The sequence below is a fragment of the Camelus ferus genome, chromosome 13, assembly GCF_009834535.1.
Source record: "Camelus ferus isolate YT-003-E chromosome 13, BCGSAC_Cfer_1.0, whole genome shotgun sequence".
Classification (NCBI taxonomy): Eukaryota; Metazoa; Chordata; class Mammalia; order Artiodactyla; family Camelidae; genus Camelus; species Camelus ferus.
This window is the reverse complement of record NC_045708.1, coordinates 3,410,273-3,481,132: the sequence shown is the minus strand read 5'-3', so window position 1 is coordinate 3,481,132 and position 70,860 is coordinate 3,410,273.

The following is a 70,860-nucleotide window of genomic DNA, read 5'->3' as shown; positions in this document are numbered from 1 at the left end:
AGGTACTGCACGCCTGCCATCCTGACTCTCCAACAAGGCGGTGGGCTCCCGGTGGGCGCGGACCACCTCGGCAGCTGATGAAGTTTGGAACCAGCACAGCGGGCACTGCAGTGCCGGGCTCTCACGGGGTCTTGACTGACCGTATACACGTGTTGTGCACATGTGCATGCTCGCGTGTGCTTTCTGAACGTGTCTGAGTGTGCCTGCACGTGTGTGTCTGTGTGAGCATCTGTGCGCGCAGGCACGAGTGGTCTGCTCTCAAGCGGGGCCGGGGGCGGGGCGGGGGGGGGGGGACACGCGTGCGCCCCGTGCTGCTTCGGAGCCTGACCTGGGTCCTCGGGGCCGGGGGCGGCACTGGCCCTTGTCCTCGCCCTGCGTGCCGTCTGCGTGGCAGGGGGTCACCTCCTGTCCCCGGGGCCACTGCCTTGCTGGCTCTGCCTCTGCTCACTTGGCGCCCTGCGACGCGTTCTTTCCACAGATTGATGACTCGCTCCTCTGCTTACCTTTCATTAGGTTCCGTAAAACATTCCCTGCCGAGAGTTCTGGTTCAGTAATGACTGTGTCTTCCAGGTTCAAAGAGACCTGAGTCTTTCCTTTTAGTAATTTAACAGAATATTTCACAGTGTAAGGGCTAAATGCCCTCCCGATTCCTCGTCTTCTCCACCGTAACTCTGAGGCATTGCTTTTAGTGCACAGAAGCCCTGCGTTCCTCTCATTTCTCTCTCTGTCTTTTTGGATGCCGCGTGGGGCCCTGGCTTCTCGTGTGTGAGACAAGAATCTCAGTGGTCTGTTCCCAAAGCCAGTCGTGTAAACCCCAGTGAAAGCTGCTGGAAGCTTCTACCCTGTGCCTGCTCGACACACTTGCTCTGGGGGTGCTGACAGCAGGACTGAAGTCGGCAGCTGTGGCGGGTGGGACGCCTGGCTTGTTCCCAGACCCCTGCAGCTCTGGCCAGCACTGTGGCCATCAGCCTCCTCTCAGCTGCCACACCTCCACCTGGACCACGGAACAGCTTCCTACGGTCCCTCCGCTTCACCCCCCTTCCCACCCCATCAGTTCTCCACACGTCAGCGAGGTCCACCCTCCGAACATGCAAGTCGGAACAATTAAGACCTAGTCCCTTAGCAGGCTGAGGTTTACAACACGGCCGTGTTTGCTACGCCGTGCATCAGAACTCCAGAACTTATCCACTTGTTGCAAGTCTGCACCCTTAAGTAACAATGAACAGTTGTGTGATACATCCGAGGTGTCAGCCAGGCTCCGGGGGGGGGGGGGGTGATCTGCGGACTGCGGTGCAGAAACGCTTCAAAGCAACCGGTCTTACAGCTTACACTTACACGGTGTTATATGTCAGGGATGTGTCAATAGCAACTAATTAAAAAAAATAACAGTGTGAGTTGGAGTGTGACACTGCCCTGCTCTGAAGCTGGCCGATGGTTCCCTGTTGTCCCTGGGAGGAAAGTCCAGTGCTTTTTCTGCTCCTTCCTCACCCCTTTCCCATGTCACCTGCACACCTGGGGGGAGGGGCTCCTCCCTCTCCCCCTGGGCAACGGGGGCGGGGAACAGCCCTCTGCTCCTGGCTCTGCCTTTCCAGTGGGGGGCGCCCCGCTGGTGCGGCACCCCACCGCTCTGCTCCTCCTGCTGGGGATGACATCGCCCTTGGTGGGGAGCTGAGTCTGTCTGATTTGGAGCCCCCACCCCCACCCCAGGCCATTCCCTGCAGCTCTGCCTTTATGGTCATGACGGTGACAATTCTGTTCTCCCCTGCTGGCCACTTGCCTTGTTTTCGGTTGGTTCAGAACTCAGCCAGGGAGAGGGGGTGTGCTTTCTTGGCCCCTCTTGAGCCCTAACAGGTCCTGAGTGTGTTCTCTCTCCCTGCGCTGGTCCCTCCTGCTCTAACCACCACCCTCCCTGGCAACCATCTAAATCCTAGGTCCCTCTTGTTACTGTCCTCTTGTAACACTATGTTCCTTTCCTTCAGGGCAATCATCACCATTTGTAATGATAAACACATTTGGGTGTTTTGTTTGACAACCGTCTCCCCCCCAAGCTACCTGCTCCTGAGAACAAGGACAGCGTTCCTCTCACACCCTGCCTGCCTCGTGTGGCCACCAGGAAGCTCACAGTTGAGGAGGGGAGGGGAGGGGCTGGCAGGCAGGCATCTGATTAATGTCACTGCCCACCTGCTCCGAAGGGGCAGTAAGAGTGGCAGTGACCCGGAGGAGGGACACGAGTGGGAAACGCACGTGGGCCATCGTTTCTGGGCTCACTGCCTCATCTGGAAGACGGGATCCTAACCATAGAAACCGCGCACAGGGCTTTGCCCATCAGTGTAGCCAACATGCTTTGAGAACCTTTCCGTCATTTTCCTGTTAGCTGTTACCATCAACGTCTCGGCACCAAAGACTCACAGAACTCATCATTTCCAGAGAAGTGGTCACTGTCCCTGTGTCCCTGTGGGCGAGCCTGGTCCTTCTGCAGGTTTTAGTCTGTATCCCATCACTCTGACAAACCGTAACCCTGAGTGCTACGATTTTCCGAGTTCTGTGAGTCCTTCTGGCAAAGCATTGAAGCTGAAGGTGGGCTTGGGGACCCCCAAATGCACTGTGCTTCTGGAGGGTGGACAGAACCTAGTTAGATTTCCTGTAACTTTAAATTTTGATGCAATTCCAAATTTATACCAAAATTGCAAGAATAGTACAAGGAATTCTTATATTTTCTACCAGGTTCAACCACTGTTCCCATTTTACCCAATCTGCGCCATCAGTCTCTCTCCATGTATATACGTATTCGAAGGTCTTCAACTGCCAGCGTCGCCCTTACACCTGCTGTTTACACTGTCCAGGACCTCATCCTGGGTCACGTGGGTGTTTAGCTGTCCTCTCCCCTTGGTCTCCTTCAGTCTGGAACAGTTTCTCAGCCTTTCTCTGGGCACTTGGACCTTGGCATCAAGGAAGAGAACAGGCAGTTATGTTGCAATGTTATCTTAATTTGAGTTTTCTCTCATTTCCTCATGTTTAGACCCAGGTTATGCATTCAGCAGACAGACTCTGGGAGGGACAGCGTGTCCTCTCTGTCCATTGCTTCCGGGGCCCCAGGACATCTTGGTCCAGGGGCTGCTGATGGTGACCACCCGGCTCGGGTGACACCAACCTGCTGTAAGTTACTCGTTCCCTTTACGATCGCCAGGGGGTTCGTGGGGAGGTGCTTTGAGACGAGGTGAGTATTGTGCCCGTAGACAAATCCTTGTATCCACTAGTTTTAGCACAAGCTGAGGATTTCCTAATTTCTGCATTCCTTGTACATTCACGAGTGGGAACTTTCCCTCTCTCCCGTTAATGCATTTAACTTACGTCAGTGTTTGTTAAGTTTGTTTATTCTACCCATTGTGTTTTTGCTGATTAACCTTATTTGTTCTTGGATTTGTGTGTGTCTGGATTCACGGTGTCCTAGCTTTTCAAAGGGCTATCATCCATTGCCATTATTATTTACTTTTCTGCTCACGTGGCCCCAGATTGGGCTGTGGGCGCCCTTCGCCCACCTGCTGGGTCCTCTGACAGCTCAGCGTCCCTCTCTGACCTGCGTCCTCCCCCAGGCTCGCCTGTGTGCACTTTTTCTCCAGGAGTCCTGGCCAGACTTTCTCCTTTGGGTTCTCAGATGCTGATCACACCCTTCAGGGGTCCAGAGGCCCTCAGGGCAGGATCTTCGTGGGCTGCAGAGGACGCCTCCCCAGCGGTCCATGACTGTGGAACGGAGATTGCTGGCTTCACCTCTGGGAGACGTGTGTGTTTCCTGTTTGCAGGCGTGGAGCACGACTAGGTTAAACCCAGTTCCTCTCTGATGAAGATGCCAAGGGAAACGGGCAAGTTGCGGGGATGGCCTTGCTGGTCCCAGGACATCAATGCCTGATGTAACCCGCTCCCCAGGACGGGAAGCTGGGCTCGGCGGTGGCTTCCGGCTTCCTTGGATACACGCCTGCAGTGCATTTCCAGCATGGTGGCCGCTGGCCGAGGCTTCCTTCCTCGCCACCCCTTTGCCCCGAGGGCAGGGGCTCGCTATGCTCTTTGCAGCCTCTGGATGCCCCTGCAGCCTCCTGCCAAGCAGAAGCTCATCAAACCTTTGCTAATCCTTTTCGACCAGCATATTGTGTGTGTGTCGCGTGTGAGAATGAACATGTGAGCACCTGTGTTGTGATGTACACGCACACACACAAAAGTATGCATGCAGGCTCGATGCGCGTGTGTGAATGCAGGCGTGTGTATGCAGGCACATGAGAGCACATGAGCACATATGTCTGTGTGTGAGCGCAGGTGTGCCCGTGTGCGTGCGTGAGGGTAGGTGCGCGCTTATGTGAGGGTCTGGTGAGGAGGTTGCCTGAAGGAATCACAGTCAGTTGGCAAGAGGGATCGCTGCTCTGAAGAACTCTCTGCTGCTTCCCACCGACCCACCTGCAGGAAAAGTAATTTATTAGGCTTAGAAAGATGTGAATCCTTTCTGCTCAGAGAAGGGCCATGAGGAGGCACAGACATATTTAAGAGAATGATTCCGGGAGAAAAGAATGTTGTGAGAGATGTAAATTTTCACACCAGGCTCAGAGAAACTGCCACTGCCCACCTGCCTTTCCCTCCTTCTGAGACTGAGTCCCCCAACCCTGGGGCATCCACGCCCGGAGGAAGCCCCTCAGCTCCTCCTGGGCTGACCTCCAGGATTCCTTCCCACTCTCAGGGGGAGCGGCTCCCTCAGACTTGGGCGTGACCCTGGCCCGAGAGGGGCCTGGTCAAGTTTGCCTTGGTACTCCCGTCCCCCTTCTGCACACCCTCCCCTCCTGGAGGTCCTAAGGAATGACTCTGATGCTATTTCTCACTAAAGTGGAGATGACCAATTAGGCCTAAAGTATCTCCTTCCAAGGTGGCATTTTCTTTCTTTTTAGCACCTGCTGAGTCACGACTGACCGTGCCAGCCTCCACATCAGGTTTTGTGACCCCTCACTGAATTTTTACAACATCTTTGCGTGTGTATATCCTTTCCTTCTGCTAGAGGCAAGGCCGGCGAGGCTCAGAGAGGCAGTGATTTCTTCTGATCTTGCCACAGCAGAGAGTCTGCCAGCCTAATCCCACACCAGCCCCACCAGGGCGCGGCCGCTCCTCACCCTCAGTTTCTAGGCCAAAGACGTTCGGCCAGGTGAGCGGGCTGTGCTGGTCCTCCCGCTCGTCCTCTGTTCCTAGAACCTTCCTCTCACGCTCCCACCCCAGGGCCTTTGCATCTGCTCTTCCCACTGCCTGGGACACTCTGCCCGGTGTTGGCATGGCGCCCTCCTGCCCGCCTTCGGGTGTCTGTCGCCCCTCCATCAGGCCTTCCTGGCCCCCATATTTAAGACGACTTTCCTTTAGTCCCGTCCTGCTCGGGTACACCACCTGACAGCCCTGGATCGAATGATTAACTCTTTCCTGCCTCTCCCAGCCAGAACGCCAGCTTCCCGAAGGCAGCTGTTTCGCCTGGATTCTGACAAGCGGGCCGGTGCCAGGGGCAGGTGGGGCCTCTTAGACTTCGTTCCCTGGGCTCCGGGGAGCGCGGGGGTGGTGCCTGCAGACCTGCCTGCCACACGCTGGGGCACAGACAGCCCGCCCGGCACCTGCTCGTCTGTCCCAGAACCCACGGGCTGGGGGTGTGGCTTTGTGCAGCTGCTCAAAGCCGGTCCCCAGACTGCCACGGGTTTGGATAATACAAGGCCACAAATTGACAGTAAGTGTTAAGAAACTGTAGCAATTTTCAGGGTAATTTTATGTCTGTGGAATCTAATAAAAAATCTGGGACTTGAATTTGTGTCTTTCCTCATTACATTTTTCGAGTCATTCACTTTTACCATATTTTCCAAAAGTACTGATTTGTGACAAATTGGAAATAAAAAAAGGTGTCCTTCTCCACGGATAGTTGATCAGCCCGCTTTACAGGACAATCCTGTTTGCGTGGACAGCAGGCAGGGAACGTTGGTGGCCCTACACAGACAGTGGTCTGAATACAAGTCCAAGGGGCATAGGACAACAGGGGTGAATCAGGACGCCAAGGCCACCAGTGACCCTGTGGGATCCCGTCCCTCGGAGCCTGGGGCATGATTAAGGGAAGATGGGACTGGGAGTCTTCCAATGCCTGGAAGGCTGTCCTGGGTGGGGCCGACCACATGCACGCAGCTCCCCTGATAGGATTAGAATTTTGCCTCCAGTAGACACTTAGAAATACAGGCACATCTCGCGGATTCTGCGGGTTTGGTTCCAGACCACCACGATAGAGCAGACATCCCAGCACAGTGAGTCACGTGGCTTTTTTGGTTTCCGAGTGCATTTAAAAGTTACGTTTGCACGATCCTGTAGTCTAATCAGTGTGCAATGTCATGACGTCTAAAAAATGTATGTATCTGAATTAAAAAACTCTCTCTGAGCCTGCAGTGAGTCACAGCATAACATCGAAGATCGCTGACCACCGATCACCGGGCAAATAAAACAATAACGAAAAAATTTGAAATATAACTAGAGTCCCCTAAACGTGACACGGAGGCACGAAATGAGCGGGTGCAGTTAGAAAAACTGTGCTGACAGACTTGCTCCATGCAGGGTTGCCACCGACTAGGCAATCGTAAAAACTGCAGCGTCTTCTGAGTACAATAAAGCGAAGCCCAATGAAACGAGGTCTGCGTGTGTTCGCTGAGTAAGAGAGCGAATCAAAGCGCAGTGGTCCGACCGTCTTCCGTCCACCCGCCCATCACACATTTCCTAAGCGCCTGTCATGCTGATTATCAGAACAGGCACCCCAGGTCCAGGTGCCGAGGATACAACGGCGGACAAGGCAAACAGCCCTGCCCTCAAGAGCTGGCACCTTTGCAGGGGACGAAGATCGCCTAGAAGCTAGTGGAACACAGTGGTCCCCTTGCGCTGAGTGCCACGGAAGGGAGAGAGAATAAAGGGTGGGGAGGACTGACTTTGGGTTGAGAGGGGGCCACCTTCGGGGGTGTTGGTGGAGGAGGTGGAGGGGTGTGTCCTAGAAGTCGCGAGAAGGTGTCAGCACACCGAGGGGATGGAGTGAGGCCGGAGACGCAGGCAGGGCCTTCCATCACAGCGTGCGCCGCGGGCCGTGTTCTGGGCTTAAAGGGAGGCCCTGGGGGCTTCAAAGGAGTGGCTGCTCTGACGCACAGGGCAGTGCGTTTGTCTTTGGCTGGGAGAAGCGTTCCAACAATGGGGTGAGCGCGCCACTTCTGGAGGTTTTCAAGTGGGACTTGGAGAGCATCTGCCAGGCACCTTGCAATCCTGAAAAGAGTGGGGTCTCTCTGAGGACCCTCCCACTTCCGGGGACTCTGGCACTGCAAAGTCAGCGTTCCCAGGGGCTGTGCCCTGTCAAGCGGGGGAGGGACACCAGCCAGCTGTGAGCGCCCGTGTGGCAAGTTGGCAGGCGCCACCTGCTGGTGGTCGCAGGGGGGTGGGGCCTTGTCACCAAGTCTCCAGCTTCCTCAAGCGAACCCAGAGGCAGGGATTTGATACATGACCTCCTGATTTTTAGGTGGGGCCTCAAAGGAAAGTCACACAGACTGACCACCGGGTGGGCCAAACACCCTTTTCTCTGGGCTGGGTCCAGGCTGCAGGGGTCTGTTTGCAAGGACCCAGGCCTGCCTTGGGTCTGCTCTCCAGAAGCATGTCCCAGCCCTGCTGCTGTCCAGGAGCTGACCGTCTGGAGAGCACTGCCCCTCAAATTCTGGAAGGTTCTGGACAAGGAGGTTTGGCTGACACCCTGGAGGCTTCATAACACTTGCCCCGGGTGCCTCGGGCTCTGAGCCGAGCTCTGTCCTGGTGGGTGACTTCACGCAGGATCCTGAGGAGACACCAGGAGCTGTCCCTGGAACCGCCGCGGGGCGCAGAGCAGAGACTCTCCCTCCAGGCTGCCCCGCTCCCCACGCCCGCTCACAGACCCAAGGGAGGAGGGCGCTCGGGCAGCCGCTCAGGGGATGGAGGGTGGTGAGCAGCAAGAGGGAAGGGAAGCCCTCACTGTGAAATGGATGCCTTTTTCCTAGTCAATGGAGTAGTTCAGGATCATTGCAGGATACTTAGAAAACAGAGACGCAGAAGGAAGGGAAGCCCAGCGAGGGTCTCACCTCGTTTTGAACCTAGTGGCTGACACTCGGGCCGTCCTGCTCATTCCGGAGGGGAGGAATGGGGTGGTTCTCAACGGCAGCTGTAAGTGCTTTGCCCTTCCTTCCAGTGAGAGGTGGGGGCAGAGCCCAGGCCCCTTGTCTGGGAGGGTCTTTGTGACGCCTCTGCGGGTAGGGTCCGGTTCACGTGACCCTGTGACTCCCAGGGTTAGGTCATAAAGGGCCATGCGTGTGCCCCTGGGCCACCCGAACATGGCTCCTGGAGCCCCGAGCGCCACTCTGGGAAGTCCACTGCAGGTGCTCGGGGTGACGTCCCGCTGTCCTGTCCTTCGGTCCCTGCAGCCCAGGAACCCGGGCTGCGTCCAGACGCCGTCTTGGGTGGATGGATCCTCCAGCTCCAGTTCCACCGGAGCTGTGTGCTCTCCGAGCCGAGGTCCCAGTGTCCTGGAGCAGCGTGGAGCCAGCCCCTGCTGTGTCCCCTTGCCACGCTGGACCCACAGAATCCGGAGGCAGAACCAGAGGGCGCCGGGGTAGGGGCAGAACGTTACGCAGCAGCAGAGAGCAGGAACAGGCACCATTAGGAACATTATGGGCGGTGTTTCCGACTTGCTGTTTTCTCCTCAATATTTCATGAGCATCTTTTCATGTCATTAAATGTTTTTCTACAACATCGGCTTTAATGACTACATAATATCCTGGAGAATGGATGTACTATAATTTATCTGGCCACTCCTGCAGGCTAGAACCGTGTGTAATCAATCTCCCGTCCCCGCTCTCTCTCTCCCACCCCCTGTGCCGACCCCCATCCCACTTTGCCTGGGGTCCAGCACCCACATTGGCTGCTCCCAACCCCCCTGTTCTGTCCTCACCCTGCTGGGCTCCAACATCCCACACTGGGTTGTTGCCAGGGCAACTCCCGCCCACGGACCACCCATCCTCCTCCTGCTTCTCGTGGTGGCTGGCATCCCGCGCCAGGTGGCCACGGACCCTCCCCCGCCAGCCTGACTAACGGCTTTTGGGATGAGGAAGAGGAAAATGAGAGGACTCCTTGAACCTGTGTACGGTGCTGGAAGTTTTATTCTGGGCCACGTGCACCTATTTGCCCAGCACTAGAAGAACCATCTCTTTTTCCTTGGTCCTGTGAGTGCAGCTGTGTGCGCTCTGGTCGGTAACCACCAACTCTTCTTCCCTAAGGAGATGGTTGAAAGAACATCCAGCGCCTCTCAGTATTTGAGAGTTTTTGTAAAGACCAGAACTTAAGGTGATCTCTTGTTTGTTTTTCTTTCTTTTTCAAAAACATTTAATTAATTTTTTTCAGTAGGAGGAGGTAATTAGTTTTTTTATTTGTTTATTTATTTTTAATGGAGGTACTGGGGATTGAACCCGGGACCACATGCGCACTAGGAATGCACGCTACCACCGAGCTATACCCTCCCCTTCTTGTTGTTCTTTTTTAACACTTTACTGAGGAATAATGGCCAACAGCTGGGGTGGGGGTTGGCCCTCCAGCTTTGTTCTTCGCAGACATCTTTTGCATTTCCAGATGAGTTATGGACCCAGCCTGTCAGTTTCTGCAGAACGCCCGCGGGGGCTTTGACTGGGGCTGTGTTGACTCTATGGATCAGCTGTGGCTTCCTCTTTTCTGAGATGCCTTTTGGGAAACAAACACGCAAACTTGTCTGACAGACGGGCCTGTCTGGGATGTGAGATCTCAGGGTCCCATGACTCAGTTTACCTGCCTGGCTTCCCAGGGGGCTTCTGGGGATCTCTCAAAGAAAAGTCAGAATGAACATAGAAACCACTCATGTGGCGGGGTCTGCCCTAAGCACTCCAGTTCCTTGTAGTCCCTGAGACCCTCAGCAGCTCTCCCTAACCCACTTTATAGACGAAGGGACAGAGGCACAAAACTGTGTAAGCTGCCTGTGCCCAGAGCTGCCAGGTGGAAAATCAGCGCCTGAACCCTGCGCTCCGTGCCTGCAGGAGGCTCACAGCCCATGTTTCAGGTTCCACGGTGACAAGCAAACTCTCCGTCTTACGCAGTCCAGCTTCCAGTTTGAGAATAAAAAGGTAACCGAGAGACAAACAGGAACAACTGCATTTACATCGATTCCAAGGCAAGAGCACAAAGAGCAGGTCTTCAGACAGGAAACAAGAGAAATTAAGCAGCGGAGCCAAAGGCCCAGAGGCTCCACTCCCTGGGGCGCACCCAGGAGACAGGAGAACGTGTCCAGCCCAAACATGCACACAGTGCTCACGGCAGCGCTGCCACAACCGCCAGGAGGTGCAAACCGCTCAAATGTCCGCTGACAGATGAAGGGGTGGACAAAATGCGGCGTCTTCATGCCACAGAATCCTGCTCATCCGTAAAAAGGGATGAAATCCTGACGCAGGCGACAACGCGGACAAACCTTGAGACCGCTGCGCAGAGGGGAGGAGCCTGACACAAAGGTCGCAGAGCGGGCGACTCCGTCTCCATGAAACGTCCAGAACAGGCCAATCCACGGTCAGAGGCAGACTCGTGGTTGCCGGGACCGGCGGGAGGGAGGGATGGACGGTGACGGCTGAGGGTGCAGGGTTTCTGTTTGGACTGCTGGCTCTGTTCCAAGATGGACTGCGATGATGGTTGCCTGTGTCTGTGAATATACTAGAAAAACCCCGTAGAACTGTGCACTTGGAACGAGTTAGCTCTGTGGTGCCGTGAACTACATCTCAATGAAACTGTTAAACAAAACAAAACAAAACACAATTTCAAAGACCCTCTGTGGTGAAGTAAGGTTTGTCCTAGGGGTTTTCTGAGGGCTCCCCTACCTCTCCCTCCACCTCCACTTTTGTGAAGTGACTTTGCAGCGTCCTGGCTGCCTGGTCCCCCCACCCCCCATGGTGCTGTCACTGCCCCTTCCTGTCCCCAGACACTGGCTTCAGGCTGCATCTTTCCAGCCTGTGCCCGGACACGCTGACCCAGCCTCTGCCCCGCTCCCGCGGGGCCCCTAGCTCTGCTCCTCGGATGCTGCTCGGCCCGTGATGCCTCCTCACGTCCACAGATACGATCCCCCTGGGCTGCGACCGTGTCTCCCTCTCTTCTGCCTCGTTCGGCGTCTAGAGGAGCGCCCGGCACACAGTAGGTGCTCAATAAATGCTTTTAAATGAATGAACACAGTGTTACTCTTTAAATAGGAGACTTCTGGAAACCCATTGCCTTAATGCAAAAACACAGATTTAAAAGATGGAGGTGAAATTCACGTAGCACAAAACAAACCCTTTTGAAGTTCATGTAATTCGGTGGCCTTTAGTGCCTTCACTGTGCTGAGTGACCATCACCACTGTCTTGTTCCAGAACATGTTCATCACCCCAGGGGAGGCCCAGGACCCAGTACCAGTCACTCCCCGTCCCTCCTGTCCCCCGGCCCCTGGCAGCCACTAATCTGCCTCCGTCTCTGTGGGTTTGTGTATTCCGGGCACTTCATACAGGTGGAATCAGACCGTATGTGCCCCGTTTGTGCTGGCTCACTGAGCGTCATGTTTCAAGGCTCGGCCGAGTTGCGGTGTATATCTGCATCTCATTCCTTGCCACGGTTGAGTAAAACTCCACGGCAGGGATGCGGTACGCTTTGTTCATGCAGTCGTAAGTCTGCAGACACCTGGGTTGCTTCGAGGAGTGAATTTTGGATGCGCGGATGTCTAGCCCTGGGGTGGGGAGCTTTTGAAATGCCTCTTCCCTGTGACTTCCCCTCCTTCTGGGGCGCACCTGAGTCCTCGCGGCCGGTCCCGCGCTGGTGGAGGTTAGATGCGGGCGCGGGAGTTTCTTCCGCCTCCTCGGCCTCTGCGTGAAAGCGGGATGGGAGGCGCTGGTGGCCTGGAGGTAGCAAGCGAGAGGCGTTGATTAGCATTTGGAACTTTGTTACCTTGGTCTCAACCTCATCTTCATTAAATCAGAAAATGTATTAGAAAACAGAGAGGCGTCTGGAGGGGTGGGCGGGGCTCTCAGGAGGCGGCTGTCCTGCAGTGAGCGGTCGCTCTGCCATCATGTCCTCGCTGGAGGCCAAGCTCCCCAGGCCGCAGCTGTCGGGGCCCCAGCCCTCCGAAAGGCGCGGGTGTAAGAGGAAGAGTCATTCCATGTGGCCTGGTTCCTTCCTGCTGATGTTGGGAGCTGTGGCTGATGAGAAATCTCTGCCGAGGTCGCCAGATCTGCACCCAGATCTGCTGTTCAGATCCAAAGGCGGGAGGTGGGAGGAGTGTGGTGGACACAGGAATGGGAAACCTGGCTGCTCCCGGACTCCACTCTTGGGTCTTCCAGGAGCCCAGACAGCACAGACATGTGGTCCAAACTACCCAGGAGTCATGCCCGGCCCCTCCCAGCCTGGACCCCACTCTCAGCCTCCTCCTCCAGGAAGCCAGCCTCAATCCCTACCTTCACAGAAAAGATGGAATCCAGGCTGAACGGAGACCTGCAGGCAGGGAAGTGAGCAAAATCATATTTGAGCACATTGCAAACCACGCTTCACCACGGTGTCCCTGTTCCCATGTTTGGTGTCTGCAGAGCCTGGGTGGCAGGTGCAAGCTGTCACACATGGAGGTCTGGACTGGTGACTGGCAGGACCCTGTGTCTAGAGGATGAAGTGGGAAACCCTGCCTGGACCCTGTCCCTCACTGTGCCACCCCCCACCTCCGTCCTCATCCAGAGCAACTCTCCTCTGCAAGGCTGCTGTGAGGGTCATATGTAGGGAGCTGTGGCTGTGATTTACCAAGAGAAGGGTCTGTACCTCTCACCTGAGTCCCATACGATCTGTGGGTGGTGGCCACAAGCAGGAATTTCTACTTGTATTTTCCTTGGGAGGAGCAGGGCGAAGAGAAGGGTCTTCCTTACCTGAGGTTACAAAGCCCTATGGGTCACCTGGAGTCTCGATGATTAAGTCAATCATGGGACAAAACTGAAGATGCAATTAAGGTCCCAAATCAATTGACTTTGAGTTGACCAGGGGTGCGCCTGACCTAATCAGATGAGTCCCTGACCAGGACTAGACTTTCTAGAAGTCAGTCATTCTCCTTCTGGCCTTGAAGCAGCATGCTGCCGCCACATGTGAGCAGGCCAGGAGGCTAGGACCTGAGCGTAGCCTGTAGGAGCTAAGAGTGATGGGAACCTCAGTCCTACCAGTGCTGGAAACAGATTCTACCAACACCCTGAGTGTGGTCGGCAGAGGATCTGGGGTTCCAGAGGACAACACAGCCTGCTGATACATTTATTTCAGCCTCTGAAGCCCCGAGCGGAGGATCCAGCTTGCCTGTGCCCACGCTCCTTACCCACGGATGCCGTGAGATAAGAAATGTCCATTGTTGTCAGCCAGTAAATCTGTATGAACCAGCTCTGCAGCCACAGAGATGAATAACAGAAAGTAGAGGTGGTTATAGCCAGTTTAGGGTTTATCTGTCTGTCCATCCACCTGTTTGTGTTATGAATCTGTTTAGATTTTAAATAATTTCTTCTCTCTCCTTTTTTTGGGCTATGTTTTATTCTTAAAGGATGAAACCACGTCCTGAGTCCTGGCTCTGGGCCCCTCTGGGCTGCCCAGTCCCTCTTCCTCTTCCATATGGACATTTTTTTTTCAAACTGAAGTAGAGTTGATTCACAATGTTGTGTTGGTTTCAGGTGTGCAGCAAAGTGATTCACTTACACATGTACGTATGTGTATTCTCTTTCAGATTCTTTTCCATTACTGGTTATTACAAGCTATTGACTATAGTTCCCTGTGCTCTACAGCAGGTCCTTGCTGTTTATCTATTTTATACACAGTTGTGTGTGTCTGCAAACCTCAAACTCCTAATTGATCCTCCTCCCCGTTTCCCCCCGGTAACCATACATATGTGTTCTGTGCCTGTGAATCGGTTTCTGTCTTGTAAATAAGTTCATTTGTGCCATTTGGACCTGATATTGCCAAAGACTTCGGACACGTTTGGAGGAACCCAAAGATCAAATACTTGCAAATGTCACCCTGGGAGACTTACTAGCAAATTCATGAAATCCGGTTCTGTTTGACTCTGGCTGGGCTGGCAAAGCCGGCCACTTAACTTGTTTCAAATAAGATGTTCTTCCATTAATGTTGTTAACATTCACGATTAAGTGAAAATTTGTTTGATTTTGCACAAAGCATGTTTGGAATTCACATGCCTGGCAGGTTGAAACTGAGGCTGGGGCTCACCCTCCATTTCCTGTGGTCGGACCAGCCCTGCCTCTATGGTCCACCTACCTGGCCCCACGGTAGCGGCGCTGGCTCTGCAGAACATGGACGGGAACACTCATGCTGCTTGGGCACAGGGCATGTCCCCGGGAACACAGGGTGGGGACGCAGAGCAGCCTCAGCCCGGGCAGAACTGGCAGCCTCCATCTCTCTTTCCCCGTCTGTTTCTCCTCTTTGTTCTTCCCTGACTTTGTGGCCCAGATTTCTCCTCCATCCTTGTGGCCAGCCTGGCACCCAGGTTACAGGCTGGCTGCTCGGACCGGCAATTTCTTCTCTTGGCTGCAACTCAACACTCCCAGAAGGGGAGATCCGATCAGCTTACAGTGGGTCAGGTGTGTGCTCCTGGTCTCCAGTCAGCTGCCCTCGGGGGTGGGACCACGAGAAATGCCAGGGCCCACACTTGTGGACCAGGGGCACCTCCCGGAGAGGGCTGATCTCTGCTCTGTGGGCAGCAGGGTCCATGGGACACTGTTTGGGAGATCCTCACATAACTGAGCAGGACCCTGTGGGGCCGTCCCAGGACAGACTTCTCCCCTGTGTCCTCTGTTGGAGCTCCTCTCTGAAGCACCCAGATAATCCTATCTCATGCATATTTCCTGAGTTTTTCAGATGCTGAAAACCACCGCCAAAGGGGAGAAATGAACTACTTGATGATGGAGAGCATGTGGCCCCCAGACTTTGTGGCACCCAAGGGTTGATACTGTTGTCTGCCCTGTTCCCCCCTCAATGCCTCAACGTCAACCAATCAAAGGATTGTGTACGAGCTGATTGCGTACCTGCGACCCCCTGTCCCTTACCTCTCCTTTAAATGTGCTTGGCTGAAACTCTTCGGGGATTTCGGAGTTTTCTGGAGCATGAGCCTCCCCGTCCTCTTTGCTCGGCTCTGCAATAAACCTTTCTCTGTTCCAAACCCTGACATTTTGGTTTCTTTGTCTCACGGTGCACTGGGCACATGAACTTGCCTTTGGTAACACCCAGTCACGGCTGACAGTCCAACCCACCGAGCAAAGAATCCAAGGGCCTTTCATGGTCAGCTCGCCAACTATGCACGGTCTGGACTGTCCTCCACTATGTCCTGCTTCTACCTGAAGCCCTCCAGAGTCTACAGTCCCGTAGCGCCAACTGGCTGACTGAGACAGTCAAAACTTCAGGTGATGTTCAGTCCCTGCGACGGCCCGGGCCATGCTGGGAGCTGCTTCAGTGGGTCTGCTTGGATCAAGTTCATCAAAATGTGCACTCATGTGACAAGTGTCCTTCCCGAGGACAGTTTCTAAAGGTGAGAACTTCCTCGCTGGGGAACCGGGCTGTGGGCACAAGAACCAGCCTTCCCTCTGACCTGGTTACTCTCCTCCGGGCAGTTGGTGAAGGCGGGCTCGCCCCACCCCGAGGGTGCATCAGGACCCCTGGGGACGCACCAGCCGCGGGATCCAGTGTACCTGAGCGGCGACAGCGCTGCGCGGTGCGGCTGGCCTCACATCTTGGGTTCTTTTACGATGGAAGCTGTCAATAGTCAGACACAGAATCTTTATACAACATGAGCAACTCTATTAAGTGCGTTCCATCTCAGCCAGACTGAGGGACTTCTAAATGGAATAGCGGCTCCGCGGAAAGCACATTCGACAAGTTGCCAAAAGTAAAAAATAAGCCTGGGTATGGAAAGTGACAAAGACCTCAAAGAGACGTCGCCAGGACTTAATAAAGTCGAGATGGATGACATTCAAAGTGAAACTTGGGTGCACGTCCCTGCCCCTGTCTGTCTGGTGCCGCGAGCCGGAGGCGTTGGACCCATCCATCTCTCTTTCCGGTCCCCGTAGATGGAGCATGAAGGATGGCCAGGGAGGCAATGAGTAAACATCACATCCTTCACTTCCTGAGAGCGCAGGCTCTGGCTCACTTGATGGAGACCCAGATGGAAATGGATTACCCGGCAGGGAAGAGGCAGGTGAGCTCTGCCACACCTGGAGGTTTCTGGGATAAACGGCAAGAAAACATTCATGTTCAAGTGGTGGACGTTTTTTAGCAGCGGGAGGGCTGAGCAGTCTCTTCGTGCTGGTTGGAGGATGCTCAGGGCTCTTCCGGGCACCAGGCACACTCCTAGCCCAGGCTTCCCACGTGGAGCCACGTACCTGTGAAGGAAAAATACTGCCAGCCATATCAGTAAACACAGCATGCTGCGGCCATCAAGTCATCAGCCACTGCTGCCACCCCCAACAGCGGGTGGAGGGAACACAAGGTGCAGACAAGCAGGCAGCCTGGCCTCATCAGCCGCCCACAGCTGTGCCCCCGAGGGAACTCAGAATGGGAGAGAACAGGACACTGGCCCTGGACGGTGAGGTGCACATCAACGGAATGATTTCAATGAGCCCAGACCTTTGCACCTTCCCAGACATAGAAAAGCGCTTAATTCCTTAACTTGAGGTACTTGGATTTCTTTAAGTAACGGTAATCTTTTGATGTTCCGACTACTTGGTCTTTGTTGTAAAATTCCTATATGTGCAGGCTCCTCCTCTGTCCCTTTGGAGCCGTCCCTCAGAGCAACCGGAGGGGCCGTCATCCCAGGCTTGCAGCGTTCGAGTCCTCGGGAATGTCTGCCGAATAAAACACAACTCTCAGCTTCGAGGCTGTGCGTTTTCCTTCAGCCAACAGCCCTGGGTGCCAGGGAGGGGCTGTGAGCTTTTGGGCCCCGTTTCCCCTCAGCGGGTCTCTCTGGGGCAGAAACCACGTTTCGTCTCCAGCCCTGTGCCCAGCAGAGCACCGGCGCTCACAAAGTGATGGTTTAATGGGCTGGGTCGAAGGGAGGCAGTGTCAGGAGAGCTGTGAAGGGACCCAGGCCAGGCTCTGAAGTGCGTCTTTCTTCTGTGGCTGCTGTGGTCTGAACGTTTGTGTCCCCGAAGTCCTGCATGGAAACCTTAACCCCCAGCGTGATGGCGTCAGGAGGTGAGGTCTGGGAAGTGATGAGGTTATGAGGGTGGAGCCCTCAAGACCAGGATTAGTGCCCTTATTAAAGGGACCCCGAGAACTCTCTCACCCCCTCCACCACGTGAGGACACAAGTCTGGATTCCGTCTGCAACCCGGAGGGGGGCCCTCACCAGAACTCAACCATGCTGGCATCCTGATCCCCGAATTCCGGCTTCTAGAACCATGAGAAATCCACTTCTGTTTTTATAAGCCACCCAATCTGCAGTATTTCGTTGTAGCAGCCGGGACAGCCCAAGTCAGTAGTGCAATAGACATAACATGAAGTTGACCATTTTAATCATTTTTGAGTGGACAGTTCAGTGGCATAAAGCACAGTCACTTTGTGGTGCAACCATCATGACCATCCACCTGCAGGACTTTTTCATCTTCCCCAAGTGAGACTCTGTGCCCACTAAACACTCACTCCCCACCCCCTGGCCCCATCTTTCTGCTTTCTGTCTCCATGAACTTGACTCCTCTGGGGACCTCGTATAGATGGAATCATACAGCATATGCCCTCTCGTGTCTGGCTCATTCCACCTAACATAACATCCTCAAGGTTCACCCTTATTGTAGCAGGTGCCAGAATCTCCTTCCTTTTCCAGGCTAAGTAATATTCCACCGTGTGTTGAAATGCATCTGTTGAGCTGCGCAGATGGGCCGTGGGGGTGGGGTGTAGCCTGAGCAGGTGGCCACATCAGCTGGGAGCCGGGCTTACCTGAGACTGAGGGCTGGCTCTGCCTTGTATAGCAAATGTCAGCGCTGAGCTCTGAGGAGTGGGACCAGAGGTGTGCCCACCTCCCGGGGCCGCCTGAGACTCCCCCATTCTGCCCACGAGGCACCAAAGGGAGCTACTTCTCCCACGAAGGGAGGGACTTCTGGGATCCCGGAACAGTTGGACTTCGTGGCTTTGGAAGTGGAGGCATCAGAGGGTTAACAGTGAAGTGGGGACCTGGCCTCACCTTCCCAGCTGGAGACCAACTTCCAGCTCCACCCAGGGGCCCTCGGGGTCTGCCCTCCTCACCGTGGCCTTCCCTTCCCCAGTGGTGGCTGCCTGTACTGGCTCCCACAGAGCCCAGCTTGTCAGCACCTCAGATCTGCCTGTTCTTTCTCAGCCACCAGACCAGACGTGGCAACTCTTAGAGACGGGGCGTTGGGGCTAAATTAAATCCAGTGACCTGCAAATTAAGGGCCCCAAATCCCATTTCCTGCTCCACAGCCACCTCACCCTGCTCTCTTCCCTCCCTCTTGGGTGGGGGCCCCCGTCAACAGCTGTTAGTGTGGCCTGGTTGTAAGTCTGTCACATGGCTTCCAGTCGGCCGTTCTCAGTGACTGAATCGTCTTTGCATTTGTGAAAGTTTTTTTTTTTTTTTAAGTAATTGCCCATTTTACCCCCATTCTTCTTGTCTGCGTGTGAATGTTCTTATTTAAAGTGAAACCCGGGGAGCTATTGTCAGCCCAGGGTAGATCAAGGGACCATACCGACGAGTGAAAACGTGCCGTGACAATTCGAGGTTATTTTTCTGCAAAGATATTTTGCCGGCCTGGGCTTAGTGTCAAAGGGAGCTTCAAAGTATGAAATGTTCAAAGTGTTTTCATGGTACTTGCTACGAGGTAGCACGTCCGTAGGATCTGAAGGGCAGGGGACGGGCTGGCCGGGAGAGGGTCCCTGTGGGTCCAGCCTGCTCCCTCGGGGAGCCTAGGGGCCACTCCCATCCGGCCTGAGAGGCAGAGACCAGCTCGCCTGCTCTGTGATCCAGGACTCCGGGTGGCCTGGCCCCGGGTGTGCCTCTGTGTGACCTCAGTGATGTCCTTCCCTCCCTGGGCCCCAGCCTGTCTGTGGAACAATGGAAGGACTGGGCCTCACGAGGGCCGGCTCTCCCCGGCCCCTGGCTTCCAGTGGAGCATCGTGTATCCCTCTCGTTCAATTCTCCGGGGAGAGGAAGTGGGTCCGACCCCCTCTCGGCTTCTGCCGTGGGACACGGAGAGCTGGTGTTCCCCGGCCTGCCTCTCCGCTGCGGCTTCCTCCCTAGACTCCAGGAAACCCTCCTGCCCATGGAGCTCAGCGTTGACTGGGAAGAAAACTTGTCAAGTGGTCGCTAATCGGGGGATGGGTTTGGAAGCCAGTGTGGTTCTGGGAGACTGAGAGCTGCGGTTTGAGCTGAGGGCGGGCACAGGGGATGGGAAGGGCTCTGAGGTCTTTGCAGAGGGTTACCTTTTTGGGGCTGGGCTCGCAGTCGCCCTGGGAAAATGACCCTGATGTGCTTCAGGCGGTCCTTCTGCCGGGGTTGGGGGTGGGGCTGCTCTGCGCCTCCTCCAGGGTGTGGTGAGCCGAGGGCCCAGCAGGGACTTGCGGGCTGCACGGGGAGTGTCCAGGGGCACGTCCCCTCCGCCCCACACATGCAGCCCCACTTCGCCTCTGGGCCTCCTGTTCCTTTCATCTTTCTGTGTTTCCTCCTGTTCTTTTGTTTCTCCACCAGACATGGTGTCAGTCCATCCCCCCAGGGCTGGGAGACACCCTGATGCACGAGGTACGGCTACGCCCACGAGAGGCCAGAGGCCAGGGACCAGAAATCATGGCTCCCGGAGCTCAGGGCCTCGGGAGAAACCTCTTCTTCAGCCGCCCTTCTCTGTAGGTCCATGGACAGTTTCTAGAGCTTCAAGCTTTGATTTGTACAACCAACGCTGAGCAGGACTGCTGCCCTGGTTGGCTCTGCGGTCCATGGGTTCCTCGGGGTCTGCCCTCCTCACCGTGGCCTTCCCTTCCCCAGTGGCGGCTGCCTGGACGGGCTCCCACAGAGCCCAGCCCGTCAGCACACTGAGTCTGCCTGTTCCTTCTCAGCGGCCAGACCAGACGTGGCAACTCTTAGTGACTGACTCATCCTCGAGTTTGGTGCCAGGTGGGGGCGGAGGGTAAGCTGGGGGGGGGCGCTGCTCCTGCACGCAGCTCAGGGGAGTGTGGTTTGGGGGTGCACAGACGTGCCATGACCTGTTCTCCAGCCCAGAGCTGCAGCTTAAGCCTATTTCTTTCTACCAGGAAAACGTGGGCTTTCTGAAGAGAGCATGGCCCTCGGGAAGCCAAGGGGACAGATCGTATGCCCCATGCGTGGGCCCGTGGAAGGACTGGCGCTTCCGGGTGTGTCTCTTACTGCAGGGATCCCAGGCTGAGGGGCTGTGTGTGGAGTTTGCCTCATAGAGGGTTTTTTAAAAACTATATATATATATATTTTTTTTTTTTTTGGTGGGGGGGTCATCTTGTAAATAAATATAGAGTTACCATATGATCCAGCAATCCCACTCCTGGGCATATGTTCTGAGAAAACTCCAACTCAAAAAGACACAGGCACCCCAATGTTCACAGCAGCACTGTTCACAATAGCCAAGACAGAGAATCAACCTAAATGTCCATCGACAGGTGGCTGGATAAAGAAGATCTGGTCTATATACACAGTGGAATACTACTCAGCATAGAAAAGAATGAACGAATGCCGTTTTCAGAGACACGGATGGACCTAGAGATCATCATACTAAGTGAAGTAAGTCAGAGACAGACAAAGATCATATGATACCGCTTATACGTGGAATCTGAAAAAATGAGACAAACGAACTTATTTACAAAACAGAAAGAGACTCACAGACACAGGAAACAAACTTGTGGTTACCAGAGGGGAAGGTGGGGAGAGAGAAAAATTGGGAGTTTGGGATTAGCAGATACTAAGTACTTTACACGGGACAGATAAACAACAAAGTCCTACTGTGCAGCACAGGGACCTATATTCAAAACCCTGTAGTAAACTATAATGGAAAAGAATTTGAAAAGAAATATATATATATATATATATATATATATATATATATATATATATATATATATACACACATGTAAAACTGAATCACTGTGCTGTATACCTGAAACTAACACAACATAGTAAATCAACTGTGTTTCAATTAAAAATATTAAATAATTTGCCAGCATTTAACTATCAAGTCAAAGTCTATATTTCTTTTGAAAAACAGGAAAGTCTGGCCACACTAAACCTATATTCCCCTGTGACCCCAATTGCCTGGATCTGAGAAGGAGCTGCCCCTTTAAACTGGATAAATGCTGTGGTTTGCCACAGTCACCACTGCTCCCTGTAGCATCTCCAATGCTGAGCCCATGTGTCTGTCTCTCAGTTACTTTTTGGCCAATCATTTACCTGGCCGACTCCATGGGATTTGAGCTTTCAACCCTCGGTGGTAGGACTGGGGCTAAGTCAAGTCATCCTCGAGTCCAGTGGCCTGGCTCCAGAGTCTAGTTCTGCTGCCGCCGGCTGTGGGGCCCCGGCAAGGCACCTGACCTTTCAGAGTCTCAGGCTGTCATCTGTGCAATGAGCTAAATGCTTTCAACCTCAGAGTTGCTGGGAGGACTATAAGAGATGATCAGTCAGGTAAAGAGCTTGGCCTACTGCCTGTCACATGGTAGTAATAATAATATTATAGACATTATAATGATAACTAATACTTTATACTATAATAATACAACATATGATAAATACAATGTGATAACATAATTTGTACTACAATAATATATAAGAATTATAATTATAATGATAATATAATAATTTATACTATAGTAACACAACATATATAATTATAACGGGATAACATAATTTATGTTATAATAACATATCAGAATTATAAGAATTATAATTATAATGATAATATAATTTATGCTATAACAATATAACATATAATTATAATGTGATAACTTATACTATAATAATATGCAAGAATTATAAGAATTATAATTATAGTAATAATATAATAATTTATACTATAATAATACAACATATAATTATTACAATGAGATAACATAATTTATACTATACCATATCATATAAGGATTATAATATAATAATAACAACAGTTTTGGGGAGGGCATAGCTCAGTGGTAAAGCATGTGCTTAGCATGCATGAGGTCCTGGGTTCAACCGCCAGTACCGCCATTTAAATAAACAAACAAACAAACGAACGAACCTAATTACCTCCCCCTCAAAACAACGAACAACTTACTAAAAAAGCAAAACCAACAGTGACCAGCACCTGCTCTGTGCTTCCCGGGCAGGCTCGTCCTGAGAGCCGGGCCTGTGCTAACCCGTCTGTCTCACAGCGGCCCCTGGGATGCAGGCCCTATTATCAGCATCAGCGCCCCATTTTACAGATGATGAAACTGAGACCCAGAGAGGTTAGGATGCTTGACCATTGTCTAATAGAAAGTGGCAGAGCTGGGGTTTGGACCGAGGCCATCTGGCTCCCGCCTCTGCCTTCAGCGTAGGCACCACCATGTCGTCTCTGAGGCTGGGACCCAGGTCCCTCAGCTCTGACACTTACTGTCACATCTGAGGCTTGACGCTCTCCCAGGGGCTTTCTTGTAGCTCCAGTCTGTCTTAGGTCTTAGACTTTCCGGACAAATCTGAATGGGCTGGGGATGGTGGCGGGGCAGGGTGGCGTGCAGACATGGGGACAGACTGCCAAGTGACTGTGACCTTCTGGTGGCAGCCAGGGCTCTCAGTCCCTGCTGCCCCACCAGGGCCATCTGGCCTCTGTTCCAGGAGCATCCCCGGCCCCTCACAGCATCTCAGTAATAAGGATGACAGAGGCCGAAGCTCTGGTTGGTGGGAGCTTCAGGGGATGCGTGGGAGCTGAGATCCCTGGATTTGCAGCCCCTTTGGCTCCTTCAAATCAGAGTCCGTCTTGTCGGGACAAAGCAGCAGAGCTGTGGCAAGCTGGATCAATCCTGTCACACAATTCACAGATCTGACGCCGGGCACCCCTTTTGAAACCTGGGGATGCGGCCTGCAAGTCAAGTGTGAGTCTCACGTCCCTTTCAGTGGCTCATCGCCTGGCAGAGCTGAAGGGCCAGCGAACAGAGACGGCCCACGAGGCAGTGTTCCCGGGACTTCAGCGGCCGGATTCACGCTCACTGTGAGCTCCTTTCCTTTCCTGTGACTGATGTGGAGAAAAGAGACGGACATGAAAGGGAGAGGTTGCCCCTCGCCTCCCAGCCGGGCCCCCTCCTCCCAGGCCCTCACAGGGGCCAGCCCCACGCACTCCCATCACTCCACCGGGGCTGGTGTGGAAGAAAGAATTGAGGCAGAGTTGCTGGGCACCCAGGACAGGGCGTCCAGTGGTTAGGCAGTCAGCTGGGGCAGAACTGAGCCGGACCAGATCCTTCTCATCACGTAAAAGCGGATGGCTTGGGTCAGTCCTGTTTCCACAGCTGCCAAGTGGAGACTGGAGTCCTGCTGATCTTACGGAGAGGCCAGCAGGTTAGGAGAGTGTCAGGTGACCCCCAGCATCAAGCATCAAGGGTGAGCAGGGCCCTGGGGTCCCTGTGACCCATAGGGGAGCAGGACCTAAAAGAAGGAGCCACGTCCATTGTCTCAGCTGGAGCTGGCTCTTAACTCGAGAAGTGGGCGTGCACTTGGGGATTCTTTCTTAGAAAGGGGTACTGGACAGAGATATGAAATTCTGGCTTGATTTTCCATGGGATGCATGAGTCTCATGCAGGTTCAGAGCCCCCAGAATGTGCTGCGGATCCTTTGAATGCCTGTGGAGGCAGTCTGATGCCCTCAGATCTCCAGTTCCTCTGCCAGCTCCTCAGTGCTGCCCTGAGTGGCCTGTCTGTCCTCCAGGGAAGATGCTGGTCTGGGCGGCCCATGCCCCATCCACCTGGCAGGCTTCCTTCGCCTGGAGTGCCGGCTCCTTTCGCCTCTGCATGGATGGAGCTGCTTGTCCCTAACCCTGTCGGCTGCCTTCCTGGGCTGCCCTGGGCGGTGGGCAGTGGCAGCATCAGGGCAGGGGCTCTGAAGTCAGAGACCTGGGCTGAATTCCAGCCTCAGTCTGTTAGCTGTGCAGGACGGGGGCCTTGGGTAACCTCCTGGTGCAAGCAGGGGAGAAGAATGAGCATTTGACGAAGGTTAAATGCACTTGTGCGTCTAAAGCATTTCGTACAGTCCAGCTCAGTGAATGTGAGCCATCTCATCATTGCCCTCTTTGACAGAGGCCGGAGCCGTGCATCTGTGATCTCGAGTTGTGTGTGCATGCACGCTGGGGAGCCAACTTCTGTACCAAGGGAACCATGGGGCCGTGGACCCCCAGCACTGGTGGAGGCTCTTCTGGTAGAGGGGATGGTGCTGCTGTCTGAGAGATGTGTGCTCCTGCTGTGACATCCCTGTTGGGCTCAGCACAGGGGTGGTCCTCCTTCCGCTCCCCGGCCCATCTCTTAGGCAGGACCCTGGGCCTTAGACCAGGTTCTCCCAGGAGTTCTCTGGCTTTTCTGTGTCTGGGCTCTGATGCCATTTCCAGACCAGGGTGGCAGGTCGCCAGGGCTGTACTGTCCACAGGAAGTGCCCCAAGGACCCGTCTCTGCAGGCAGAGAGAGCCCAAGCCCTGTCCTAGCCCCAGACTTGATGTCTTAGCACAAACCTAAGGGTCCTGGACACATGAACCAGTCCCTGACCTTCCAGCAGCTGATTCTGATGTTCAGGGCAGACAGTAGAGGCTGCTGTCCTGGGCACGGCCAGGGTAGGGCAGGTGAGGACGTCCACCAGCTGGGGAATAGGGAGGAGAGATGGCTGGGGGGGCAGGGGAGCCCCCGGGTAGCTGGTTGATAGAGCCCACAGCCTAAGGGGAGAGGAAGGGAGGAGAGGGAAGGGCAGGGGAGGGGGGGCGAGGGGAGGGGAGGGGAGGGGAGCTCTGACAGGGCTGGTGAGGCAGGCCAGGTACGGTTCAGGACATCTGGTGCTCTGACAGTGGGGTAGCACCTGGCTGGGTGTCTGCACATGCAGAGGTTCGTCCCACACCGTCTCTGTGTAGTGACAACAGAGCAGCTAGTGTTTACCGAGCATTTACTATGTGACACTTCAGTGGAAACTGTAGCAACTTTTCATCTGCCCAGTATGCAGCGTATGCTCTCCACCAGCCAATTGCAGAACTCCGTCCCTCAGCCATGGTGATAGGCTCAGGGATGAGCACATGACCCGAGCAGGGCCAATCAGATTCTCTCCCGGGATTTTTGCTGGAGTAACAGAGAAAGAGGTCTTCTCTCTCTCTTTCATTCTCTCTCTCAATCTTGTCACCAGCCATAAGACAGTAAAAGCCAGGACCTCCTGGCCTGCTGGTGGCCATTCTGCTGCCATGTAGGGAGAGCCTGCCTGAAAATGAAGCCAACACAGAGGAATGGGGGGCTGAGAGAGGTGGGGAGATAGAGACGGTGGACACACACATGCACACACACGCGTGCACACATACACGTGCACACATACACGCGCACACAGTGGCATCTTCAGGGCCCTCAAGGCCGTCCCTGCCCTCGGAGGTCCCAGGCGTGGAAGTGGATGCACCCTCTTTCCGGCCCAGCCTATCTGCGTGGGATTTAAATTATTTTTCCCAGGAACTGTGCTGAGTACATCCTGTGTGCTGTGAATCTCAGTTCTCACAATGACCCTAAGGGGTGGGTGTCTTAATACTCCTCTTTCAGAAGAGAAAAGACTGAGACTAAGAGTTTCTATCACCCATGGAAGGCAGTCCCGTGGCTTGGAAGACTCAGAGCTGGGGCCTAAGCCTTGGAGCTCCCACTCCAGGGCCTCCCCTCTGAATTCACGTGAACCCTGCCTCCCGGGCCCCAGCTGCCCATCAAAGGCATCAGATAAGTATTTGTTGAATTACACTCACTCTGGCTGTTGGGAGCGGGGCCCAGCTCCCCCTCCTCCTGTGGGATCTGCATGTCTGTTCTGGACGTGCCCCAACCCTTCGCCTCTGGCTCCCGGGCTCTCACGGAGGCTGAGCCCCGGTGCCGCGGTCCTCGCGTGGTGGGACTGGACATCCCGCAGCCACGCCGAGGATGCTACAGCAGTGTTGCGTCTCCAGGCCCTGAAAAGCGTTCCCAGAATGCTTTTATGAGCCTTTCGAGAGTGTGACGTGGGCCGCCTCCCCCTGCAGTCGCTCAGACGGAAACCGTTGTGTGCAGCGTCTGGACTCCTTGTTCTCCTTCAGAAGCGACTTTCTTGTTTGATGGGAACAGAGGTGGTCCTGTAACACTCAGGTCGACCTGCTCTTTGGGAAATTTTAAGAGAGGCTGGAAGTGTGTTCTGAAGCAAGCAAGCAGGCCGGGTTTCTTGTCTCCATGTGGTAAACTCTGAGCCGCTCGGAGATCAGAAGAGGCTGCATTTCTTCCTTGGTCTGGGAGGGATCAAAGCCGCCTTTGGCAAAGGTATCTTGTCCCCTCAAAAAGTGGTCTCATCTCCAGAAAACTCCAGAAAATCGTGGTGGGGCCGGGTCAGTCAGCAGGGGCCAGGGCAGGCTTTCCTCTGCTTCCAGCCAACCACACGGCCCCTCCCGCGCCGAATGCTGCTATGAGGTCCCGGGCGGACCCAGCGACGCTGGGGGATGACCCTGGGCCCTGGCTCCTTGCCCGGCCCCTCCTTTCCCAGAGGCGCTGCAGCTGCCTTTCAGGGCAGGCTGCTTTCTTCGTGTGGGGGTTAAGGGGGGCTCCCTGGGGGGGCCTCTCTCTTCCATCCATCCCTGGTCAGGAGGAGGTGAGTTGACCCCTGAGCATTCATGTTCTGGGTGAGCTGGCAGCTGTGGGCCGTGGTTCCTAGAGAGAATCAGGATCTCTGGGGCAGACAGCCCTGGCCCCTCGACGCCTGTCTTAGGTGGGGTGTCCTGACGCAGACTTTGGGACAAGGATATAGATGTGAGCTGTTGGTGGGGATTCGGACCCCAGGGAAGGGCGTGTGACAGGGCCCAGGAGGCAGTGGGGTTGAAGGCCCCAGCTCAGTCTCCCCGGGGACCTTTGCCTGGTGGTGCAGAAAAGTACCCGGGGGCGCCCTGGACTTTGCGAGGCGCGGATCCTGGCGCCGCACATCTGGGCGGCTGCAATTCCGCATCTGACCGACTTCTGATGAAGCTGGTGCTGTTCGTCCTTGGCCCCCTGGGGCAGAACCCCCCCCCCCCCGCCCCCGGCTCTCCCAGCTGCTCACGCTTGACGTGGCCCCGGAGGACACGCTGAAGCCCTAACCCGGACCTGTGACTGTGACCTTATTTGAAAACGGGTTTTGCAAATATAATCCAGTTAAGACCAAGACGTGCTGGGTTTGGGTTGACCCTAATCCAGTGACTGGTGTCCCCAAAAGTGGAAGAGAGGGAACCCAGAGGGAAAAGGGAAAACAGCCACGTGAAGACGGAGGCCGGGACTGGAGGGACGTCGCCACCAGCCAAGGAACACCTGGAAGAGGCAGGGAGGATCCTCCCGAGGGCCGCCAGCCCTGCTCACGCCTCCATCTCAGATTTCTTGCCTCCAGACTCCGAGTGAATAAACTTCTGTTGCTCTAAGTCTCCCAGTTTGCGGGACAATTAAGGCAGCCCTAGGAGGGAAATACAGCAGCCAAGGGGCGAGGGAGGCGTCCCGGGGCACCAGCACCCCCGCACGCCCGGCTGGACCTGGGAACTGGCGGAGGGAGCCGGTGACGCTGTTGGCACCTGGGGCAGGTGGGTGGGTCCTGCTCAGAGGTGACCGGGTCCTTTCCTGGAAAGTGAGGGGCTGGCTGTCTGGGCAGGGAGAGGCCAATGGGCACTCTAAGAGCAGGTCTGGGACGGGCTGACAAGGATCAGAGGAGGACTCCCTCCCTTTGACCCAGTGCACAGATGTGTCACCAGCCCTATGGGCTGGTGCGGAGGCTTCCCGGGGAGGGGTGGGGGCAGGGCAGGGTCCTGGGAGGAGGGAGGGGTCTGAAGCAAAGGGCACAGGTGGGAGTCCTGCCTCCCCTGCTAACTTACATCTCCCAGCCTCAGCTTTCTTGGTGGCAGGAAAGTGAAATGACAACACGCAGGACTGAGGGCCAGAGACCAGGACGGGCCGGGCATAGAGAAGGGCTGGAGGAGCGGGGGTGGGGTGGGGCTCCTCCTGCCCCGGGGAGCTGAGCTCCGGGGGCAGGGGGCCGGCCCATGGGGTGCCGTTCTCCTGGCTGATGGAGACTGTCTCCCGTTCCAGCCAGCAGGTCCCCAGCCACTTCAGCCCCGGCTTTCTGGAAGCTCTTCAGAGAGGCAGGTGTTTGCAAGCTCAGCCCAGCACTGTTGATTTGTGCCTTAGCGAGCCTTGCCTTTGCGATGATTAATATTTGATTTACGCCTACGGTTTGTCCTGTTTCTGATCTCTTTCTGACTCATTAAATCTTCCTTAATCGAGTCTCTAACTTCATCCTTTGGAGCTTCTCCTTCAGAGACAGCTTCCGGTTTCCCTCGTTGGCTTCTGACCCACTTATTTGCCTTTTGAAAAAGCACAAGCGCATTTGGCTGGAGTGGGTCCTCGAGGCTGGCTGCCAGGAGGGCAGTGGCTCGTTCAATGTCGCAGCTGTCCCACTGCCACGGAAGCTCCTTCCACTGATTGAATTTGCTTGTGCTGAAAGGGTCGAGCCCTCTCGTCAGAGGATGGGGCCAGCTTCCCCGGAGCGGGGGTGGCTGCAGTCTGCAGACGGCCGTCTCTGGCCTGGGCGGGTGATGGCCAGTCCGGGCGCCACGCCGAGCACCTGAGGCTGCAGGGGGCCCTCTTTCCTTTGGTTCTCGGCGGGTGCCTGGTTAGAAAGGTGAGCTCTTCAGATAAAACTGATAATGGGGATGAGCTGAACTTGGGGAACCCTGCGAGTGGGCTGGACCTGTCACTGAGAATATTTTTATACTGAAGTATAGTTGATTTACAATGTTGCATTAGTTTCAACTGCACAGCAAAGCGACTCGGTTGCACATGTATGTGTTCGTTTCCAGATTCTTTTCCATAATAATTTGTTACAGGATATTGAATATAGTTCCCTGTGCTCTAGAGTAGGTCCTTGTTTATCTCTTTTATATGTAGTGGTGTACGTCTGTCCATCCCAAACTCCTAATTTATCCCTCCCCCCCGCCCTTCCCCTTTGGTAACCGTAAGTTTGTTTTCTATGTCTGTGAGTCTCTTTCCAGTTTATAAATACGTTCATGTGTATCATTTTTTTTTTAGATTCTACATATAAGTGATGTCATACGATATTTGTCTTTGTCTGACTTACTTCACTTAGTAGGATGATCTCCAGGTCCAGCCATGTCGCTGCAAATGGTAATTTAATAGGGCTTGCGTTGAATCTGTAGGTTGCCTTGGGTAGCGTGGTCACGTTAACAATGTTGATTCTTCTAGTCCAGGAACACTGTGTGTCTTTCCATCTGTTTGTGTCGTCTTCAGGTTCCTTCATCAGTGTCTTACGGTTTTCAGAGTACAAGTCTTTTGCCACCTTCGGTAGGTTTATTCCAGGTACTTTGCTCTTTCTGATGTGATGGTAAACGGGGCTGTTCTCGTCATTTCTCTTTCTGATATTTCATTGTTACTGTAGGAAATGCAGCAGACTCCAGTGTGTTAGTTTTGGATCTTGTAGCTTTACCAGATTCACTGAGGAGCTCTAGTGGTTTTCTGGCGGCGTGTTTAGGATTTTCTATGTGTAGTATCCTGTTGTCTGCAAACAGCGTCACCAAGTACTTTATAGTCACCTTCACACCCGACTCTTACAACACCCCTGGGAAAGGGGGTGCCCATTTTACAGACGAGGAAACTGAGGCTGAGCAACGTGCCCAGGTGACTCGGCAGCTTAGGGGCAGAGCCAAGATTCCCACCCAGGTGGTCTAAGCCTCCTCGTGCTGCTCCCTGCTGCCCCCGACAGAGAACTCTGGTCCTGCACCCTGTGGGGGAGGCCAGGGATACTGGGAAACATCCCGAGGTGAGCTGGCTGGCCCCCCACACAGCTGGTCACCCCCAGGGTCAAGAGGGCCGACGGGAATTAAATCTTTGTCTGTTGCATCATTTGCAAATATTTTCTCCCATTCCGTAGATTGTTGGTTTGTTTTGCTTATGGTTTCCTTTGCTGTGCAATAGCTTACGAGTTTAATTAGACTATGAAAACAAATATATGTATGTGCGTGTCTGACTGAAACATTGTGCTGTAAACTAGAAGCTGACACATGGTAACTGCCTGCACTTCAATTAAAAAAAGGGTGCCAAGGGGGAGAAACCCTGCTGTGGGGAAACCAGCCTTGACTTTGGACGCCAGTCCCTCTCAAGGTCTGCAGCTGGCTCTGGATTTATTCATTACAGAAGTCTGGATGTGGCCAAATGTTTGGTTCACCCATGGAAGGTTGGTGGACTTCATAACAAAGAAAGAATAACAAGGGAAGGACATTCTTGCTGTAAACAGAACATGCCGTACCTGTGTTGGGGAGTAGAAATGATGCCATTTAGACACAAAAGGCCACGTGCTGGGTGATTGCATTTACAGGAAGTGTCCAGAACAGGCAAATCCACGGAGACAGAAAGGACAAGGGTGGTTTCCAGGGGCTGAGGCTGGTGCGAGGGCTGGGGGCCCCGGGGGGCAGGGGGAGGGACGCCGAGGGCCGGCAAGCAGAACACATTTGCTTGACGTCTGGCTCTCCGTCTGATTTTCTTCTTTCGTTTGTGTTCGAAGCTTTCTGTTGTGCAGCTTTTATTACCTCATGTTTCTATTAAGATGGTAAAATGATCAGTGTTTTCTCCCCCTTTTTCTGTGTTTCCTGATTTTTGTCAAGTGCACATTTATAATGCAAAGCAAAGAAGCTCGTAAAAAGCAAAGTGCTACTTCCTCCCTTTCACACAGACACACTCAACAAAAGCAAGGGACAGGGCTTGAGTCTCAGGGAGCCAAGCGCGGGTTAAGCAGGTGGCTGTGGCCAGCGCACAGTGCACTGTCCACAGAGCCTCCCGCCCTCTTGGGCAGGGAGCCGCTGTCTTCCTCTGTCCCCAGAGCCTCCTCTGTGGAAGCACCACGTGAGATGTGAAGAGATCAGTGCACCACGGAAGCCTGGGCCTGGCTGCCTCCTCCTCCTCCTGCCCAGTGGGCACGACCAGGTTCAAGTCCCCATCCCGGGGCTGGGAAGTGGGCCCTCACTGCCTGATCCTCCCATGAGGGGCCCCAAGGCTGAGACCGGGGGTGGGGAGGAGGGAGGTCTTGGTCTCAGCCTCCTCCTCTGACCCTGCTCCCCTGCTGTTTTGTACTCTCATCCTCATCTGGTCCAGGGAGGATGGCCTCCCGGTCTCCATCCCAGCTCTGCTGGGCGGGGTCCGCTGCCCCGGCTGCGTGGATGGCACACCTGCCCCTTTCGGTTGTTCCCATGACAGTTTCAGGAAGACGAGTGAACACTAACCTCGGACAGCCTTTGGTCCTTGGAGGGGACCTGCAATGTCAGCCACCTGAGGGCAGGTGAAGAGTCAGAATCCTGGCCACCATCAGTTCCCAGACTGAGCTGGTTCACAGACCCAGAGCCCTCGAATGAAAGGGAGGCAGGTTCCGCTTGAAGAAGGACCCTGCTACACTGCCAAAAACTTAGGTTCTTAACCTTTCTCCCAGGCCTTCCCAAAGGAAGCTCTGACCTTTTCCCAGGACGCCCAGGCACCAGAGAAGGGGAGTGATCAGTCCGTTCAGGGGCCACTGGACGCTGGCTCGGAGCTGACGCTGCTTCCAGGAGCCCCTCCAGCCAGTTGGGGCTTTTGCAGGTCGGAGATGGACGGAGTGTCGGTCAGGCTCCTCTCACCGTGGGCGGTGGGCCCCTGGCCCTTCCTGCGGTTCCTTCCTGGTTCTGGGAATTGCAACTGGGACAGAGACTCAGCAGCCACAGAACCTCCAGCCTCTGGACAAGGAGTCGCTGCGGAGGGCGAGGAGTGAGAGGCCCCGGCGGGCACGCTCTTGGACACGGGCACCAGCCCAGAGACAAGGGCCTGGGCCTGTTGAAGCACCAAGCTGGTGGGGGTGGAGGTGAGTGGGCCGGAGGGGTCCGGCCTCTTGGCTGGGGGGGAGGATGAGCTGCGTGAGGGTGGCCTTCAGAGCGGCACACGTGGGCCAGGCCACGAGGGCTCAGAGCATCTCCATAAGCAGTAGGAAGCTGTGCCAGGGGGGCTAGGTGCCCGGCTGGGCAAGGTGGTCCAGCCTAGAAAGCAGGACATGCCGGCGAGGCTTTGGGCTGTGGGGAGGGGGCTCAGGGGGTCAGGCCTCTGTACTGCCCCCAGAAACTGGACTCACACGAAGCCTTCAGAGGCAGCGCGATTTCTGGGCTGTCCTGCAGGGTGGGTGGGCAGGTGCGATGCCTGTTCAGGAAGCCTATCTTGCACACCGGGGGTCCGGCTCCTCCAGCATATAGGAGGGCGTGCGGGTCTGCTGCAGTACAAGCCAGAGGTTAAAACAAGGATTTAAAAAAAAATTTTATTTTTTTAAAAATTGAAGTATAGTTGATTCACAGTGTTAGTTTCAGGTGTACAGCAAAGCAATGCAGCTATACATATACATACACATATATTTTTTCCTTTCATATTCTTTTACATTATATGTGATTACAAGAAATTGAGTATAGTGCTCTGTGCTATGTAGTAGGTCCTTGTTGTAAAACAAGAATTTTGAGGTCAGCCGACTGGGTTCCAATCCCCCGCGCTCCTGCCAAGAGTCATTAACCACGGGGAATCTGCTTCCTCATCTTAGAGATGTCAGTAGCTGCAGTCACCATCTACCGAGCTCTTGCAAGGGGTGCAAAATTTGTTACAGTATTTCCTTGTTCATTCATCCATTCATTCACTTAATATGCCACAAACACCAAGCATCTACTCCATGCTGATCACCTTTCTAGATGTTGGGGATGCAACAGTGAGCAAAACGGAGTCTCTGCCCTTCTCCTGCTGGAAGGAGACAAATATGAACAAAGAAACATGAAAGATGACAGAGGTGATAAGAACACGGCAGAAAAGTAAAGCAGAGCAGGGAGAGAGGGCACGTGCTCATTCAGAAAGGGTGGTGGGGAACCTCTCTGATGGGGCTACACTGCGCAGAGACCATGGGCTGGGGAAGGTCAGTTTAACCTTCACAGAAGCATGAACGAGGCGTGGACCTACGTCAGGCGTAGTGATTTATTGATGGAGATTTAGAATAATAAGGAGAGGTGTAGTGAGTGTACGTGTTTGTCCATTGCCCCACAAGCATGAAGACTCTTCTCAGTGTCCAGGCATCGTCTCTTCCTGTTTGAGTTCAGAGACCTTCTGTCCCTGCTTTTTACTGTTAGGTGCACCATTCATGGTTAACCTCACCCGCCCCGTCGTGAGCAGCAGGCAGCAGGGCAGTGATGACTCAGTGCCACGGCACCTGGGAGCCTGTTTGAATCGACCTAATACAGATCTTCTCAACTCTGCAAAATTCCCTGATCCCAGGTGTTTACTGCTGGTTGCAGCATCGCTCACGATGCTGCATTACCCACTGCGTAGTCTGAATCCTGGCTTCCGGTGACTCTTTCAGAGGACCCTGTGCTTCATGGATGATGGCCACAAATGTAAGTCTCACTCCGAGCGCGCAGGCAAACGGGAACAGCCATGTGCTGTCTGGTTCTCATGTTACATCCACTGCTTGTGGTTTCATAGCTCAGACAGAGAACCACTCCTCCTCCTCCTCCTGTGCTTTCTCTTGAATCTTTCAGCCATAATCACTGTATTCTTAGGGTGAGATCTTCTTTGTGTTGAACCCCCCTGACCTTTCAAACACTGACACCAGCAGGAAGGGTAGGCAAGGGCCCCATCTGCACAGGTAACGTCCATCTGTCCTTGGGGAAGGCTCAAGAGTGACCCAGGAAAACACAATGGCACCACATTGACTGGAGGCAAGAGAGGACATTAGCTGGGGAGGCCTGTTTGCTTGAAGAGCAATGCCTTAAAAGCTCACAGAGCATGCAGCCCAGACACCACTGGGGTGGTGTCAGAGGAGGCCAGGTGGAGAACTGGGACTGTCATTTCTGCTGGCTGGTAATAAGGTCCCACCTTCCTGTAGTGTCAGTAGCAATGGGGAGCCTTGACTTCTGCCCCCTGGGAAGTATCGAAGTGCCCCTCCTTCTCCTCTCGAGGGTGGTATTAGAAAAGTCTTAATGAAGGGTCTGGACTTTCACCATCCCAGTCACCAGTGAGGCCACACCAAGTGCAGCGTCAGTGGAGACCATGCGGGGACAGGAATCCCCACCCAGGCTCAGCGGTAATAGGAGCACCTCCCCCACCCTCCCAATCAGGTGTCAGTAGAGGCAGACGGGGGGACCTTCATCCGGCATCAGTGAGGCAGCACTCCTCTCCCACTTCCACTGCTGGAGTGGAGCCAGGAAGTGCCACGTAAAACAGAAGGTTTTAATAAGATCCAGAGTCTCAGCAATAATGCAACAATGTCCAGGTTTCACTCAAAGATTGCTCACCATACCAAGAACCTGTAACAGTTCAAACTGATCGAAAAATTACAACCAGCGTGAGATGGGAAAGATGTTAGAATTGTTGACCCAGATTTTAAAGCAGGCATGATAAAAATTCTTCATGGGCAATTATGAACACTCTTGAGACAAATGTAAAAATAGAAAGTCTAAGCAAAGAAATGGAAGATGTAAAAAGGAACCAAGTGGACGTTTTAGAACTGGTAAATAAAATAAGTGAAACAAAAAGCTTAGTGAATGGGCTCAAAAACAGAATAAGGAATGAAATAGGGGAAATCACGACAGACCCCACAGACATCAACAGGACAATAAGGGAATAACTACCAACAACTGTGTGCATGAAAACTTGTCACTTCCTCAGAAACACAGACTACTACCACTTATGCAGCATGAAATAGATTAATTTGAGTAGCTATATAACCATTAAGAAAATTGAACTTGTAATTTAAAAACACACACACACAAATATCTTCAGGCCCAGAAGTTTTGACTGGATAATTCTGCCAAACATTTAAAGAAGAATTAATATCAATTCTACACAATCTCTTTCAGAAAATAGAAATGGAGAGAAAACATCCCAGTTCATTTTTGTAAAACTAGTTTTATCCTGTTACTTAAACCAAAGACAGTGCAAAAAAAGAAAACCAAAGGCCAATTTATTTCATGAATATAGATTCAAAAATCTTCACAGAATATTAGCAAAGAAAATATAGCAGCATATAAAAAGAATCATATACCATATCCAAGGAATTCCAGGAAAGCAAGGCTGGTTCAATACCTGAGAATCAGTCAACACAACCTACCACATTAACAGACTAAAGAAAAAAAACAACACATGAGCAAATCAATTGATGCAGAAAAAAAAGCATTTGACAAAGCTCTATACCTTCTCATGATGAAAACTCTCAGAAAACTAGAAATAGAGAGGGGACGTTCCTTAACTTGATAAAGAACATCTTCAAAAGATCTGCAGCTAGGCTTGTGGTTTTTTTTTAAACCTAATTTATGTTTTTATTTTAATTTAGTTTTTTTTTGTTGTTGTTGAAGTATAGTAGGCTTGTGTTTAATGTTTAATGACTGCATGCTTTCCCCATAAGATCAGGAACAAAGCAAAGATGTCCATTTTGCCCCTTTTTATTTGACTTAGTGCTGGAAGTTCAGGGCTATAAAGCAAGAAAGAACTTAAAAGACATACAGATTGAAAAGGAAGCTGTCCCTGTTTGTGGATATTATTTACGTAGACTATTCCAAGGAATCTACCAAAAAATGCCTCCTAGAACTAGTGAGTTCAGCAAGGTTCCAGAAATATAAAGTAAACATACAAAAATCAATTGTATTTTAGTATACTAGCAATAAACACATGGACATCAAAATTAAAAATATGATGTTATTAAAAAAATAATAATATTGTTAAAATAATAATAATGTTATTAGAATTGCTCAAAAATGAAATAGTTAGGTGTAAATCTAACAAAACATGTGCAGAACTTGTTTGTATCCTACACAATTCTGATGAAAGAAATCAAAGAGTATCTAAATAAATGGAGAAATATATTTTGTTCATGGATTCAAAGACTCAACACAGTAAAGGTGTAATTTCCCCCTAAATTGATACACTAGTTTAACACAGTTCCTATCAAAAACTCAACAAGTTTTTTTTCTGTAGATATGGCAAGATTATTCTAAAATCTATTTGGAAAGGCAAAGGACCTAGAATAGTTAAGACAAATTTGAAAAGGAAGAGTACAGTGGGACGAATCAGTCAGCTACCTTCATCAAGACTGCATCACAGTGGCAGAGGGAAGTCACATAGATCAACGGAACAGGATAGAGAACTCAGAAACAGACCCACACAAATGTGTCCAGCTGATTTTTGACAAAGGTGCAGAAGCAATTCAACAGAAGAAAGAGAAAGTTTTTGGCAGAGTTGGACATTAAGCCAAAACAAAACAAAACAAAACAAAACAAAAACCCAAAAAACCCCAAAAAACCCCACCAAAAACTCCTGAACTAAATCTCACATCTTATACAAAAGTTACCTAAAAATAAGTCATGTCCTTAAATGTAAAACATAAACTTGGGAAAAAAGTAGGAGACTATCTCTGGGATTCAGGCAGGTCAGAGAGTTCTTACATCTGACACCAAAAGCATAGTCCATTCAAGGAAAAATTAACAAATGGAGCTTCACCAAAATGAAAACTTTGGCTCCGTGAAGGGCCCTCTCACAAGGATGAAAAGACAAACTGTAGAGTGGGAGCAAATATTGGCAAACCACATGTCTGACAAAGGAGCAGTATCTCAAGTAAAGACCCGTCAAAACTCAGCAGTGGGAAAAGCAATGTAGAACGTGGACAAGAGGCACGGGATGGCATTTCACCAAAGCAGATCTACAGATGGCAAACAGGCACATGAAAAGATGCTCAGCTTGATAATCCACTGGGACGTTGCAAATTAAAACCATCGTGAGATTTTTCTACACATATTCCGGAATGACTAAGACCAAAAAAAAAGTGACCATATCAAACGCTGGTGAGAATGTGGAAAATCTGGCTGGTGGGAATGCAACATTGTACAGCCATCCTGGAAACGGTTTGACAGTTTCTTAAAAAAAAAAAAAAAAAAGTAAACATGTTACTACTGTACGTCTTAGCAATCGAACCTCTGGGCATTTATCCCAGAAAAGTGAAGACTTACATTCACACAAAAACCTGCATAAAAATGTTCATAGCAGCTTGATTTGTAATAGTCAAAAGCTGGAACCAACTCAGACGTCCTTCCACACAGTTTGTAGTTAAGCAAACTCTGGGATCTCTGCACCATTGGGACCCAGTCATGCAGCTACTGATGTTCACACACCTGGATGAATCTCCCGGGAATACCACTGAGTGACAAGAGCCAGTCCCTGAAGGCCATATGCTACAATGGTTCCACTTATATAACATTCTTGAAATGACAACAGTGTGGGAACAGAGAAGAGGGTCATGGCTACAAAGGGTTAACCAAGGGGTGGGTGCGGCCGTAAAGGCAAAGTGCAGGATTCTGTGGAGACAAGAATATTCCTTATCTCGATGATACCAGTGTCTATGCCCTGGTTTTGATATCACCCTGGAGTTTTGCAAGATGCTACCACTGGGGCGAGCTAGGTGGATGGCACATGGCGTCTCTGTAGTGTTTCTTACTACTGCATGTAAATCTTCGATTATCTTTAAAGAAAAACTAATTTAAAAGATGTTTTGAAGGCAGTTTATGTAATGACTTCATTTTCAGCATTAGCATTTATATAAGTAAGTGCCAAATAAGGATGCATTGACTCATCAGAGAGCTGTTAGTAGGCACCGCACTGTCCACCGAGGTCAGGTAATATGCAAGAATATAGTCCCTCAGTGTCCAGAGGGGACTGATTGGTTCCAGGGCCTGGTAGCTCCCAGCTGCTCTGCTGTTTGTCCTTCTGTCTGAGTTAGGAAGCGCTCCTTGAAGGCGGGTGGCAGCCTGCCTCGGGAAGGGGTGCTGATGCAGGATGAAGGGGGAAGCCTTGGGCTGGGGTACCACACGGATGCCCTGTGAGGGGGCAGGCTGGGTGCAGGAGGTCTGGCCCCGCCTACAGGGAGCCAGCACCCTTCTCCCACTGAGGGGAGAACTGAAGACCAGCCTATGGTTCCGTTCCAGCCAGGCTAATGTTGCACAGGGCGCCACCTCAGTAAGATGGGGAGTGACTGCAGGGACTGGTCAGACCAGGAGGTCCCTCCAAACTGTCTCCCCGTGGTGGCCAGAGCCAGGCTTTCAGAATCCTTCAATGGCCTTCATGCATTTAAAGAAGCTTCTGAAAGTGCCATCCTTCTTAGACCCTGGGGCCCTGCATCTCCCTGCCCCCACGTACTGGGCTCCCCTGAACCTCTCCCTGCACTGGCCCCACTGCTGCAACCCCGCTACTTCATCTCCAGGAAGCAGCCCCGGGTGTGGTGCTGCTCACGGCGCTGTGGGGACCGACGGGGGACAGTCGGGAGTCCTCTGCTTGTCCATCAGTGGGGATGGCTCCATAACCCATTCCGTGGGAGCCTGCAGTCTCCTACAGTGGAGTCTGGGCAGGAAAGATGCCCCTGCCAGACCGTCATGGGGCTCTTCGATGGTGTTCGGTGAGGGGACCCAGGAACCTAGCGGTGGACGTGTGCCCGCTGAGCTGGAGCAGAGGAGCCGTGCTCACCATGCCCTGCTGGCTGGGGCCAGGCGGCGACCCGTTCTGCAGCCTGGAAGGCAGAGCTCGGGCTCAGGGCTGCGGGAAGGCGCGCTTGTTCTGTGAAGGTCAGATCTGCCCACTGTCAGACTGTAGAGACCGCAACGAGTGTGCCGGGGCCCCTGTGAGGACGTGAGAGCACAGCCAATGGTCAGGGCAAGCCCAAGGAGCGGGTCTGGGTGGGAGACTTCCCCGGTGCAGGGAGAGGAGGGAGTGGTGCCTGTGTGTGTGTGTGCACACGTGCGTGTGCCCATGTGTGCATGCAATGCCTATATGTGTGCATGTGTAGATATGCACACACACGTGTGCATGCATGTACATATATGCCTATGTGCGTGCACACCTGCGTATGTGTGCATATCTGTGTGCATGCAGGCGTCTGTGTGTGGATGCATACATGTGTTGCATGTATACACAGACACACATGTGCACATATATTTGTGTAGAAACATGTGCATACATGCCTGCATGTGTGTATACATGTGTGCACAAGTGCGTTTATATGTATGCATGCACACACATGCATGCAAATATGTGCATGTGTGTTCACATGTGCGTTCACATGCATATTTGTATGTGCACGCACACATGCACACATGTATGTGTGCACGCAGGTTTATGTGTATGTGCTCCTACGTGTGTACATCTGTGCATGTGTGTACGTATATATCTGCACATGTGTATGTGTGTACGTGTAGATAGGTCTACATGCATGTTTATGTGTACATATGTGTATACATGCGTGTATGAGTGTGCATGTATATGTGTGTACGTGCGTGTATGGTCTCTTAACACAAGCCCACCTTGCCCATTAGGAAACAGAGTCCTTTTGGGATCCAGATTCTGGCCCCATCGGTTTCCTCGTCTTGGGGAGAAACTGAGGTGGCGGGAAGGATGAGAAGGGGAGAGAGTCCCCCCCCCCAACAGAGTCGTGATACGTTCAGGAGAAAAGGCATTTTGCCAAACAGGAAAAAAGCCTGAGCCCAGTTTTAGAGAGCTCGTTTTAGAAAAACAGAAATGAATGCTTAGGAAAATCACTGGAAGGATGTACAAAACATATCAAGTGGTACATTCGCAGCCTGGGATTTGGGGTAATTTTTATTCCCTTCTTTTGGCTCATCTGCCTTTTCTAGAACTTCTACAATAAACATCTATTACTTTGTAATAACAGCCTAAAAGTTACTTTAACAGTTGGCCCGGAGCTGTGACAAGTGTTTAGATGAGCCGCCACCTGAATGTGCTGTGATCTCGCCTCTGCGGATGCCCGGAGACTGCGGGGGCCGCGGCTGCGCCGTCGCTGAGGTAATGCCTGGCGTCCTCGGAGGCTTCTCGGCTCCCACCTTCGTGCTGCCCAAGTGTCGGAGAGCCTGTCTTTTCAGGGTGCGTAGGTTTGGCTGGCCCCTCAAAGCAGGCTGGGTACTTGTCACGGAGCCCCCTCCGCTCCACACGGCCCCTGGCGCACAGACTCGGGCTGGTTTCCACGGTGGGGCTGCCGTGTGGATGGCGGGGCTGCCGTGTGTGCTGCGGGGCTGCCGTGTGCGCAGGGAGCCGGCCCCAGGGCCGCAGCCTCAGGCGTTAGGTGCGGTTCTGGTTTCTCAGGGTGTTGGGAGCAGTTTTGATGCTGGGCTCCTGGGCTTGATACCTGGGCTCAACAGTGGTGCCAGTGACTTTGGGCAAATCCCTTAACTTCCGGTGCCTCAGGTCCCTTATTCATAGAATGGGGCCCCTCATGTGCTCATGGCACAGGGCTGATGAGAGGAATGCACAACGTGTGATGCATCTGAAGCCTGGAGAGTAGTTCCCGGCACACGGTCAGCACTAAACAGGTGTTCACTATTGTTGTCGGTATCATCTGTGCAACGGGTGCACAACAGGCAGAATAAAGGCCCAGAGATGTCCACGTCCGAATCCCCAGAACCTATAATGTCAGGTCAGATGGCAAAGGGGGATGATTAAGTTTGCTGATGGAACCACGTGTACTCAGGAGCTGACCTTGACCCAGGGTGAGGGTCCTGGATTTCCAGGTGGACCCAGTGCAACCACTGGGTCCTTATAAGTGGAAGGAGGAGGTAGAGTCAGAGGCAGAGATGTAATGATGGCAGGAGCAGGGTCAGAGAGTGGCAGGGTTGGCTTTGGAGATGGAGGAAGGGGCCGTGAGCCCAGAAGTGCAGGCGGCCTCTGGGCGCTGGAGGAGGCCCGTTGGGACCCATGTCAGTCTTCCGAACTGCGCAACTGCGAGATAGCGGATTCGTGCTGCCACTAAGTCTGCAATTTGTACAGCGACAGACAATGACTGCAGGTGCTCTGGTTTTGTCACCCAAGAATGGGCTGGGAGAGGGTCTGAGGCCCCTCAGCCCCCCAGCCGCCTGTGTGTGGAGCAGTCACAGCCTGTGGGCCTCCCTCACCTGCCTGAGATGGGGGTCCCTCTCTTGCCAGCTCTGGGGTGTGATCTGGCGGGGGCGTGGGGTTTGACACTTTGGAGATGTGAGCATATTCAGGCTCCTGATGTCAGAGGAGACTGGCCTCCAGGTGCCGCCAGCTGGATCTGATTTCCAGAGGGTCCCTCTGGCCCCCTGCCTCCTCCCGGATGCCACCTTTGCGGGGGCTTCCTTGGGGCTGCAGAGGGGGACGCCCGCCTCCAGCGCTGCACATGCAGGGATATCTGGAAACCTCCCAAGGCCGGTCTGTGATGCATCCTGGCGCGGAGCCGGCCCAGGCACACGGCGCTGAGGCATGACTCCTTTCTTGCTGTGAGCAGGGAAAGGTTTGTAGCCACGCTCATTAAAACCTCCTCTTTTGGTGTGAAATCTCAGCTTCAGAAGTGCTGCTGGGAGGTGGCAGGGGAGGGAAGGCCCTCTCCGGGAGCAGGGTGGTGATGGAGAGCCAGTGTGGGCATCACAGCCGGCCCCGGCAGGCCACCTGCCCCTGCCAGGTCTGCCCTTCCCGCTTTTGGTCTGTCTGCCAGGACCCGGGGGGTGCCTGAGCCCTGCAGAGAAGCCCGCTGAGGCCTCCTGTCCAGCCACGCCGACCTGCCCCGGTGTTGTGAGCTGACCACTGCCACAGTGTCTGCTCTAGAGGACAGTTCCCGCCTTGGATAATTTAGCCTCCCGACTCTCCGTGTCGTAGGTACTAGTATTGTGCCTACTGTACAGATGGGGAAACTGAGGCGCAGAGAAGAGTCTCGATTCCCTCCTAGCCACACAGCCTAGAAGGTCGCAGAGCCGAGGTCGCAGGCAGTGGGACTGTGGCACCACGTACACAGCCCCCGGTGCACAGGGACCAGGGGCACGTGCCAGGGCGGGAGGGGTCCAGAGCCTTGCTCACAGGTACAGCCACACGGGGAAGAGGCAGCTCCAGCATTTGTTTCTCTCCGTGATTCAGGGGCACAGCATTGACGTGCAAAAGGGGAGATGTGTGGCCGGGCGTGAAAAGGAGTCTGAAACTTAAAGCTCAAACAGGAAACTTTGCAGACGGTTGGGTCTGCAGTGGCCGCCTGGGGCTGGGGTCCCTGGGAGCCTAAGGTCACACCCCTCCTGGCTCTTGGAGTCTCTCTCAGGCGTCCGGAAGCCTGGAATCGGGCGTGGAAGCCCATTGCGAGCGTGAGGCGCTCAGCGGGGGCGGGTGTTTTCAGCCTTGTTTTTCTCACCAGCCTGCTGGCTCCTGGCCATCTCCTCTGCCTGGTTCATGGTCCTCCAGGGGCCCATACATACTTTGGACTGAAGTGCCCACAGGAAGACAGATTTTATAAATGAGCAGAGGAACATTCCTTAAGAGCCTGCCATTCAATGACCAGAATCCCCACCAGGGTGATGTTTCTTGTTTCTGGAAATCATTTCTCTGGCAGCCCTGCTCTTCCTTTTGAGCACGGGCAGGGGCGGCCGCTGGGGGACCGTCTCTGGACAGCCTCTCAGCCCCTGGCCCTAGATGCCTGTTTAAGGAGCTGAGAGTTGGAGGCTGGTCATGCCCTCAGCTCGGTGTTCAGCAGCAGGGGCTCTGGGCTCAGGTCCCACTCTGGGCTCACACCTCACAGGGCCTGTCCACTCCTTCATCATCCCCTGAGGGCCTGGGCCCCACCAGCGTGTCACCCCTGAGCAACTGGGGTCACTCAGCCCCGAGGTTTTCAGGTCAGAAGCTGAATTTCTCAGTGGCTTATCCATTTAGTCCTGCTCAGTAATGCGAGGATGGAGAACATCCCAGGGGTCACCATTTGCTGATGTGCGCAATTCTTTCTCCCCTCTCTGGGCCTCAGTTTGTTCCCCCGTGAAATGGGCTGAGAGACTGGACCACAGGTTCTCTTGGTCCAGCTTAGTTCTAACCTCTCCTCCCAACCCCCCATCCCGTAACTTCACCAGACAACTCCCCAGCGTGGGGGCTGCCGGGCAGGGTCTCCAGTGGTGGCTGAGGGCAGCTCAGGATCAGGATGTCAGGTCAGTGCCGGCGGGACTCTGAGCCGGAGGGGCTGAGTGGCCCTTCTGGCTGGGCTGCTGTGACCTTAGGAAAATGGTGCAATTCTTTGTGTTTTGGCTTCTTGGATTGGAAAGCAGGAGTAATGAGAGATCCTGTCTCCAGGCTCTTTGTGTGGTTAAGTGCCATATTTAATCTTAGTAGAAACTTTCAATAACTCTAGCTGTTCTTTTCCGTCAGTCTGATTTTTAGCTTCTGTTCCAGCCCCTCCTGGTGCCTGGGTGTCTCTCAGGCGGTCTGCTGGGAATGTCAGCTCTGGGCACAGAGGACGTGGCGATTTGTGCTCACAGCTGCTGCGTTAGCGTCACCGGGTGCGTGCCACGTTGCACGCCCGATTCAGACCCAGAGGACCCGAGACACAAACGGCGCAGGCTGCCGATTTAGCCGACACTTCCTGATGCCCGTGACGCTGGGGGCTGGGCTCGGATGTCAGCACCCCTCCTCTGAGCTCACTGATCTCTAGGAAGCAGGCTGTGTTCGGCGGCGTCCCCTTCCTAACTCAACCTCTTGTGCTAAATTGGTGTCTTAACTTCTGCTCACAGATCCTGACACCCCTGTCTGCCTCCTCTGGCCCCAGGGCATGGCGCCCCGGCTTCCTGGAGTTCCTGGGGTGCTGGCTGTCTCCCCAAGTCTTTGGTGTCACTGAGCCAACTGGTCTGCCTGCCCTGAGGCCAACAGGGTCTATAGCCTTCCAGCTTTTGTACCCACTCCCGCCTCCCCGGCCTCAGGGAGGTTGCTCAGGGCCTGTGGGGGCTAAGGGGTCCCTGACCTCCACCTGCTGCATGGCCTTGCACAGACAGTGGGGTGGGGTCTGGGCTCAGGGTGCAGCTCCCGCTCAGGTCTGTGGGTGCTTCTGTGCATGTGGCCGGCAGGTGACAAAGGGGGGCGCTCTTGTCCCTGGAATGGAGATGGGGAGTGCACGCCTCTAATTGAGATGCTTGCTGTGCTCAAAAGGCTCTTTAAGGAGCTGGTTTGTGAGGAAGGATTTGCAAGGAATTTGCAAATGTTCACGCTCCCCCAGCTCTGAGTGCTTCCTCTCTCCGTAGCGGAGACTTGTTGCTACTGTAGGAGCAGCGCATGCTGGACCCGAGGGGCGGATGTGAGGCTTATTTAGGACAATTTCAGATGAACAGTTCCGTGACCCTGTAAGTGCCTGTGGTTGAGATTTGTCAGTGTCTCTCTGTTTTTTAAAAAATTGCTTCCAAGCCCGGGTGGATGCAGATGCCGGTGGGAACACCTGCCTCCCACTGTCCCCATCGTCAGCCTCTGCTCTCCTGGGGCCCTTCTCTGGGGAGGAAGTGAGGCGGAATTCCTGCCCAAAGTTGCAAGTGCTGTGGACCCAGGGCTGAACCAGCTTTTCAAGATTCTTCTCATTCAGCCCAACTGGCTGGGCTTCTCTGTCTCGGCCTGAGGCCTGGGGGCAGCGGTCTTTCCGGAGAGCATTGGGGTTGGCGGCCAGTTACTCTGGGTGTCACAGTTTCTACTGGATTCTTCTGGATCTGGAAACCCTGGTCTGGACACTTAGGGGGCTCAGGCCGCTGTAGCAAAGTACCACAGACAGGGCGTCAATGGCCGAGACCCACTGTCTCCCGGTTCCGGAGAAATCCAGGTGTCAGCAGGGCTGGCTCCTTCTGAAGGCTGCAAGGAAGATTCTGGCCCACCCTGCTGCGCCGTGTGCGTCTGTGTCTGAATTTCCCCTTTTAATAAGCACACAGTCACACTGACTAGCGTCCGCTCAAATGAACTCATCTTAACTGGATCATCTGCAAAGACCCCATTTCCAAGCAAGGCCACATTCACAGGCACTCGGGATCGGGACTTCAACATGTCTGAGGGACCAAACTCACCCCCAGCACTCTCCTTCTGAAAGGATCTCTGGCCCCTGGCAGGTAAAAAGTGGCAAACAATTCTGGGGAGATTTGCTTTCTGAGTGATGCTTGTTCTGGGGGTTCTGTCAAACAAGGCTGTCTTACTGATGGCTACTTCTGCCCTAAAAATGAAGGAGAAGCTTCTTCTCAGAATAAAGGGGGTGGAAAGCCAGAAGTCACAGAGAAAAAGCAGGTTTTCAGAAGCAGCAAAGTGAACTTGGGCTGTGGCATCAGAGGACCTGGGCGTCGAAGGAGGTCATCGAGGGATCATGACAGCCAGTTGACCCTTGAGCTGGACGTGGGCCTTCAGAGGCTCCTCACCCCTCCTTGTCCTCGAATGTCCGGCTGGTCTACCGTTCTCACAGTGGGAGCCATTTCCAAGGACACATCCTGAGAGAGCAAGGTGTTATTCAGACCAGCTAAGCCCCGTTAAAGGCTATGAACTTTAAGGATTCAAGCAGGCAGGCGCTCAAGACAAGCCTTGCGAGTAAGTTCCCTGCTCGTTAACCTGCCCCCACTGACCCGGGGTGCCTGCGTCTTTCACGGTCTCTCCTCCCTCCCCATCCCTCCTGTGTTCCGGGCCCATTTTGAGCTAACAGCTGGTGAGCCAGGCAGGAGACAGGGGATGCAAGCCTTGGGAAAGGGGTGTCCTCGAGGTGAGTCCTGGGCTGGCAGTAGACCTCTCTGTGGGGAGGGGTGCCTGTATGTTTGTAGACGCCGTGTAAGTACGGGGATGCCCTGAAAACACCGGCCGCTTTAATGCGCTTGTCTGAGGAGCTGTGCAGGGTGCACTGAGGCAAAGAGAAATGGGTGGCTGTGCTGTGGACTGATCTCGGCCCTGGGTTGTGGGCTGGCCAGTTGGACCCTCATGCTCGAGGCTGATGCTCGAGTCAGAAAGTGGAAGAGCAGAGCTTGGAGAAGGGTGTCCGGGTGTCCACTGCTCTGCTCACTTTGGGCTGGCAGATGAGTTGGGGAGCAGGAGGGTAAGTCGGAGAACTTAGTGTGCTGTTTTGCAAAGCTTGGCAAGTTCGAGCGCTTGTGACAAATGTGATCAGGACGCTAAGAGGTAGACTCCTCGGGAAAGTGAGGACAGTGAAGATGAGGATGCTGTGGTGATTGTGAAACAGACGGGGTGCCCCGTGCCATCTGACCCCTAACACAAAGAGAAATCCTAAGTAGTAATTACCCTAGACCTCTGATTATAGAGAAATATGCCCAAACTCCTAGGAGAAAACTTGCATTCTTTCTCTGTCCCTTGGAGTTGTACATCTTATCGCATCTGAGACGTAAACACGCTGACAGATGACTAAACGCTACCCACGATTTCCTGAGACTGAAATAAAAGGGGACAAAAAGCTTTTAAAAAATGCAGACTACTACGGAAGCTCCCTTGTCCAAAATCTGGTCTACAGCCTCCATGAGATTATTCACCAAGGGCAGAAACAAATCTTTAAAGTCTTCTCCACAAATGTTAGTAAACGGCGTTAGCCACGTGAGTGGGTACCTGATTCACAGTTAAAAATTTTGGAATGAAAGCTATGGGGTCTGTGTGTCTGTATGGATGCATGTTATGTATATGTGATTTTTTTTTTCTACCTCCAGAGGTGTTGTCAAAATTAATTTGCAAAATAGCTCTATTTTATGGGCATAAAGAAAAATAAGCTTTGATATCAATAGCGTTCTCATGCAAAACTGAAACAATTTTCTTTCATCTGCTAAAAGGACAAAGTTTTCTCGGACTACTGGTCTGTTTTTGATGAGACTGTGAAAGGTTTTTCTTTATGTTTTAAGTAATTTGCTTAAAAAACAAAGATTCTGTGCTTTATCAAAATGATTTCCTGTGCTTTGTTTTTGTCTTTGATTACTTAAGAAAACTGAATCTTCTCTATTTAAAGAGCCATTAAAACATAACGATGTAACTTTCTGTATTTACCTGAGAAGCCTTCAGTTGTCAGTTTGGGTAAATGGATATTAAGTATTATATCACAATGCCCTATAATCCTATTTAACTGAGTGTTTAAAATCTTTTGATAATTTTGACAATCTTCCCCCAAATAAAATTCTGAGTGAAGTGTTGTTGAACTAAGTTTGGGATTTTCCAGAGGGCCCCTGAAGCACCTCAGAGGATGTGTTTTCTCTCCTTATAAAAGAGAGACAGTAAACTAATCAGGCTCATTTGATGTGTTACATTACACGGGAAGCACCTGCAGGTCAGAAGTGATGCTAAATGTCCTTTAGGATTCGTTGTATGAAGCTCCTAAAAGCCTGAAATGCCCTGGTAGAGTGTCAGTCGTGATTTTTAAATGTACGTCACAGAAACCACCACATTTCCTTGTCTATTGCATTATAATGAGTGCTCAGCAGATCTTTAACCATGACCACTTCGAAGTTTTTTTTTTTTATTATCCTTTACACACAATTTTTGTTCTTCTCTCATGCTTTTGCAAAAGTGTTCCTGTAAAAGTGCTTCACCTTCAAGGAGATTCGTGGAAAAGATGGACAAGGAAAGGTTTCTGATGACTAAAATTGATTTGCCTTCAGGTGGGAGGGAAGACAGCGGACTTTTCAGGCACATCCTCCGGGCTACCTGTACAGCCCCACCACCTGCCATGGGATGGGAGCACGAGATCTGCCCGCTGCTCCTTCCCCACGTCAGTAAGACAAACCCCTCACGTTGGTAATACCACGTTGACACGTGAAGGCTGGCCTCTGGGCAGGATGCGCTGCGGGCTTTGCTGCACCATCTGCGAGGAAGAGGCTGGGCAGTGGACCCCGGAAAAGTCGAGGCGCAGGCACCACAGTGAGTTTGGTTGGGTGCGATGCACACTGTCCCAGACACTGTGATTGACAAGGTACAAGCCTATCCAAGCCCTAAGACGGGGAGACAGGTGCGGGCCTTCGCAGGGGTTTAGGGTTTGCAGAACTTTTACTTCCCACCTGGTGGAGCACCTGCATTCCTTCAGCTGCCTGGTACGGTGAGGGCACGGGTGTGAGGGCACGGGTGGGCCTGGGGACCGGAGCAGCAGCCACCTTTGAGAAGCAAGGACACCAGCGAAGCAGACTAAATCTCCGGGCATCCTCGGGCAGGGCCGCCACTGAGCGAGACGTGTCTGTGACGCGGGGAGTTGTGCGCGGAGCTCTGCGGCACAGACAACAGTGGGGAGACAGCCCCTGGGATCTCGTCCCAGCTCTGGGAGGGGCAGATGCCCCATCTCTCCCCGGGGGCGCCAGCTCCTGGCACCGCACACGTGCTCCTCCAGGCAGAGCCGCTCAGGAGGAGCTGCGCAGCGTGGTCAGAACAGCCCTTCCTATCAAGGGCCGGGTGGAGAGCACGTCCCGTCTGCCCCCTGCCGCCCTGCCTCACAACCCCACGCTGAGGAACCGGCGCTCCGATTTCCGGCAGAGGAGCGCCCTGTCCACCAGCCCGCTGCCGCTGGAAATGCGGGCGATACCAAGTAGGTCTTTAGAGCAGGAAGCCCCTCCCGATGCCCTCATCCCTGTCCCCGTGGTGACCCCCGCGTCCTGAGAGGGAGCGGGGGAATTTCCCGCTGGCGCCTGGTGTTCAGGCGCCTGGAAGCAGGAACGAACCCCAGCTGCCAGCGGGCTGAGCTCGGGGCGGTTTGGCCGGTGGTCACTTGTGAGCTGACACACTTGGGCTGCTCCAAAGGGATGAACCGTGTGGCTTGGACAATGGGCAGCTGAGGGCTGGATGACCGTGAGTAAGCCCCGTGGGGTCGGGATGCAGGGAAAGACATTTGGGTTCAGGAACCGCATGTCCTGTGTGCTCTGAACTATGCCCAAGGCAACTGCCATGGGAGTCCGGGGCTGTCCGCAGGAGCCCCCGGCCGGCGAGGGATCGGCACATTGATCGCAGCAGCCCCCTCCCTGTGAGCGAGGGTTCTGAGTGCGCCTTGTTTTGTGTGGACACTATGTCTGGTCTAACCCAAGCTTTCCTGTCACCCCGCAAACCTGGCGGACACCTTTAGGGGATCAGAGAATCTGAGATGGTGTACGGGTCCCCCCATACGCAGACAGTGATGACTGAATAGCCACACTACAAAGGCCATGATGTGCCAGACCGGGCAGAAAAACATGCCTCTGATGGGGGGGGGGGGTCCGCCTCCCCTGCAACCCACCAGCAGCAAGGTTAAGAAAGCACGGACATTAAATTACTAATGGGAAAACTCCCTTGGCGGGTGGGCCGAGGACCGTCCCAGGCTGTGTTTAGTACTTTTGAATGACTGACCAGCAGGGTCTGCCGCCCCATGTGTCAGACTGGGGGCCCAGCACCGTGGACGGGTGGAGGTCAAGGGAGACGGTCGCCCCCAGGCTGCACGTGATCATCGTGCCGAGATGCTGAGAGCCCCAGGACCCATCCTGCTGCGGAGAGGTGGCATCTACTGGGATTTGCGATGGGATGCCCCACGGGACGGGTGAGTCACGTCACACCCCTGGGTGAAAGGGAGCTCCTCAGTCTCCAGTGGGGTCTCGTTGTCCTGCCCCTTGTGGGTGGGACCTGTGGAAACGCAACGTACCTGGGATGGAATGTGCACCACTGAGGGGAGCGGGCGGGGGCTGGTCTGGCGTATCCACCCCCATCCACCTCTTCCTGCAGGACAGTGCTGCCTCCTGGCCAACATGCGGGGTAGGGGACACCAGGTCAAGCTCCTCTCCCCCAGGCCAGGGGAGCGTGTCCTCTTTCCCACTGGTACCATCACTCGGCCATCATCTTTGTCCCCTGCATTGGCCTGGAGGAACTTACAGCTCACAGACACGCCCTTGTAAGTCCACCCAGCAAGCCGTGGACGGCAGCTGGCAAGGCCCGTCCTTAGCGAGCACTGAAATAAACGTGTCTAACGAGAAAGGCCGGTCCCTAACAAGACGGCCTTGGACACCGTCGCTGCCACCATCCGAGCAGGACGCTGGGTGTTCACACTGACGAGTCTGCTGCTGTGGCATCTTTATCAAGTCACATGAGGGCACGAGTGGCACCCGGAGTGATCTGACCCCCAGTAGACCAGTGGTTTGGGTCATGGGGCTCTTGGTGAGGAAATTGTCACTGATTTTGGGAGTCATTGTGTTAACCTGTGTTTTCTCTCACACGTGTCTGTGGTTCGCTGTGGCCTCTGCCTCCAGTGCAGCCAGAGAGCCACCAAGGAGTGGCCTCCCTGCCAGCGGGCCCCTCACTGCCCAGCGGGTGAGCCGCACAGGGGGGGCCTGGGAGCTGGTGAGAGCCCGTCACCTGGGGAGGGGCTGTTGGGGGAGGTCACTGAGAGACGTGACTGACGGGTGACCCTTGAGCTGGACCCGGGCCCTGGGGGGCTCCTGACTCCCCGTCCCTGAGTGTCTGCTCAGCCCATGGTTCCTCAGCTGGAGCCGTTTCTGAGGACACAGCCCTGGGAGACGCAGGTGTTGCCAAGACCATCTGAGCCCCGAGAAGGCCCCTCCATGAACTATTAAGATGCTGGCAGGGAGGCTCAGAGGTCTCCTCCTGCAGAGCCCAGGACAAGCCTCGTGAGGAAGTTCCCTCTCTGTCCCTCTCTGCCCCTGTCCTCGGGGTCAGGGTGGGCACCTGTCCCAGGAGGGCCCCGGGACCTGCTGCAGGGGGACGTGAGAGGGTCCTTCCCGCCCCTGTCGTTGGTTACCTTCCTTCATTTGACCAAGTTCGATGTGCTAACGTGCTGTTTGGGGGCAGCGCGTCTGAGCCGCGTCACATCGCAGTCCCTTTCTCCATCAGGAAGAGGTGAAGCGTGGCCTTAGCCACCGTCATGTGCCACCCAGCTCATGCGATTTAGTGGAGAATTAGGTGCCGTGACGCCAAGCCCCTGGGTTGTCGCAGACGCTCCGTAAACGCAGTTACGGCCCCTTTACGCTGTGATTGTGGCTCCTGTCAGCTTTGGGAGCCATGGTTGGGGCCAGCATGTCAGTCGCTGATGAACGTGACCCTTGGGGGCTGTGCTGGCACTGCGCAGGCCTGAGAACTGGGACGGATCAGCCCAGCGCTCAGGGGGCGGACACCCTGCGGCCCCCACCCGCCCCACGGCGGAGGGAGTGGCTCTCCCGCCATGGTGAGTCGTGCTCACCACCCTCTGGATCCGGACTCAGATCCTTATCACCGGGCGAGCTTCCAGGAGACTCAGTAGCATCTGCAATGACGAGCTGACTGTGGGAGGAGCGTGTGCACCTGGGCCCGCGGGCCATCGCCTGGGGTCACTGTCATTCTCCTGAGTTTGCCAGCAGGGGCGTTCTCTCTGGCTGGAGCCCCAGGCTCCCCGACATGCTGCAGCCTCTAGCGCTGGTTCTGGTGTCCTCGGGTGCCGCCTGGCCCCTCTAGGTCCCTGGGGCCTGCACGGCACCCCGAGGCTGCCCCTCAGGGGTCCCCAGGGAGCGGTGGCCAAGCTGGTCAGCTCCGTCTTTCCCTCCTGTTTCCCGATGATTGTGCTTCTTTGAATGGCTGTAATGACCTTCAAAGCCATTCAGCGGCAAAGCCCTGGAGCCCACATGGAGACCCTCACAAGGACCCTCCCACCCACCTGCATGGGGACTGCCTTCTTTCATTCACACTTCCCCCCAGAGGCTCAAGGTGCCCTGGGGTGAGCAGATGTGCGTCCCTGAGTCTGGAGGAAGAAGCTGGTAGGAGAAAAACCTAGGGGACCAGCGGGGGTCCTGGGGGACTCCTCACAAAGCCAGAAGTGCAGCCGGTGTCCGTGGGTGGGGAAGGAGGGGCAGGCTGGTCCCCCTGCAGACCACCCAGGCAGCCTGCAGGGGAGACGGCGCCTCTGGAAGACAGGGCGGAGGGACCACGCAGAAACCATGCTGGGCTCCAGCGCAGGGGCTCACGGTCAGCGGCGCGTCTGGTTCTCAAACAGCCCATGAGAAGGAGCTGCTTCAATCCCATCAAAAGTCAGAGGGAGGGGACCTGCCCAAGCCTGCACAATTAGCAGACTCCGTGCTCTGACCTCAGATCCATTTCCCTCCCTCCTCCTCCTCTTTCCCCATCAGCTTCCTGAAAAGCCTTCTCTTCCCAGCGCCCGTCCTTCCTGGGAAGGAGGCTCAGCCCTGGGACTTCAGGGGCTGCTTGAACCATGCCCTCGTCTCCCTCCTGGGTTGCCCACAGCCCCGGGGGAAGGGCCAGCCACCTGTCCTGACTTCTCCGTGAGGGACTCGAAAAAGGGCCGAGGGAGGCTGTGGTCCCACCTGACAGCCTGGGTCACTGAGTACTGCCCACCAAAGGCACGTCTGGCTCAGCGGGGTGGGGTGACCCTGGTTCCCCACATCTGATAAGCGGGTGGGAATCCCGGGTGTCTCTAGTCCCTGCAGGGTTCCATGTGGGGCTGATGTGGTCCTGGATCCGGCGGGAGGGTCCCGGGATGGCGATGTGGACCCCTCAGAGTCTCCCCATCCCCCAGACCCCTTGCTGGCCCAGTCGCTGCAGCACAAGACACCAAGGGGCTGTTGGCACCACGTAGCTCCCAACAGACAGCCTTGCAGGACGGGCCGAACCGGCCCGACAGCCTCCTGGTTCTGACTCCTCCGAGGAACGGCAGTTGCTTTGCATGCTGCTCCCCTCGCTGTTTGAATTGCAAGTCCATAACAGCGACTTGCACATCCGAGTAGCACAAGAAGGGAAAATTTAATAAGACGCCAGCTGACTAAAAGCGACCCACTCAGTCGCTTTGAAAATGAAATTTAAAGAGCTGGGCGGATAGATGTTTGGGTAAAAGGACCCTCGTCTGCAGGGGCAGCTGAGCGCCCGCGCTCCCGCCGCCGCAGCGCTGTGCTGTCTTCTCGCAGAGCCCGTCCTGCAGACCAGGCCGGGGCCCCGGGACCCCGTCGCTGGGCAGCACCAGTGCCGACTGTGACTGAGACACGGGGCTCAGGGTCTGGGTCTTTGCCCTCGATCGTCAGCGGCCCTGCGGCTGGGGTGGGGCGGCCGGGCCCCTCCACGTGTCAAACCCTGCCTGGGGTCCAGCCTGGGGCAGCGGCCTGTGGCTGCAGTGCCATTTGCTGCAATTTGGGAAGGACCACCGGCCTCAGCCCAGCTACCTGTGGACGGACAGGGCAGCATCTCGGTGCCCAGCGGATGGTTGGGTGCTAACTGGTTTCTCTCTTCGCTCCTGACCACCTGCAAAAGGTGCTGGCTGCTGGTTAAGCTGCTCCTCCTGCCCCACTCCAGCCAGCACCTTTCCAGGAGGCTCTCCCAAGAGAGCCCCTGGGACAGAGCCTTCCCTCTGTGGGGTTGGGAGGAAGCCCACGTCTCAGTGCAGTGCCCCCTGCTGCCACCAGGGGTCACCAGGCCCGCGTCGGGCTGGAAGGTGGACACTGGTGGCTGGGAGCAGAGGGAGGGGCAGGGACGGGCAGCCCGGGGAAGGAGGCCAGCGCACTGGAGACGCAGGTGTGGGTTGGTGTCCTGGAGGTCAAACCAGCCCAGGCTCTCTGGCCCCCTGAGCTGTGGGCTTCAGGGGCCGTGGTGCCCCAGGAGATTAGGGGCTGGGCCAGACCCACAGGTGCTGGGGAAGAAAGGGGGAGGTTCTGGGACCTGATGCTGGTGGCTCTGGGGAGACAGGAGGCCCAGCACAGTGGCCTTTGGGGTCATTCTGATATGGCTTTAAGTCCCAGGTGGACTTGGGCCACCTCCTTAACCCCTGCGAGCCTCAGTTTCCCCAACTGCAAAATGGGAGGAATGGCCGAAGGGCCGTTGGAAGGATTCAGCGAAGCGCTCGGCACAGGCCTGGTGTGACACCGTCACCACTCAGCAGACGCACAGATGGCTCTTACTCCGGCGGCAGAGCTTTCTGAGGGACTGTCCTTTCTGTCACCATCTCCTCCAAGATGCTCTGTGGCTCCTGCTGGTTTTTAATGTCCCTAATCTCCTGCTGATTATTCCTGGGGTTTCAGCCAAATAAGCATTTCCAATTAAAGCTCTCGCCACAGCTCCGAGCTGGGTTGCCATGGCAATGGGAGCCGGGATTTTAGTTCTTCCCTGGAATGTACACACACGTGTGTGAGCGTCTTTGTGTGGGTTTCTGCCCGTGTGTCTAGCTGTTGCTGGAGCCCAGTCCTGCAGGGCCCGGAGCTGGCAGGTGGGAGAGGAGAGGGTCCAGGGCGGGGCGGTGGGCGTGAGATGCTGAGGGCCTTTCTGCCCTGGGGAGTGGTGAGGGGGCCCTTACAGCCTGGGAGAGGCTTTGCCAGAGTGCTTGGGCCAGTGTTGGGAGGAAAATGTGGATTTCCCTGGGCAAACTTGGCAATGGCCTCAAAGTCCCTGACCAGCCAGGCTGGTGGGACGGAGCCCAGGTGGTGGATGGCCCTGCACAGTTCTCTAGAGCCTCTCGGGGTGTGTGTGTGTGTGTGTGTGTGTGTGTGTGTGTGTATGTGTGTGTGTGACTGTGTCTCTGCTGTGTGTGTCTGTGTGTCTATGTGTGTATCTGTATATATCTGTGTGTGTGACTGTGTGTGTGTGTCTCAAGTTGGTCATCGGAAGCTGAATCCCAGACAGAGTGCTGAACTCAGCTACTACTCAGCTCTGGCTGGGGGTTGACTGAGGTCCAGGGAGGGGCTGAGCCGGAAGCAGAGGGCGAGGCGGGCTCTGACCTCCAGATTCTCTGAATTTCGGATGCATTCAGCATCAGTCCTGCCCTTCAGCACTGGAAGTTCCTGGAATGCGGGCTGGCTGCCTCCCACGTGGGTTGGCCGGGGTTTTTTTCAGTTGAAAGTGACAAGGGGGCTTGTGCAACATTAAATAAATAAATAAACGAGAGGAGAAAAGAAGGAACTGTATGTGCACACATACAGACACACAGACACACAAACCACATAATCTCACACATGCTCACATGCAGACTCACACACAGTCAGACACACAGACACAGTGATACACACACACACATATACGCACACGGAGCCCAGGTAATGGGAATTCATCTTCATCCAGCTTCCTGCACAGCTGGATCCAGGGCTTATTCTGATGGGAGCCGGGCTCTGACCTCCCCAGGTCCAGCTCCGCCGGCCCAGTGGGAGCCTCCCTCCCTGTGGTGGAGAGATGGCGCTGGCACTCAGAAGTCTCGGCTGGTGAGGAGCCTTCGTCTGGCTCTGGCACTGAGGAAGCAGGTCTCGGGGAAGGATCTGGCAGGTCTTGCTGGGCTGTGTCCAGCGCTGGCCCATGGCTGGACCTGTGACTGTGATTCCGGCCTGGCCCAGGTCTCCTGTCTCCCAGGGCAGGATGGTGAACACTGATGCCCTGTGCCCAGGCCAGCGTGTGGATGGGGCTGTGGCCCCAGGATGCTTGACCTGAACGTGGGACGGGCCGCCTTCCCCATGGAGTGGACACGCCCCATCGAGGAGGGAGGCTTGATCTGCACCCGCTGTGCGCCCAGCAGAGCGTAGGTGTCGGGAGCAGCTGTGGCCCCTCTCCGCCAGCTCTGTGTTGGTGGGCTCAGGGAGGCCCAGGGTGATGGGGCTGGTCTGGATGGGCCAGCCACCGGCTCTGGGAGGCCCAGTAGCACCAGGGCCCTCATGCGGAAGCCCAGAGTTCGTACAGAATCTGGCCTCCTCCACACTCATCCCTGGGAGTTGGGATGAGCCGCTCTGGTCCTACGGAAATAGTGTCTGTGGATTTGGGGACGGGGTAGGGTGGGGCCTGGAGGGCCCTTCCTTGGCCCTTTCCTAAGAAGCTGTAATGGAAAAGCATCTCCCCCAGGTGCTGGTTCTTGAGCACCTGGGCACTCAGGCATTGAGACGTCTGCGCACCGAGCCCGGGGGTGGGGGGGTGGCAGGGAGCTCTCCCTGGTTCTCCACCCGCATTATCTGCTTTCCCCTTATCTTGGGCTCCTTAATAAACCACCTATTTCTCACACGCTTGTTCAGCTTTCAGCTGTTTTTTGGGTCGCTCCTTGCGTGAACAGACCTAGAACAACTCCGGGTGCCTGTATCAGCGTGAGGCGTTTGACCCATCGCAGTCTTTTTCAAAGACCAGCGCTCATGAAATATTTTCTCTTAAGTTTTGGGAATTTACTTGAAGCCTCTTCGTGGTGACCGCTTGGCTTTGGAAACAATGAGTTTGGTTTTCTGAATGAACCGGGGAGTCTCTGACTCAAGGGGTTTGACGAGCAGGATGAGGTGTGGGCAGAATTCCCGACAGCTCCCATCGTATCAGGGAGCTGACTTCCCTCTTCTGCAGCTGGAGTGGGTCGCACTGCTTGGGACGACTGAGAAAATCATCTCTCACATCATTTCTGTGGTTGGTGGTCCAGATGAGAAACCTGGTTGGGAAGCCTGTGGAAATTACCTCCCAAGATATTGACCCCAGAAATTTAGAGATAAATCCAGGTGTCTGAGTCATGGACCCCCCGTAAAACGCCTCTGCACCCCAGAGCTGTCCGGGCCTTCCTGGCACCTCTGTCTCCACTGTGGATGGAGCCCCCGGTCTTAGCATTGCTTTAGAGCTGTCACCTCTGACCCCCCAGGATGGCTGGGGACACATGACAGGCGGTGTCTGTTCTATGTTTAGTCAATTTCTTGTTCTTTGGAAATTAACGCACACTTTGTCTTTGTAGACATGAGGAGACTTAACCACGAAAGCCTGGCTGTCTGGCCATCTTAGTTTTCTGTCTCAGGTCTGTCCCTCCAGGACGGCGCTCACCCTGACAGTTCTCCCCTCCTTCTCCTGCTCCGTTCTGAGCGCAGTGGCCCCCGTCTCTTCTCCCCATCTCAGAGGCTCTTGAGTCCTGGGCTCCTTCCTCTTCGCTGGGGCTCCTGGCCCTCAGGGCTGCTTCTACGCACCTGGGCCACACCCATACCCACCCTCCTCTCCTGCCCTCCTTCTCTCTCCTTGGCTCCAAACTGCACTCTCCTTTCAGATCATGGTCTCGGCCCCATTTGCTTAAGGCAGCAAAGCTCCTCAGGCTCCCCACTCTCTGCCCTCCCACTGTCATGTGTCCCACTGGATGGTCACAGCCCATTTCCTTTTCTCCCCAGCAAGACCGAATCTTCCTGTCTTTGCTGAATGTCCCAGCCCCTCGCACAGAGCTGGGCACAGAGTAGCACAATGTGTCCACTTCTGGGATGGATGAGTGGATGAGCTTCCAGGAAGGGCATATGGCGGAACCGCAGACCTGCTCATCTACTTTTCCCCTCTGTCTTTGCCTTGCCTCTCTGACTTCTGCAGCACAAGCTGTGTAGTTGATGTAAAACACCGAGAAGGAAGTCCTCCAGTGAGTGGAGAGTGACTGCAAGGACTCAGAAGATGGAAGGAGCCTGGGCCTCTTGGGACAGAGCCAACCAGAGCATCACCTGACCAGGGCCACCATCTCGAATTGCTGTCTGTTGAAAACATAACTTAAATTTTTGTGAAGCCACTAAAATGGTGGGGCTGTTGTTATAGCATCTGATCTAACCTAATACACTTTCTAAGTCTGATTTTCCTCCTTAAGATCCTTGTCCTGTGAGCTGCTGCCCCAGTGTTTACCTGGCCAAGTCTTGGTCATCTTTCAGGATCTAATTCAGCTGCCACCTTTTTGAGTGGCCTTCCCCGATCTTCCAGGATGGTCAGGTGCTGATTCTCTTGGTCCCAACAGTCCCTGGGTTGACCTTGGTCATTGCACTTACCATGTGGTGTCATAAAGATCTGTTTACTTGTTTCTCTCTTCCATGGACCTGTGGGCATCTTGATGGGTAGAAGTATGTTTGTGTCTTCAGTGCCTAACGTGGTACTGGATAAAGAGTTGGTGTTCACTGTGTTTTTGTGAAGGTGGCAGAAAGGGAGGAAGAGGGAGTGAGAGAGATTCTCTGGAGTCTTTTAGTTCTTCTCTGGAACTAGTTACAAAACAAAGATCCAAGTGTCCTAGATGACCCAAATGTATACTTTTGGGACACCACTGGGTTTCTGTGAAAAACTGGCCTTCTCTCCCAACACTAAGAGATTAGATGCCTTTCCTCTGAGCCATTTTCCCATTTATTGGTTTTCTTGTAGTCCCACCTTCACCCTTGATTTTGTTATTGCTCTTCCTTTCACTTCGCACCCACACACCCACCCATCCATCCATCCATTCATCCCTTCCTTCAAAAAAAAGTTCTGCATGCCAAGTATTGTTCAAAATATAAAAACTATTGCCATGAAAAAACAGACCAAGATCCATGCCCTCATGGAATAAACATCTATCTATCCAGCTACTCATCATCTGTCTATCTATCCATCCATCCATCCATCCATCTATCCATCTATCCACACACCCATCTATGTATCCATATCTATCTATGCATCTGCCCATCTATCTACACCCCCCCAGCCATCTGTGCATCTATCTATCTAACCATCCATCCCATCCATCCATCCATCTACCCATTTATGTATCTCTCTCTCTATCTATGCATCTGTCCATCCATCTGTTTATCCATCCATCCAACTACCCACCCATCCACCCGTCTGTGCATCTATCTACCCAACCATCCATCCATCCACCCACTCACCCATCCATCTACTCATCTATGCATATATCTATACATCATCCATCCATCATCCATCCAACCAGCCACTCATCCTTTATCCCATAGCTGCTAGAAGTCAAAGCATGTGACTTCTTAGGCTAATGAAATATGAGCAGAAGTGATGTGTGTCCCCACTGGGCAGAAGTTTAGAGGTAGTCCTTCCTTTGCCACATTCCTTTTTCCTCTGCACAGAGGTTGGCAACATTCTAGGTGTTTCCTGCTTCATCAACATGGGTCCTGGAGTGAGGAACCCTACAACTTACAGTCCACTCTCTCCCCCAGCTCCTCCACAACCACACTCCTCCAGAATTGTGGTATCAGAGAGGATCAAAATTTTGTTACAAGCCTTGCAGTTTTTGGTTGCTTTTTTCTGTAGCATAGCCCAGACTCGCCTGGCTGATAGATACAAAGTGACAGATTGTTTTCCAGATGGTTATGCCAATTTACATCCCCATCCTCAGTGTTTCTGAGTGTCTGTTTCACTCTACCCTTACTGCTTGGAGTAGCATCTTTCTAATTTATTAAAAAAAATTGATCAATTTGAAAGGTGAAAAGGAATCATGTTTTAATTTCCATTTCTTTGATGAGTAGGGAGGTGGCACATACATGGAATGGCCAGTTGCTTTTCTTTTTTTCAGGAACCATTTTTCTGTGTGCCTACTATGTGCTGCAAACAACAGTGAATAAGACAGTTTCAGGGAAGTTCTGTTTGGTCCTACCCGGAAGACACTGGGGGCAAGCTTGAGTTACAGGCATGCAAAGTACAGGGAAGGAAATTCCCCTGTAAGATAAAAACGTCCTGCAGGGCATTCCTTGTAGAGAAGCGGGCGTGCAGATAGCGGAGGGGTGGGACCTGAGGGCAGGTGGGCGCCAACAGCAGAGAAGTTTGGTCCTTAAGACCCGAGGCCACCACAGAGGTTCCTCTTCTGGCCACTCCCTGCCAGCAGGGGCTAAGTCTGGTTTATAAAGTCCCCTGAGCTGCCTCTGTTTCTGTCTCCTACATCTGCAGGGTCTACAGGTGTGTGGTGGGAGCCAGTGGGAGCCCCCGTGGCCCCAGTCCGACTTGCCCTGTGCTGAGTGCTCCGCTCTGCCTTCTGACAGCTGCACCCGAGGCTTGGAGCAGCCACAGGGACACTCGTTACAGCAGCTCCTCATCTCTGAGCTTATGTACGCGCCTCCCGGGGTCCCCTCTGGTCCAGGTCTTTAAAAGTAAGCTGCTTACACAACTGCTTCGACGGCACATTGGAATTAATTTCCAACATTAAATTCGCTTTAGGATGAAGTCTATTGGAGACCAGTGGGGAGTGGGGGCGGCCTCCGGGGAGAAGACCCCCCCACCCCCACAGCTCAGAGCCGGGGTCCCCGGGATGCTGCTAGGTGGCCGTAGTTCGGAGAGGCCACTCAGGATGCAGGTTTCCCCCACCTTCATGCTGTGATAAATTATTCAGGTCACCTGCTCTGGCCAGTGGAAAACCCAGATCACACAGAGGCCTTCAGCTACGGGGCTGGTGGAATGGAGGCGACTGGGCGGGCCGTGAAGGAGAGGGAGGCTGGAGACCCTCTTGCTCCTGAGGAAGACAGGTGGTGTGAGGGCGGGGCAGGGCGGGCGGGGCTGTGGCTGTGCTGCCGGGGGTCAGCAGCTGGGTGTCAGAGAGGGTCTCCCTCTGTGAGGGTCTCTCCCAAAGCAGGACGCCCAGTGAGACGAAGGGAGAACGTGAATGACCATGTGGTGGTCCTCGTTGCTTCCGAAGCCACTACTCTGCCTGCTCAGTACCAGGTACACCTGCCCACCACCTCCCTCAAGCCCACGCACTTCTTGTCTGAGCTGACCTGGTCGGGGTCTTTCCTGGGGGGGGGGGTCCCCACTGGGCCCAGGGCATTTGGGCCCCGGTGTCTTAGTCCCTGCGATCTGCCTGGAGGGCTCCATCCTGCCGGGAGCTGACCGCGGGGCGGTGCGTGTCCAAGGAAATTGCCATCCCTGGGTCCTCCGTGGTCAGAGCCGGCCCAGGGCCTCACCCAGCTCATTAAAGGGCTTGATGACGAAAGACCATGCCGGCTGTTTTCCGCACATGGAGATGTAGGTTCAGGAGCTGGGATGAACTTCCTTCCCCAGTCCTTGCTACCCGGGCCTCCAAAGCTAAACCGCCTGAGTCATACTTTGTTCTGGAAATCATCCTGATCCACTTTGACTGACTGGTGGATGCTTTTCATGGCTTCATGGCCCAGGAGAATCTTCCAGAGAGCCCAGCCTTTGAGCAGTGGCTGGATGGCCACGGGACGTCTGCTCTCCACTCCAGGTGCCCTACTCGAACCCGAACCCTCGGAGCTGTGAGAGCCCTGAAGAAAGGACTCGGGGAGGGTACAGCTCAGCGGGAAGGCGCATGCTTACTGCGAGCCAGGGCCCGGGGCCAATCCCCAGCATCTCCATTAAAAAGATTAAAAAAAAAAAGCCCCAACAAATACAGGGTTTATACTTCAATTAAAAAAACCTCACAAGCCTTTATCGACCTTTTAAAGAAAAAAAAAAAAGGAAGACACCGCTGGGGTGCTGAGGCGCCTGGTGCTTGGAGGCACCGGCTGGGGGGCGAGGGGCCACGGAGGCGCGTCCCAGAGACAGCAGAGCGCAGTGGCAGGAGAGGCAGCGCGCTGCGAGCTGGGGGTGGGGGGGCCGGAACCTGGGGCGGACGGGGAGCGGAGGTGGAACCTCGGGGACTTCTGAGATCTTAGGACCAGATGCCCCACAGGCACGAGAGGGTACTGATGTGCATTTTTACCCAAACCCAGCCGACAAGGCTCCTGGCCCACCCCTGGGCGGCCTGAGAATCCAGGGCTGCTGGGCTTCCCAAGGCCTCACCGGCTTCCCTGTGGACCCCAGAGGCTGCAGAGCACAGGTGGGTTTTTATCCTCAGGGAGGGGAGTCCACCACCTGCCCCCCGCTCCGGTTTGGGTCCCAGACAGCGGGCCGCCTGCTGTGCAGACAAAAGCCAAGGAAACGCCCTCCCCTGACTGGAGGGCAGGCCAGGAGACAGAGAGCCGGCCAGGGGCCCCCACCGCCCTGCAAGGACAGAGGCAGGAAGGAGGCCTGACAGTTTGCTTAAAAAAAGTCTGTATCTTTTTAAAATCACAAAGCAAACCCATCAGGAAGCATTCCAAAGAGAGCACAGCACCCAGACACACCGTGTTTTCAGCAAACCAAGCCCCATCTGGGAGGCACGGAGCCGGGCACCTTCTGTGTCCTCTGTGGGCCGCCCGAGGCTGCTCTGAAATGGGGGCTGGGCAAGGAGGGGCGGCCTGGCGGTCTGGGCGTTGAGACCCTCGGTCAGGAGCTCGTGGCAGCGGAGGCGGGCAGTGTCTTCCTGGAGAAGGTCGCACGGCTCTGCGAGGGGCTTGCTCTCCCTCGAATTTTCAGCACATGCATCATGTTGGGTGGGGGCCACCGCAAGTGGAGACTGGATGCAAATAACCTTTCGTGCCAGCAAAAAACTTCATAAGGTGACACTAAGGCCCAAGATGCCTCGGCAGGATGCAGCCTCTGCGGCTTAATGGCCCATCTGGAGAGGGCGGCTGGAGGACATGTTTATCCTGCCGCTCGCAGGCTGACAGCCCAGAGCCCACCCTGGTCGGGGTGGGAGGGGGCATCAGGGGCAGAGCTCCCTGGCCCGGGGGTGTCCTGGGACCCTCAGCCTTTCGAGGAGCTGGAGGGCTGGCGGCTGCATCCTGCCTTCCCCACCTTTTAGAAGTTGGCATTGGGCGAAGCGCCTCAGTTCTCTGAGCCCAATTCCTCACTCGTCAGGTGGTCATGGAAAGCTGGACACTCTTTATACATGTGTCTTCTCTGTGCAGCGACACGGACAGTCCTGGGGCCGGTGGTTGCCTCTGGCCCACGGCGTGTCATCTCAGTTGGGGCTCACTTCGTGCCACAGGGCTGGGCAGGACCCCCTCGAGCCCAGACGTCCACGGCTTGTGCGCACGATTGCCCAAGGGGCAGTGTCGGGGAGGGTGAGGCTTTCAGACTGGGGGCCTCTTCCCAGCGGAGGCGGAGTCCTAGCCTGCTGCTTGCTTCCTGACTGTGTGGCCTCGGCCGAGTGTGCACACTGTAAGATTCTTCCCCACTTGTGAGCTGACGAGTCAGCCCACCTAGCCTTCCGTGGATGCTGGCAGAAGACACGAGACCCCCGGCACAGAGACAGAGGCTGTTGTCGCTCAGTGCACAGAAGGCAGCTCCGCGTCACGGTGTCCTTGGCCCCTGTTTGTCCCCCAACCCCCATGTGTGACTTGGAGTGGCCTCAGCGCTGTGTGTGCAGGGGGTTTGCCTCACAGCTGATGATCCCGACTTAGGGAAACCTGATCTTTCTGCAGGGGCTACAAGCAAACCTGTCTGTCCTTTGCCCTGGAGGGAGATGTTATCTTTATGATGCTGACTACAAGCAAGCCTGCCTCGGCCTAGGGGGAGACGGTCCTCTCTGTCTCTTGAGGCCATTTGTTATTTTAACCCCCTTGCAAAAATAAGTCTGGAACAAAATCTGTAGGTGCTTCTTGGGGATGTGCAGAAAGACAGGACCCTGGAGAAGTGTGTCCCAGGAGTGAGGAACTCAGCCTTGCTGAGGCCATTGCCCCATCCGGAGAAGGGGATGGTAGTGGCGCCCCCCAGAGTCAAGGGTCACCCCAAGCCAAGTATTGATACAGGCTGCCCCTCTCTGCCCCCCCCCGGCCCGTGGGGAGGGTGGGGGCAGCTGGAGGAAGAGCTTGATAGACTTGGCTGGTCCCAGCGGTTTCTGATCATTTTGTCAGCCCTGCAGCTGGAGTCGGCGTCCTTGTCCAGCCTCAGCCTGGGGGACCCCTGCTCACGCGCTGCGTCCACGGGCACCCAAGACGCCCCGGCTTGCACGCCTGTCCCCAGTGTGCTGGGGTGGCCGTCTCGGGAGGCTGGCTCTCAGGAATGAGAAGCGTCCTTCCTACTTTTTTGTTCATCACTTAGGTGATGCAATCTCCATTTCTAGCTGCTAATGAAGAAGTCTGGATGTGTTAGAAAAAAACCCCCTCAAAACCTCCGTTCTTTGCACTTGGATTGTTAATTAAATTCCAAAGCTCCATTTTCAGGTTTTAATTAATAGCACAGAGCACGTTGCTTGGTGTGTTGGTCTCACATGCGGTCCCTCCCTTTGCCCCTCTCGAAGGAAATTCTGGGAACACGTCTGTGTGTGGTGGGTCCCAGGGCCCCCACAGGACAGGGCTCGGGGGTTCCACCAGCCTCCTTTGGGGGGTGACGGGGCTGCGCTGCTGCTGCTGCTGCCAAGAGAGACGAGGGAGGCGCTTGTCCCCCCGTCAGTCTGTGGATTGTCGCAGGGTCGCCCGAGTCCTGGTGCCCGGGGACGGTTTGCAGGTGACGCGCGGGGCATGTCTGTCGGCCCTCGGAGGCTCCCCCGCGTTTCAGGGGCTGCTGCCACCTGAGCGGAGCTTCCCGGCCGAGGCCATGGCGCAGACCACAGCCTCCTTAGGCAAAGAACTGCTTAATGTAGATTGGAGCTTGAGAGCTTTCTTGATGAAATTAGAAAGCTTCGCAGGAATGACAAAGCGAGAGCGTTAGCTTTGGCTCCTTTCAGCTCTGCGGGTCGCTGCTGGGCACTCACGGGCGCTGCGCTCTGTGCCTGGGGCCTCGGGACAGACTCGGGGGAGCCTCACGGCAAGAAGGGGTGGGCGTGGGTTCCGAGGTCTACGTAGGTAAAAAAGGCATTGACAGAAAAATCACTCCTGTGGCCCAGTCCCTGGACCCGGACCCCTGAGGAGCAGACCCAAGGACCTGCTGTCTGGCTTCTCTGTTCCAGCTCGGCCCTCCCTGGACGCGTCCACGGACGTCAAGGTCCGGTGTGAACAGAGGCGGGGCTTTGGGGTGAGCTCATCAAGGATGGTGTTTTCTTCTCCTCCCCTGCACCCCCAAGATGTCTAGTTGAGTTCTTACAAGTTAAAGTTCCACTGAATGCCAACAGCTTATATAAAACAGCAAAGAGGAAAAGAGGTCAGGGGAGGCTTGTTTAGCCTTGAAAGAGGACACAGACTGGGGGCACGTGTGGAAGACTCAGCATCCCGCAAAGCAGGCGCAGGACGACACAGCTGCTGGGGGCACACAGAAGAGGGGCGCTGGGCCCCCCACCTGGGGCTTGGGGAAGATTTCAAAAGGAGATGGCTTACCGGTTCCTGAAGACGGCATTTCATATTTAAGAGGAAAATAGATTTGGAGCGAGATTTAAAGGAGCAAACATCGAGGCACTTCTGAGTGCCTCCTCCACTGAGATGACTGTCGTCGGACTGTGAACGTGACTTGTCACCGGCGCCCAGCACCACATAACTGCCCAATAACTATCTGTGGAAGGAACGCGAGAGCATTCATTATTTTTCTCTCTCTCTTTCAGAAAGAAGCCTTTCACTGCCCCTCTCGCTCACCCGGGGGGCTGTTTTGCCACCGAGGGGACATTTTGGTTGTTGCGAAGGAGAGGCCGTGTGGGGGTGTGTGTGTGTGTGGGGGGGGTAGTAGGGAGGGGCGCTGCTAAACACCCCGCCATGCACAGGACAGCCCCACAATAAAGGCTTACCCCCCCGAACCTCAGCAGTGCAGAGGGGAGATTCTCTGCACCAGTAGCTCTTGGGCGCGAAAGGCTTTGGGCTGGACCCCGGCAGTGGAGGGGGCGGGCCCTGCAGCCAGCCCTCACGTCTCTGCTCACCAGAATGGGGCCTTGTCTCTGGCAGGGAGGTTGGTGTTTGCTGATGGTGGGGCTCCAACTCCTCTGCGTCTTACGTCCTTGTGGCTCCCGCAGCTGCTCCTTCTCCCAGCAGCCCTGTGTCCACTGTGATAGACCGCCCGCCCTCCTGGACTCCCGGACTCTCAGCGAGGGCCTGGCTCCTCCCCGCTCTGGGATCCTGTGAGCTTTTAGGGCAGGAACGAGGGGCCAGAACGTCCCCTGTCTTTCCTCTGGCTGCTCTGGCCACTGGCCCTGCGTGTACCATCGCTGCACATCTCTGCTGCCCCTGGGCAGTGCCAGCCCAGATCCTGCCTGTGCTTTGAGCCCTCCCCGTGGCGCCCGCCCGCAGCCCACGCTCGGCTTCCCCCGTCCCGCTCCACGGCACAGCGCAGAGCTCAGCCTTTGGATGGGCCCCCCTGGAAGTGCCGCCTCCTACCCCCAGCCCCGCGAGCTGCGTGAGGGCGAAGTCCGTGACCGCTCCCAGAGACCCCAACACATGGCTGCTCAAGTCTGCGGACGGCTCGCTCGGGGCCAGGCTCCCCGCTAAGTGCTGTGCGTGTGTGGTCACAAGTCTAGCGAGCTGATGGTCCTATTGTCCTCAGCCACCTTCCATAGGAGGGGCAGAGGCTGGGAGAGGATGCTGGGCTGTGGAGCTGGGGCACTGACCCGGACTGGCCCCTGTGCTCCCCAGGACAGCCGTGGGCACGTGGCAGGCACTCGGTGAGGGCCTCCCAGGGATGGGGGCGATGCTGATGAGGACAAATCTAGGCAGGTGCCCACCGATGACCCTGACCGGTGGCAGCAAAGAGAGACACCCAGGAAAACTGGGGTTTCTTGACCTGAGCCTCCTGTTCTTCCTCCGTCCACATCGGGACTGCTCCGGGCTGCAGGGCTGGGCAGCAGGAAGGCAGGCGCCCTGGCGCATGGGTCCCTCCATCCGGGGCCGAGCTGCCCCCCGAGCTGTGCTGCCCCGCATCCTGCCCACTGACCAGGGATCACGCCCTGGGTTTCAAGTTGTGTCTCTGTTTCCCCAGGGATTGTAGAGTGTCTGACACCTTGTGGGGATTAATTAGCTGCTGCTCAGAGAACACGTAGGGTGTGAGATGGGCTCTGTGCAGGTGCCAAGTGTGGCACTCAGCCCCCAGGGCAGAGGAGGAACAGCTCTGTGACCCTGGAGCTCAGGCTGGGAGGCCACGACCCCGTCTCTCCAGCTGAGACAGACCTCGGGGTGGCCCTGTCCCTGGGAGCCTCAGCAGGAGATGTTCGTTTTGCTCAGTGCAGGAATGACTTCCCCTCTGGGCGAAGGGCTCCTCACAGCACCCCAACGAGCCGCAGAGGGAAAGGCACGTGGGTCTCGCCGGGGTCACTGGCGCGCAAACAGAGGCAGCTTCTGGCTCAGAGCAGCATCACTTGCGGGGAGGCAGGTTCAGGCTGGAGGGTCGCCGATCCGATGCCAGCGTGTGGGGAGTTCAGGAACGGGCTTGCCGCCAGATGCCCCCAGAAGAATTGTGCAAGGAGGTCCCCTGTCCCCTCTGTCACTGTCTTTATGAGAAAAGTGAAGCTTCAAGATGCTGGCCGGGGCCAGCAGAGGGTTGGCAACTTGGGACTGGAACTTGAGACAAGCAGTTTCCAGCGCCCGAGAGTGGCCTGGGGCCTGGCGCGGCTCTGGTGCGGCAGCGTCCACACTAGACTGGGATTCGGAGGTAAATGAGGCTCCTGGGGTGTGAAATTTCAGGATAGGCTCCCTTGCAGGGCCGTGCCAGCGCCTCACTGGCCTCGCCCTAGTCCCAGCCCTGGTCCACATGTGTGGAGGGAAGAAGCAGGCTGGGGACACGGGCGGCCCCTGTGCCCTTTGAATTCCCTCCTGCAAAGCACCTCTCGGGCTGGAGCTCCAGTGTTGGGTCTGTTTGCATCTCAAGAAGGGCTGTGAATGCATCAAAAATAAATCTGAGAACAAATTGTTGTAAAGCTCCTTTAAAAGTCTGAGAGACGCATCTGTTCTTTCCCTGCTGGGGGCGGGGGATGGCTGACATCGCGGAGTCCTGGTTGGGACATCTTTGTCTGTTGCTAGTGACAGAAAACCCGACCACCAGCTGGAAAGGAGGCCTTCATCCCACTCCCTCTCTTTCCTACTCTGGTCCTGCTCCTTCTCTGTTTTCTTGTCGGCTGCATCCTCGTGGTGGCAAGATGGCTGCTGCTGCTCCGATCTCACCTTCCTCTAGGCCTTTCTCCTAGCAGGTACTGCAAAAATTCCATGGCATCTATTGGCTCAGCTGGGATCATATGCCCACCTTAGAACCAGTCTCCTGGCCAGAGAAATGCAGTTCATTTCTGCACGAGTCACATGTCCACTTCTGCAACCCTGGCTGGAATGGACAGCAACCCAGACTCAGGGTGTGGGAATGGATGGGTGGGTGGGTGGGAGGGGGAGGGATCTGGGCAGGCAGAGCATGCCAGCAAACACACAGCCCAGCAGAAACCAAGAAAGACTGAAACCCACTGGACACACCCCCCCCCTGCTTCTGACCTGAGTCGGTCATTGTCCACGCCGCTGATGTCCTGGTCCCTGCTTACTGTTTACATGCAAACGCCAGCTCAGGCCAGACAAACAGACCTGATGGTAGCGCATCTAGACCCGAAAGTGAAATTTCAAAGTGGCATTTAATTTAGACTTAATCATGATTTCCAGTGTCTTGCAGGCATTAATTGTTTAAAGACACTTAATGAAACTTAATCAGTTCATCCAGACACACCACAGGCCCCGAACAATTTGTCCACACCATGGCCCGCCGATGCTTCCAGACGCCTCCCAGTGCAGGGCAGGGACACAGGCAGGGCAGCTGGCCCAGTCTTCCTTCCAGGGACCCCGCTGGGGACTGTCTCAGGAGCCCACCTCCACCCCTCTCTGGGTTCCTGGCTTCACTGTGTCCTCTGGCCGGGGTTTCCCAGGGCGCCTCAGGAGACCACTAGGACTCTTGTCAGGTCCCCTCAGTATTGTCCCTTTTAAAGGACAGTGGGGTGGGGTGGGGCTGTGACCTCTGCAGGCCACGCGGGGCCGGTCGTGCTGGGCTAGTTCGCAACCACTGATGCACGGAGAAGCTCCCCCTTCCGCCTCCTCTCCGACTCCGGGCTGAGCGCACCGCAGTGTTGGGTGGAGGGTGTGGGGACCCACAGCTTCTGTCCCTGAGCAGTGAGCTGACCTTGGACAAGGGATTTAACCTGAATAGATGGTGTATCACACGTGACCCAGGATAGAGTGGCAGCATCTTTGGACTTGGGCAGGTAAAGTGTCCACATGCGCTGGCCCAGAGTCTGCAGTCCGTATCAGCCATTTATTATTGCTATTATTAGATCTCGGCATTCATTATTTCAGCCCTAAGGATGGACAGGCACCTCGCCAAGTTCTGTGCATGCGACGGCAAACGCAGTCTTTGCCTCTAGGGGAGACAAGCGAACAGACAATTACAATTCAGTGGGACGTGAGCTTTTGTGCCCATCTTGCTCCAAATGGGATTAAGGTTCCCACAGGGTGTGTCAAGAGTGTGGATGGTGGGCGATGTGCCCAGGTGTTCCAAGAGCCTCGGGAGGCCCCCTGTCTTGTGGCAGAGGGAAGCCCAGGTAGGCTTCCTGGTGGAGATGCCCTGCATGTGAGTCCTGCCATGAGAAGCCGCATCTCCCTTGTCACCTTGGGGAGGGGGGCTGTAGCTCTTCAGGCTGCCGTCTGAATCTGCTTGAGCTCAGGACTGCATGAAAGTATCACGCGCTCAGCCCTTAAGCTGTGACCCCATCTCCGGAGGGATGAGGAGGCTGGCCTCCTGTTCCAGCAACCAAAGGTTTTTTTTAATTTTATTTTTTATGTAGTTGATTTACTATGTTACTTTCAGATGTAAAGCAAAGCAATTCAGATACATATATACGTACATATATATATACACACACACACGTGTTTTCTTTTCAGGTTCTTTTCCACTTTACATTATTATAAGAAATTGAGTATGGCTCCCTGTGCTCCAGCTTAGGTCCTTGTTGTTTATTTTATACATAGTAATATGTATGTGTTAATTCCAAACTCCTGATTTATCCCTCCCCTGTACCAAAGAGGTTTTTAATGCCCCCAGATGGAAGAGCTGGGTTTCCAGGCACACGTCCGTGGAGCCCCCCAGCTGCCCGTGGGGCCCTGGCCACGTCCTCTGCCCAGGATGGTCTGTGCTTCAGCACCGGGGCTGGTGCGGCTGGGCTCGAGGCCGGGCAGCAGCACCCTTCTGCTCTGTCACAGAAGAGGGCCACGGAGCCCACGGGGGGCGGCCAGTGGTGCCAGGCCCTTTCAGAGCTGGGGCTTCTAGGCCCACGTGCTGTGTGTTGTTGTTTTTGAGCCCTTGTTGGTTTGGTTTTGTTTCCTAGTGGCAGGACCACTGTCACAGGAGCCACTGTGGTGCCCGGGGAAGGCTCCGGAGACGAGGAAGCAGCGACCGGGGGTGGCAGTTGTGATGGCATCAGCAGGGGCCCCGGAGGTGCCTTTGTCCTCCTGGTGTCCCGACTGCTCCGCACATCCATTTCCAACAACACGCGGAGTTTCTGGATGCTCCCTGCTGCCTCCAAATCGCCGTGCACAAAGGCAGACCCTTGACTCTAATTTTCCTTCCACTCGAGCAGCTGGTCAGATGTGCAGAGCTGACACGACCCATCGCAGAACGGATGGCTCTCAGCCAGGGAGGCAGGGGGCGGCGTGCGCCACTAAGGCAATTCCGGGGAGTTCAACTGGCAATATAAAACACAGAGCATCGGAGGCTGGATCAGGTGGTTGAGGAGAAGGACGTGAATTCCTACGGAGATGGCGGTTGCCTCTCGGAGTCTCATGAGGTCCCAGCCCTGCATCTCTGTTGCTGTGGTGTCTGAGGAAGGAACGTTCTCCTGTCTGGTCCTGTCCCCACTGCCCTCCCCACCGAGGCAGGCTGTGGGACTAGGTGATGTCAGTGGTCCCTGTTCAGCTCAAGTTTCTCCATCAACCTCTCCCCACTTCCCGCTTATGCTTTAAAAAATTGTGTTTGGAGCCATAGTTTATTACAGAGACTGCCTGGCTTTGGTTTGGGGATAGTTTGCTTGTGAAATCTTGCAGCACAGCTTTGGCCCAGGCCGTCCCAGCCCGGGGGCCCCTTGGCTCTTCTGAAGGGAGAACTGCCTGCAGTCTCCTCTCCGGGGAGGCCAGGGGCTGGGTCCTTGTGGGGCCAGGCTTGTTGTGTTTGCGGCTGTGACTGTTTCGGGATGTGGGCTCTGACCGTGGCCTCTGCGGCCGGCATCAGGGAGCATCGTGGCTGCGGGAGGTGTGAGGTTTTGGAGAGCGGGCCATCGGGACCTGGGTCTTCCCCGAGTCTGGGCTTGGCAGGTAGACAGGACCTGGGCTGGCCTGCATGGGGCGGCCACAGCTGAATGTGACTTTCAGC